The sequence below is a fragment of the Simochromis diagramma genome, unplaced genomic scaffold (assembly GCF_900408965.1).
Source record: "Simochromis diagramma unplaced genomic scaffold, fSimDia1.1 OVJJ01000426.1, whole genome shotgun sequence".
NCBI classification, from domain to species: domain Eukaryota; kingdom Metazoa; phylum Chordata; class Actinopteri; order Cichliformes; family Cichlidae; genus Simochromis; species Simochromis diagramma.
Genome location: NW_024387170.1, coordinates 1,095,273 through 1,167,361, shown reverse-complemented (window position 1 = coordinate 1,167,361; position 72,089 = coordinate 1,095,273). Strand labels below are relative to the sequence as shown.

Here is a 72,089-nt window from a genome sequence, read left to right as displayed (position 1 = left end):
TGAAACGAAGCTGGGTCTTCCAACATGACAATGATCCAAAACACACCGCCCGGGCAACAAAGGAGTGGCTCCGTAAAAAGCATTTGAAAGTCCTGGAGTGGCCTAGCCAGTCTCCAGACCTCAACCCCATAGAAAATCTGTGGCGGGAGTTGAAAGTCCGTGTTGCTCGGCGACAGCCCCAAAACATCACTGCTCTCGAGAAGATCTGCATGGAGGAATGGGCCAAAATACCAGCTACTGTGTGTGCAAACCTGGTAAAGACCTATAGTAAACGTTTGACCTCTGTTATTGCCAACAAAGGTTATGTTACAAAGTATTGAGTTGTATTTTTGTTATTGACCAAATACTTATTTTCCACCCTGATTTACGAATAAATTCTTTACAAATCCTACCATGTGGATTCATGGATTTTTTTTTTCACATTCTGTGTCTCACAGTTGAAGTGTACCTCTGGTGCAAATTACTGACCTCTGTCATCATTTTAGGTGGGGGAACTTGCACAATCGGTGGCTGACTAAATACTTTTTTGCCCCACTGTATTTATTATACAGGCTATACAGTACATGACATCAAAACTCACATGTTTTATGTAACTAAAGTGTGTAATTATGTGGGCTACAGACAATAATTAAGTTATAGACTATATTTATATGAAAAACGTGTATACTTACTGCATTTGAATCATTTTAACCATATATAACCACCTGCATATGTGTTTGGGGAAAAAAAGGCTTCGATTTTGCCACCTCATTTGATTTCTTTGCCACCCTAAGAAAATTTCTCTAGATCCGCCCCTGAGCTCAGATAGCACCCCACTCCACTTTCATTGAAAAACAAATATAACTTGACAGCTGCCAAAACACCAACTTTCTGCTTTCAAAATGCCCGAAACCAATGAGTTATGGCAACAATGGTTATTCCCGCCTTCTATATACAGTCTCTGTTTAATCCTAAGAAACTAGGATTAAAATCAGAATGGGATTTTATGAGCCAGTGATGTCGCTAAATCCATCTTCTTTACCTACACTTTCATATCACTTGGATAACAACCGGATCAGTCGATTCATATTGGGCATGAATGTCGTGTATATAATAATTTCTTTTCTACTGTGGAATGATTGTACATCATGCATCTTTAATGACTTTAAAAAACAAGAACTGAGTGCAAAGGTTTTTATTCATTTTGGATGTCCCTGGACACACACACACACACACACACACACACTGACATTTGGTTAAATGTTTCTTAACATGTTGCACCTCAAACAGATGCTTTTGGTGTGAATTGGCTTCCTGTGCAGTCGGGTTGGAGAATGGGTCCTGACTGTTGTTTGTGCTTATGTGCTGAATGGTAGTTCAGAGTACCCAGTCTTCTTGGCATTCTGAAGCGGGCTTTATAAAAAATTGGGAAACTTCTGAGGGAAACCTGGTCATGTTAGGAGAGATGGTATCCACCCCACTTTACAGCTCTAATTTCTAGAAATCTGATCAAATTTAATAAACCCCACAAAGTGTGACCTTCCAGAGTTGGGACCAGGAAGCAGAGTTGCAGTCTTACATGCCTCCCTGCACCTTCTCTTAAATGAATCAACACCTCTGAGTTATATAAATATCTGAATCCTCAAAGCACAGGCCGAGGGGGCGGTGTGGCAGCAATTTTTCACACCAGCCTATTAATCAACCAAAGACCTAGACAGACTTTTAATTCATTTGAAAGCCTGATGCTTAGCCTCGTCCACCCCAGCTGTGAAACTCAGAAACCAGTCTTACTTGTTATCATCTATCGTCCACCTGGGCCTTACACAGAGTTTCTGTCTGATTTCTCAGACTTTTTATCTGATTTAGTTCTCAGCTCAGATAAAATAATTATTGTGGGTGATTTTAACATCCATGTAGATGCTAAAAATGACAGCTTCAACATGGCATTTAATCTGTTATTAGACTCAATTGGCTTCTCTCAAAATGTAATAATAATTGTTCTAATAACATTTACATTTACAATAATTGATTACACAGCAGTGGAGAGTAGACTTTATCACAGTAGATGTCTTTCTGAAAGTGCTGTAACTAAGTTTAAGAATATAATCCACCCACTGTTATCATCTTCAATGCCCTGTACCAACATAGAGCAGAGCAGCTATCTGAACACTACTCCAACAGAGGTCGATTATCTTGTTAATAATTTTACCTCCTCACTACGTATGTGTCACGGTCCTTGGTCAGTGACCCAGTGTTTTGTGTACTGTTTTTGTAATTTGTTATTTCTAGTGTTTAATATAAGTTTAGTTCAGTGCCTTTGAGGTTTGATCTATGGATTTCCTGTTTTATTCTGAAAGTCTGTGTCTCATGTCATGTTTCTAGTTTTGCATCTCCCTGTTAATTTGTATCAGCTGTGTTCCTCATCTGGTCCTCATTCCCTTGTTTTCCTCCGGTATTTATTGTCTGTGTTTTCTTCTGTTCAGCGTTGCGTCGTTAACATCAGTTCTCCCTTGTGCTGTGTCTCTCCTGATGTTTTCATGTAATTACTTCCTCCAAACCATCAATGTGTCTTTTAGACCCCATTCCTACAAAACTGCTCAAAGAAGTCCTGCCATGAATTAATGCTTCGATCTTAAATACGATCAACCTATCTCTAATAATCGGCTATGTACCACCAATCAGGCCAATCTCCAACCTTCCTTTCATATCAAACATCCTTGAAAGAGTAGTTGTCAAACAGCTAACAGATCATCTGCAGAGGAATGGGTTATTTGAAGAGTTTCAGTCAGGTTTCAGAGCTCATCACAGCATAGAAACAGCTTTAGTGAAGGTTACAAATGATCTTCTTATGGCCTCTGACAGTGGACTCATCTCTGTGCTTGTCCTGCTAGATTCTGCCAATTCATCAAGTGTTAAAAGTGTACAGTGTGGGCCATTTATATGGATACACCGTAATAACATGGGAATGGTTGGTGATATTAAAGTCCTGTTTGTGGCATGTGAGGGGGCAAACTCCTCAAGATGGGTGGTGACCATGGTGGCCATTTAGAAGTCGGCCATCTTGGATACAACTTTTGTTTTTTCAATAGGAAGAGGGCCATGTGACCAGTGTTGGGGAGTAACGGAATACATGTACCACCGTTACGTATTTAAAATACAAAATATGAGTAACTGTATTCCGTTACAGTTACCGTTTAAAAAGGTGGTATTCAGAATACAGTTACTTTGTTGAAATAAATGGATTACACTGCGGTACTTTCCTGTTTCATATTGTCGCGGGTCAGGACTGTTTGGGTTTTGTTTGACAGCTACGTTCTGTTGTTCCAGGCGGCAGCGTTACGGTTGCCATGGTTACAGGGCGACGCTCTCTCTCTCTCTGCGACTGTGTGTTTCCTGGGTGAGAGAGCGCCTTTTCGTTGTTGTTGTTGTTGTGCTAAGCTAACAGGCAGAATGCTACAAGCATAGCTCTAAAGAATGTAGCATCATGGGCAGTGTAGTCCGTGTTGCAGGGAGAATGGACTGCCATACACGTTATGGGTCTGTGAGCGCGAGGAGGGAGAAAAAGGGGAGTGGAAAGGTACGAGTTGTCATCGAGCAAAAACGGGAGCTGGAAGCATGTAAATATAATAATAACCACTTCAGCCAAGAAGAGTGCCTGACGAGCCCAGTTGTAAGTAAGCTATTAAGACTCGACTGTACACTGTGTTCGTGTTTTCCTCCAAAAACAATAAGTTCCATTGGAGCAGTCTTTCAACGCCTCTCTCTGTCTCTCGCAAGAAAAGTTGACCCACACAACAAAGTAAAGCTATTTTTTGGCTACGAGCCGACAGGGACCCCGCCGTATTAGCCAGAGGTCCCTTTACTACAGTTCGGAGTCGCGGACCTTCAGTCACAGTAATAAATCACACAGCAATAGTACATTCATGTTGTTGAATGGTAATATAGCATGGTAATATATTAAGTAATCCAAAGTATTCAGAATACGTTACTGTCATTGAGTAACGTAACGGAATATGTTACAGAATACATTTTGGGGCATGTATTCTGTATTCTGTAATGGAATACATTTTAAAAGTAACCGTCCCAACACTGCATGTGACAGATCAAACTTATTGGTAATGTCACAAGAAAAACAATGGTGTGCTTGGTTTCAACGTAACTTTATTCTTTCATGAGTTATTTACAAGTTTCTCTTTGTTCACAGCCATTGACATGTCGAAGAGGTTAACACGTGAGGAGCGGATCGAAATTGTGTTGATATCTGGTGAATGCAGTAACCGGGTCATTGCAGCAGATTTCAGTGCAAGACACCTTACGAGACCACCCATCTCCCATGCTACAGTTAGCAAACTGCTTGCTAAGTTTCGTGAAACTGGTTCAGTGTTGGATTTGCCAAAATGTGGACGCAAGAAAACTGTCACCAATGAAGAAATATCAGTGGCTGTCCTAGCTTCATTCAGCAAGAGCCCACAGCGTAGCACTCGCCGCATGTCACTGGAGAGTGGCATCAGTTGAACATCCCCAGAGGTGTGGACTCGAGTCACATGACTTGGACTCGAGTCAGACTCGAGTCATTAATTTTATGACTTTAGACTTGACTTGAAAAAATGTTCTAAGACTTGTGACTTGACTTGGACTTTTACACCAATGACTTGGGACTTGAATTGGACTTGAACCGGTTTACTTGAAAAGACTTGATATTTTACCCCAAATATAAAATTTAACATGCATATTATATAGAGATTGAAAATGTGACGTCATTCACGGGTAGAACCGCAAAGGATTCTGGGAACTCATGGCAAGCGGTACTAGCGCACGCAGGCTTTCAATTAAAATCAGTTATACAGCGATAAAAAGAAACACAAAAATGTCAAGAAGCCGTTGTATTATTAACTGCAATAGCCGGTCGCATGACAGCCACGGGAAGCCGACGGGTAAAGAGATCGGTTGTTATCGGATTACGTCGTTGAGGAGAAATTGTTCGAGCCATGTTTCCGAAGTAACAAAGAGCCGACGGGTGGCCTGGATTGCAGCCATTCAAAGACCAAATATAACGTCCCAGAACACTCCAGCTCACAGGTTAGTCTGCTCCAAGCATTTACACAAAGGTCAGTCTGCTGTTGTAGTTAATGCGTCATTTTTCTTAACATAATTGGTGATATAGGTTACAAGCAAGTCTGGCACTGAACAGAAATTGTCGCGCTATGCTCCTTTATTTATTGTGTTTATTGTGCATAAATAGTGAATTGTCCTGACACAATATTGCGTTTCGCTTCTGTTATTACCATGGTACATTGACAAAAACATATACTTTTATTCACAGGGTAAAACAGTTGTTTTGTATCACTAATTGTCCAGTGCGATTACAGCATACAATATTATTGTCACTGCTACATTTCTGTAATGCTACCAGAAATTATTTCCACTGCTAATTAATTACCATTGAGCTCAAAGGTTATATTAATAAACTGTTAACGAATGTGTATTTATGACGACGATTTGTGAGACTGGTAAACTTATGATACGTACGATGGTCTTTACTTTCTGCACGGTGCATTTCAAGGTCCTGCACCCATCCGTCGGTAAACTGTACCTGGGCTTGTTGCAGTGACCTGAAGTTACTAAACTTCATGAGTGTATGCACTCACTCCAAGAACCGTATAATTATAAATATGCATATAAATATGCTACGATGAGATAGCTGACTTCATCTAACTAGCAAATGTTGTCCAGGCTACGTTGGTGATGCAGTTATTTTTTAATGATATTTTTTAAAAAAATATCATTTATTTATGTATGATATTTTTGTCATGCGATTTTAAAGCCGGTCCTACAACCGCATCCAAGAATAACATGCAGCTTATCTCAGAACTGTCGGTGAAAATTATTCTTGGAGCTAGGTTTAATTGAGCTGCATTTTAAAGAGGTGCAATTTCACAATTTGTGTATATTTTCTAAGTTCACTATTTTGTCATGTGTTGAGAAAAACACAGATTTTAAAATTACATGGTCTAATATTTACATTTAGCATATAACTTCAACATGCTTTTTTTCGGGGTTTTTTTAAAGACTCGAAAGGACTTGAAATTCAAAATTTCAGACTTGTGACTTTACTCGGACTTTTACACCAGTGACTTGAGACTCGACTCTGACTTGCCTGACATTACTTGAGACTTGACTTGAGACTTGAGGATAAAGACTTGAGACTTACTTGAGACTTGCAAAACAATGACTTGGTCCCACCTCTGAACATCCCTTCGGCGGATATTAGCTACTCACAAATGGCACCCTTACAAACTCCAGCTACTGCAGCATCTCAACGAGGATGACCCAGATTGGCGCACAGAATTTGCAGAATGGGCAAAACAAAACTTGGAACAGGACCCTCAGTTCACGCAGAAGATTTTGTTCAGTGATGAGGCAAACTTTTATGTGAATGGTGAAGTTAACAAACAAAACCACCGCTATTGGTCTGACACTAACCCACATTGGATGGATCCCTCCAAGACTGTTGGACCAACAAAAGTGATGGTTTGGTGTGGTATATGGGGTACAACGATAGTGGGTCCATTCTTCATCAATGGAAACCTCAAGGCCACTGGATATTTGAAATTGCTACACGATGATGTGTTTCCCTCTTTATGCACTGAAGCTGGCACGTTCCCTGAGTTTTTCCAGCAAGATGGTGCACCACCACATTATGAGTGCCAGGTCCGAGCATTCCTAGATGAACAGTTTCCTGGAAAGTGGATTGGTTGTCGTGGGCCAATTGAATGGCCCCCAAGGTCTCCCGATCTGACCCCCTTAGACTTTTATCTTTGGGGTCATCTGAAGGTAATTGTCTATGGTGTGAAGATACGAGATGTGCAGCACCTGAAACTACGGATACTGGATGCCTGTGCTGGCATTTCTCCTGCGGTGTTGCTATCAGTGTGTGAAGAGTGGGAGAAGAGGGTTGCATTGACAATCCAACACAATGGGCAGCACATTGAACACATTTTATAAGTGATCAGAAACTTGTAAATAACTCATGAAAGAATAAAGTTACGTTGAAACCAAGCACACCATTGTTTTTCTTGTGACATTACCAATAAGTTTGCTGTGTCACATGGCCCTCTTCCTATTGAAAAAACAAAAGTTGTATCCAAGATGGCCGACTTCTAAATGGCCACCATGGTCACCACCCATCTTGAGGAGTTTGCCCCTCACATATACTAATGTGCCACAAACAGGACTTTAATATCACCAACCATTCCCATGTTATTACGCTGTATCCATATAAATGGCCCACCCTGTATATTCAGGAGTGGAGTCACCGTCACTGTGTGTGTGTGTGTGTGTGTGTGTGTGTGTGTGTGTGTGTGTGTGTGTGTGTGTGTGTGTGTGTGTGTGTTTGTATAAAATTTACATTTCTGTCAGTTACCATCAGCTCCTCCACTTGTCTGTCTGTGGGCTACGGCCTGCCTGCTGTTGTCGTTCTTCTCTTGTTATATCTTATTCAGCTCTGCCATTGTCCGCTTCCCCAACACACACATGGATAAAGATGTCTTAACTGACCTAAGGTGTGGATAGATGCACTACTTAGTCACCTGATGTGTAGATTGGTCACTTACTTGACCCCCCAATAGCTTTCACAAGGTAAGTTTGTAGTGGAGGACATCCAGACATTGTTTTGTCTGTGTAGTTAATGCTTACATTGAGAGATCGACAGATCTGCTGTCCTGCTGATGATCACAGCCAGGAGCACTCCACTCTGCTTCATGTACTCTGTTTGCATGTATGTGTACATAAACATACATGCTGACTGTATGTATGCAATAGGAAGCATACATGCATGTGACATCCATAGACTACAATCAATTGTTTTTATTCTCTATTTGATTCAGTTATAGATCCTGCACAAAAAATATTTAAATAATGGAAACTGCCAGCATTTACTCGAGCATTCAGGAGAATACCATTAATGAAAAATTGTAAATATTTTTGTCACTGTGTCTGGAAATGGTTCCCAAGGTTCTCATTTTTGTAATGTTTGTATTTTAGGTTATTTATTGGCTTTTTAATCTTTTGTTCTTACTTTTGTAATCTGGGTTCTGTTTCTACCCCGAGTCTATTGTGTCAGTTTAATATAGCGTCTGCAGTGCCTTTTTGTTTCTTTGCTTTTTATACACTGTTGTCTGTTGTGCCTTGTATTTGTTTTCCATCCGTTGTCTCACTATTCTTGATTGGTTTCAGCTGTTCTTGTTTCCTAGGTGCTTTCACTTCTCATAACTGCCCTCTTGTATGCATACAGTCTTCCACTCAGTGTTTGTCTCAGCATCTGCTTATCGACCTTAAACTCTGGATTCTGTTTTTCTTCTTGCTTTGTGGAGTTTTGCATTTCATGGTGTTTCGGTAAACCTAGCAAAAGGTGCATCTTGTGTTAACACCAGCGTGTTTCAGAGTCTTCCATTGGGTAATAATTCCATGCTTCATGAGGCTACACTAAGGACCAGTAACCAAGCCTTGTCATGGCTGCCTGGTCCACAAACTTACAACCAAGCAGTCAAATCTCATCGTGATTATCTGGTTTGCAAACCAGCAACTCAGCATCCAAGTACCCAAGCTATGTCAACCTCCAGCACCTAACTTAACAGTTGATGCTGAGCCTGGAGGATTTCTCATCTCAGCTTCTCCTCCTCTTCTGGGTCAACCCCTGAACTGTCCCTGTGCTCTGCCCACACTAACTGGCTCCTGTAAGTGTCTGTCTGCCATCTATAATCGAGTTCTGAGATCCTTCCCAGACGCCTTAACACCCACTCACATCCTGGGCCATCTGACCTTGGGAAATCACATGATAGGGTGGGGCCAGGTTTCACAATGAGCTCACCCGAAACCCTGGCTGATTGTGACCTACACCCGTTTCCACACCTTGGCTCATGTGATTAGGTGGAGGATCATCAGGGGGTCCATCCATCCATCCATTCGCTTCCGCTTATCCTTTTCAGGGTTGCGGGGGCCGCTGGAGCCCATCCCAGCTGTCATAGGGCGAGAGACAGGGTACACCCTGGACAGGTCGCCAGTCTGTCGCAGGGCCAACACACAGGGACAGACAACCATTCGCAGTCACATTCATTCGCACATTCACACCTAGTGACAATTTGGATTATCCAATTAACCTATCCCCACAAGCTGCATGTCTTTGGACGGTGGGAGGAAGCCGGAGTACCCGGAGGGAACCCACGCAAGGGGGTCTTTGGGGGGAAACTCCCACTGGGTTTGAATCTGGGACTCTCCACCATTTGACCCTAGAACTGAAGAAGCTTCTCGGATGAGAGGTGAAACGTCTTCAAGCAACCTAAAGAAATCCAGACGCTTTTCTTTCCAAGCTCCTTAGACTCTCTCCGCTTTGCTCTACCTCTGGGTCGAGTAGAAATCGTTTTCTTCTACTATTATTAGTTTCCCCAAAATAGCAAAACATTTCACAGCACCACACTCCCACCTCCATGCTAGAGTGGGAGTGTGGTGACGTTTTTTATCATCCATCATATCACCCCTTAGAGGTAGGGTGAGCATTAGGTTACATTTTGACCACAAGCATCTTCAGTCTTCCCATCAGAGCCAAGTGCTTCCTCAGAGGGATCATCTGATTGGTTCCTCTTTCTACTATTGTCAGATCTTAACCATAGACAGTATAAAGAAACCATCTGTGATAAGAGAAACTGCACATTCATTGGCTAATAATCCCAATTTATTCCACGTAGAATTACTATAATTTTTAAAATAAATTCTATATCACCTGAATATAACAACAGAACCTATAAGCTTATCAATAAAGTGTTTGCAGAAGTGACAGCGAAAAGAAGCTAAGGGAAGTTTTTCATACACTTTGATACAACCGAAAGTCATTTTGCAGCTGCCAGGTTTGCCTGGTCATGGCTGTTAAAAAGAACCCAAGTTTAAGGCACTCCCATGTTGACTTCAATTTTCAGACCCATAAGTTACAGCCATCTTTTATGCTGTCTGTGTTGTTTACCTTATAATACATAAAGCACATTGAGACAACTGTTACTGTGAATTGTTGATTTAAAAAAACCTGAACAGATCATTTTCAAATCAAAACTCTTAAAATTGTGGTCTCACAGTACCTCTGTCACAGTTTTGTTCCCTTCAGGACAAGCAAGGCGAGCAGCGCTTGCCCAGTAAAATCTAAAAATAGACAATTAAAACAACAAAGTCAAAGTGATCTCTCTCCGTTTAAGGCACCGTGTCATTAAGCTTCTTGCTTGTTTTCAACCATCATAAATCCAATGCTGCCATCTTGTAGCACAATTGGCCATTGTCACTGAAAGCATGCTTGCCTTGGATTCCTGGAAAATGGTTCCTTGGAACCTGTAGTGTCTCTGCATGTCACAAGCCTGTCCATCTTCAGTTAACAACGGCTTAAGCTTGTCAAGCTGGAAGGCCATACGTTTTTTCTGGCTTTTTATGCTCGCATTATGTCGATCGACCAGTCTTTGACAGCAGACTCAGCATGCTAGGCAAGCTGTCGCTGGTTCTGCTTTCACTGCTCTAAGATTAGTTAGTGGTAGAACTAGAGCTAGTGTTAGAAAATGGTGATTTATTGTTGCAATGCACAAGTTTTCTCCAACTGACATTAACTTGGCTACTATGATTAGCCTCTATGAAGAGAACAGAGGGATGGAGGTGCAAGATATGTTACAGGAATGAGTGCAGAAAGGTGAAAACAACTGTGAGGAGTGCAGCAAGCTGCAAAAGACTAACAGCCAGCAGACAATAGAATAGAATAGAATTCCTACACTGGATTCTCTGGCTGCAAGCCTGAAGGACCCCCAACTGCACTGCATTTTTCTAGATTAGGTCTCCTGAAAATTTCCCAATATAACATTTTTATTTAGAACAAAAAACGAGTCAACATGAATTCTTCAGTTGTAGAACTGAAGAAGCTTCTCATTGCTCGGTCTGGAGCTCACAGTGAAAGCGTCCGGAGCCTCTGAGTAGGCTATCCCAGAGAAGTACAGCAAGTTCATCTCTGAATGTAAAGCATTCTCACGTTAAGCTTAACACCCAATACATGGAGCTCAGACGTCTGTGTTGTCATTGCTAAGTCTGACCGTACAATGAACAGACTCAAGTTTTACTTTGAAAAACATTGCATTGCAGGCTCAACAGTTTCATGGTTTGAAAGAAAAGACTATGAAAGACTCTTTTTTTCATACTTGTGTAAACATTACACCAAATTCAGTCTCAGGTTGAGTGTCATGAAGCCGTGTTTGCATTTATTTGCACTGCTTTCCACTGTGGATGTCTGTTTATGTTCAGCTTTAAGTATAAAAGGGTCCATTATACAACCTGTTATTTTTTAAGTTGTTGAATATAAACATTATTTTGTGCTGATATTGCACTTCTTTTTCAGAACCAATTAAATCTGCATAAAATTGCATTTTAAATTACTTTTGAATATTACACATACTTGGATTTAAAGTTCTGCTAAAAGTTTCAATAAAAACATCAGTATTGCTGAACTGTGACATATTTTGGGTACTGTATATTTTTTGCGTACAAGTGTAACAGAATAGTTTTGGTGTTTTGTCTTTTTTAATTTGAGTACGAACTTTTACAAAAAGCAGCAAGATGTTAAAAAAACAGCTTTATTGATTATAAAAATAGATTCTATCAGATTTATATCGGTATTGGCAGATATCCAAATTTATGCTGTTGGACATAAAAAGGTGGTATCGTGCCATCTCCAGTTTTATCCCAAAGCTTTGACATTAAGGGTTTAGAACTCCAATATGTCTATACTGTCTAGAAAATACTAATGGGAAAAATAGTTTTCTTCAGGATATAACTGGTATCCTTAAAGGCAGAATTTGGAATATGAATGAAAATGTTACTTTGACTATAACTGACTACATTTTAAATGAAGCCGTGCCAAAAAACAATGTAGTATTTCTGCTATGAGTTTATTAGCAGGCCACACAGGTGCTCGCAGTGATTTCTCTCTTCCTTTGTTCTGCTCTTTCCCCCTCTCTGGTCTTTGTCCTGGTTATGGTGTGACGGCCTGTCAGGAGATGCTGCTGAGGGGACCGAGAGCCGACAAAATCAGCACAGATCAGACCTGATCCCCTCACATGCACACACGGCCAGGCACAGCAGTGTGCTGACCAGTGAGCGGTGAAGAGGCCCAGTATTGGTGTCCCACCTTATCTTCATCAGACCTCCCAGGTCTGACCCAGAATCCTCCAGACCTGCCACTCCAGCTCCCTTTGCCTGTGTGTGTGTGTGTGTGTGTGTGTGTGTGTGTGTGTGTGTGTGTGTGTGTGTGTGTGTGTGTGTGTGTGTGTGTGTGTGTGTGTGCGTGCGTGCTTCCTCTGACCACGTCAATGATCACTGCAGCTGTGGCCTCGGTTGCTCAGGTGGACGGAGGGGGTGTGACATGATGGTTTTTGGCACTGTGGGCTCTTCTGCCCAAGTATCTGAAGAGGAGAAGAGAAGGATGGGACAGGGAGGAAGACAGAAGTAAGGATAAGAAAGTAAAAGGAGGTAAATTAACTCAGTATTCATACATTTAATCCAGAGTTTATCAAACAACTGGTGAAAAAACAAAACAAACAAAATTGACCATTTTATCCTGAAGGTTAAGAAACAGAAGCTGAAAAGCAGACGAGCTGAAGAGCCTGGAGACGGCACGCGTCCAATGAGAGGACAGAACAGGAGAGGGCAGTGGAGGACAGCAAACCAAGCAGAGCTCCAACAGAGAGACCGGCAAGGACATAAAGAAACATCATATTCACCAGGCATCTTTTTTCGGCAAAGCTTTAACAGATGCACCGTTACAATAGAGCTCTGTGGGCAATATTGTCTATTTTGTCAGAGTTTAATCCTAATAAAACATCTGCAACAATTTGAGAAGAAACAAACCGATTTAGCCGTGTGGCACACAAGCTGGGCCACAGGAAGACTCGAAGTAAGTGTATCTATCATTATATAATTATTTTAATGCTTAATACTATATATCTATATGTGTGTATGTATAGACCCTTTACACAGGAGTCTATTTCTATGTAACAAAGCATTTTTATATCAAAATACACATAAATTAAATAAAAATGTACTTATGTAGAATCACAGCTGATGTGATTGTACGATAATTATTGATTCATCATTGTATAAATTGCTTTAATGCTGCAGATTGTGTTGATGATAATTAATTTAAAAAAGGTACAATATTTATGAACTAAAAGTAAAAGTATTTGCTCATCTGTCTTCACGTGCATTTGAACTCGACTGACTTCTCTTTGTTAATCCAAAGGGTTTAATATATTGTCACCCTCCCTTTGGGGGTGGATTCAACTGTTCCGGGAAAATTTCTACAAAGATTTGTAGTGTTTATGGGAATTTCTGACCATTCCAGGAGAGGGTTTGTGTGCTCAGACACTGATGTAGGATGAGAAGGTCGGGCTTGTAATCTCTGTAAGGTGCTCTGTGGGCTAGAGGTCAGCACTGTGCAGGCCAGTCAGATTCTTCCACATCAAATTCGCTCATCCATGTCATTATGGACCTTGATGTGGCCGAGTCCAACTCCTGAAAACCAACCCCACACCATAATTCCCCCTTCGTCAAATGTTACACTTGACTGCACAGCGCAGTCAGACAAGCACCGCTGTCCGGGCAACTTCCAAGCCCAGACTCGTACGACAGATTTCCAGACAGAGAAGCGTGAGAGAGCCGGTCTCCACGGCTCTAGAGTCCGTGTGGCGTACTTTACACCACTGCATCCAACGCTTGGCTGCTGACCATGGAAACCCATTCTATTATCTCTGCACACTGTTGTTGAGCTCATCTGAAGGCCACATGAAGTTTGGAGGTCTGTAGTAACTGTCGACCTCTGCACACTGTGCACCTCGGCATCTTTTTACCACACTCTGATTTTACGAGGTTCATGCAAAACCAAAGAAAAAAGATGCAAACAGGTAATAAAGAGAAAAATACACTGAAAAACCAGCTGAATGACCTGAGAGAGGCTCAGCAGCAGCAGGATACAGTACACAGAGATGCTAAGAGATTAGTAGGGTTGATCCATATGAAGGCAAAGAATGATCACTTTGATATTAGGAAGCACATTTTCTCAATTTTGGTCACATTTTCTGTTTGTAGCATTTTCATATCAGACAAGTTAAGAATCCCTTCAAGCTCACATTAATTCGTGCGAGCCTCACGGCAGACGTTTTTACGTCTTATCCAACAAAGATACTTCGTTTGTAGTTTTTTACTTAATTTTCAATACTTCACCGTAACATTGTCTATTTCAGTCTTATATTTGTACATGCTTTAACACTACACAAACACTTTGAGTCTTACTTCTTATTCGAGGTAGAACATGTAAGGATGTTATTACAGTGCACTATTGAAGTGAATCTTAAAAATCAGACATCTAATCGTTTTATGTCATTTCCAACAGCTGCAGGAACGTGTAGTCGGACTACAGGTTCAAACCCAGGACGGCGACGTCTCTGTCTTAATGTGTTACAATAGCAGCCAGGCACAATCACATTGTTGCATTTCATAAGCTGGCTTGCCGAACACAGAAGCAAAAATATATTGTTGTTGCTACGTTGCAACAGCCGTGCAGCCTGTAACCATGTAACAGTTAGATGTGTGACACTGATGCTTCCCAAAAGCTGTTAAAAACAAAAGTACAAAGACTCTGTTTGATTCTGCCATGTAGCTACAGCCAAGATGAGCCTCGCATCTGAGGTGTGCACCAGAAGTGTAACTTGTGACAATTTTCCAAAATGATGTTAAAGGTGATATTTTTCCTTCTTCCAGCTCAAGCCATGCAGTGTTGGCTCCACGAACTCTGGTCCTTGTTGCCGCTTCTAATCTGGAAAGCACAAAAATCGGACTTCAATCCATAAATGTTTCCGTTTTGATCATTTTACACAGAGCAGTTCAGCATTCTGACAGGTTTGAATGTCCCCAGTTCAGCTTTCAAACTCAGCAGCAGCATGTGTCTCTGTATTATCAACGTACACCTGAGAAATGAACAGTCCAATAATGCATCGTGTTGATGCTCTTTTGCAAAATCCCTCATGACCATTTTCCCATCTACATACTGTAACTCACATTTTTACTCATGCACCACTCAGTGCTCGGCACCCTGCCTTTGAGTGCTTCAGAAAATAGCAACCAGGCTTCCGACCTGAACTACGGCCAACCACAGTTTTGTAGTGAGTTTGTGGGTCATTCAAATAAATCTTCTGAAACTCTTCTTTATGGTGGTAAACTTTTATTTAACACAGTTGTTTTTTTCTGGGTATGCGCTCATCATTTGACTGTCGATCACACGAGTGTTTGTGTACAGGCATGCATGTGAGGAGCTTGTATATGTATGTACATGTGCTGCATGCTGGAATATGCTTTAATTTGTGGATTGTATTCAAATTATAATTCACTTTGTAAGGCCATGTTTTAAAAAAGCTAACACATCCTGTTATTATTAAACTTTTCAGCCACATTTAGAAATAATGATCCACATTTCTAGATGGCTTTTCAACGTTTTTCAAAGTGGAAATCTTTAATCTGGCAAACTCTTCCTCACAGTGTCTTTTGTTGGAGATGGTCAGCATGACCTTCATCTTGTCCTGAGCTTATTGTTTGTGTGCAAGCTTGTGGTTTTGTTTTAAAGCCAGTTCTTCAGGACTCGGTTACTTCTACACGAAGATGTCTTTGTCTTTCTCTAACGCATCGTCGTGATGCACCGGCTCCGCTCGGGCTGACACAGGAGTCAGCCACAGTTCAACCTGATAAGAGCTGAACTTTGGCTTCATGTACGTGGACTCACACAGTTACACTGTTACCATTGTGTATTTGTGTGTGTGAGTTGTCTAACATTTGGACAACTGCTTCTCTTCAGTATTGATCCTTCACTCGTCAGTATCTCACACCCTGACTTGATGCTGAAGAAGACTGACTGCTGCGTATATCTGCACGTTTTCACCCTGACAAACTTGAGTCATTACATCTTATTATGTTTTCTAACTGAACTCCAAACTCCTGCAGTGTTTGGGCTGCAAGCGCTCAACCTGTGCTGCTTTCCTTGTTTCAGTCTGTCACAGATTCTGCATCTTTATATGCTGAGCTAGCCTCACACTATGACGGCCTGTTTTCACTGTCTTTTTAAAAACGGAAGAAGACCTGCGTGATTTGGCTTTGAATGTTCAACGCATTGTTCTTTTTTGTCCACATCAGGGCAGAGTGTGGGTCACACAGGCAAAAGTCATGTCAGCACTGGAGAAGGAAAAGGACACGAGAGGTTCTCCAACACAAAAGCAGGGACTTGGCTCAGCAGTGCTGGGTATAGGAGAAACGTCTGAGAATGGAGCTAATTGTGGTGAATACAAAGCTTTGGCAATGCAGGGAGCCTCTATCAGATGCCAAGGTTTGTGTGTGTGTGTCTGTGTGTGCATTCCCTCACTCATTTGTTTGCTTTGTCTCCCATCTTTCTCTAGAGACTCTTGTGGAAGTAGGCCTGTCAACTGGCTGCCAAACAAACCTGATTTAGCCATTTTTCTGCAGACAAACAATCATGTTTGGTCCAACAGCTGGTGAATGGTGGCTGGTGAAAAGCGGCTGAATGGCTTTGGTTTCAGAGGTCCTGAAGTGGTCTAGGTGGACAGCCTGCTTTAGATCTCAATTAGCCTCAATATACAACACAGTGTTCTCCGCCGGAGGGCTTGGCCACGATTTACTTGCAGATTTGGGCTTCACAAATGACAGAATTGTGTTACTGTTAGCTGTTGCTTCACTGCTGCTAACATCAAAAGCCAAGAGCAAGATGCTGCTTTGACTTTATAGTGTGTGTATGACTTCCTTCCACTTTATACCCTTTACATCCACCTATAAGAGGCAAGAGAACATGTCATTTTAAGGCTTCGGGCCCATAAAGACTGGGCTGCGGTGCACATAGTTATCGTAAGGTTAAGTAATTATTCATGTAGAGATAGAAACAGACTTTTATTGAACCCCTACTTCTGAGAATTTACCGTTTGACATTCTGTTGCCCCAAAAAGTCATTAAAACCCCCAAAGTCCCTGAAAATGCACACTTTCCTTCTGCTTGAAGAGATTTGGCTGAACTGCTGTTTTAGAAACTGTTTGAGGCTGATGCAGAGAGCAAAGTATTTGGATGACTGGAGAAACAAAGACACAGATTAAACACATTTCTGTCAGTTATATGTGCACATTATGAAACTCGGAGCTCATATTTAAAATAACAGTTATGACAGTCGTTTCTTTTTCTGAGATGTTTCTGTGATGAAATTCGCCGGTTCAGCCTCATCCATCAGCACACCACCCGGCCATCTATGGTCAGGGGTAGGACTTGGATTTGGTTAATTCATTGTTTCACCCCCAAAAAAATCTTTTTAGTGTAACATTGTGTGTGTATAGCTCCAGGTTTGACTCAGTGTATACAGCCTAAGTGGGCTGGTCCGCTCAAATAGATTCTAATTGAAGGCAAACCTATTAGGACAGAACATGTCGGGCTGAGAGCACATCCTTTTCCTTGTTTCCTCTCTTGCCGCCTCATTATATGAAAATGAATAATGACAAACATATACATTAACCACTGCCATAATTGTGCTGGAATTAATGATTCTGAAAATAAACCTCTCTGAAAAGAGAGGAGGGAAGAATAAAAGAGAGAAAATGGGTCTTGAAGTGTGAGTGCGCACGTTTGTGTGAAAACGTGCACACTCGTAATGAGAGTTCAGCGGCGCTAACTTGCTCTAAATAAATCCATCATTAGCATTTTCTCTTTAAACGGAATAATTTCAACTTTGATATTGGTAATTGTGCTTAAGGCCTTTAGCGCTCCTCCGCGAGCCCTCAAACACTCGCTCCTCAGCCCATGCAGAGACGATCAGAGTCGAGCTTTATTCACTTAGCACTCCATTCTGAAGCAATAATAACGAGGCTCGCTCAGCGCCGTTAGAATAAACCAAGGCAACACCCAAAGAGGGCGTGAATCCAAGTAGGTATAGTGCAATATATATGAAGGCAGAGCCACAGAACACATGTTCAATAACACTTTCAAACAGGCTCAGACAGCAAGAACAAAAGAGTCTGCTGTCTGCACACGCACACAGGAACACATTTCCAGTGCCACAGAGGGGCTTGTGGTTTGCATGTGGCAGTGGATAACCAATAGAGGGTGGTGTTGCATTGCTGGTCTGAGCTCAAAGGGTCATCGTGCTGAGCTGTGAGGGAGCGAGAGCGGAGCTCATCACCAGCACTTCTAATCTGCTTTTCATCACCAACGAATGGATTTTAAAAAATGGAAAAAGCTGCTGTTAACACTGGATAGGTCAGCTGCTCTTTGATAAACTGGATGTTATAAATATGAAGTGCAGTTAAAGTGTGTCTTTAGCATTGATCTATCTCAACTCAACAATAAAATAAATGTAGAATTTAACCTCTTGTAACATGTAGAAGTAGTTCAGGCTCAGGGTTAGGCTGCACAAGCACAACGTCAAAAGCTAGAAGATGTTAGAGACATGGCCATTTCACTTTACAGTTCTCCACATGGAGATGAAAAAGGTTTCTAAATTTAAAAAAAGGAATATAAAGAGACCAAACTAACGATCACCTAAACAGGTCACTGAGAAGTGAAATCTTTGTGTGATTGTTCTTTTTAAAGGCTTCATTGGAGCTTTTTACCAAATCTCATAGAATGAACTTTTCCAGATGGAAAAAAGTATGTGCTTATTGTGCTTATAACTCCATGATAAAAAAAACAGCATTTACTGGGCGTATCTAGCTTTAGTATAGAAGCTTCTGATTGGCTTCTCTCAGTGAGCTCTCCATGTTCGATCTCACATTGTTTCTCTCTGCTTTATCTGCCAGCCAGCATCTGAACAGATCAACATCAATATTAGCAGCGAACAGTTGTTGGCAAAGTGATCTTAAAACTCTAAAGGACATCTCCATGTCCCTCTAATTAAAATTTAACCACCCAACCGAGGTGATGGGCGATAGGAGGAGTGGTTGAGAGGATGGGGGTGGGTGGGGGCTTATTTAGCATTAACATAAAAACAAACAGCCTCATATATATATGCAAATGAAGGAAGGGCAAAAGCAGGATGCCAGGAGCCATTCGCCATAACTCACACTGATGGCCTTTAAGTGAGAAATCGCTTTCCAAAAATGTCCAATAAGAAAGTGGAACGATGCACCTGTCGCCCATCTGACTAATGAGCCAATCAGGTTGCAAGGACAAGGAGGCACATCTAGATCGTGATGTTGGCCTGGAGTGTCACTTCATGCTGAAGGTGCTCATGATTCCAAAACAGTGAGTATTTCACTGCTTTTCATGATGACAAAAAATGGCCTAAAAAGTCAACACGGCTTCTTAAACCTGCAATTAGAGCAGATTTATTACTCGCAGGCTTTTCCGAGCAGAAACCTGAGAACCAAAGGCATCTCTGAAGTTTGTGTGCACGTGTGGACTGAATTTGAGCGACAATGCAGACGGCGTATTCTTCTTTTCTGCTCCTACATCTACGAGGTGCTTAAAGCAGCTTTAAGCACACATCTTCATTTAAAAAAAAAAAAAAGGCGCTGGCACCGAGTGGTGCCTTAAAACTGACAATGATTTACATTTCAACATAATGCTCTCTGTCGCCTGTTATTGTGACAAAGTGCTGCACGTATCCCTCCCAAATGAAAGTGGGTGTTCTGTTGTGTGTGCGACAAAGACATTTGGACAAACCTGCCATCTTCTTCTTTTTCTCGTAAATGAGCATGGGAAATCTATTTATGTCCTCCTACAGTATACTGGTGAAATAAGCAGAGGCTGGTTGGGAGACAGCCCGAGCCGCAGTCGAGATGAGCCCCGTGAAGATATATTTGAGAAAGAGAAGAAGAGGGACAGACGAGGGAAAAAGTCCAAATAGATGGGGAGAGGCATTCTCGCTGAAATATGTGGTACTGACAACACCTGGCCCGGGAACAAGCTACAGGCTACAGGCGAGGAGGGAGGAATAAAAAGAACCCCGAGGCCTTCGCCACGACCATTCCTACTGTGAGGCTTGAGGAGAGAGACTGAGACCCAAGTTGGAGGGATGTGTTTGCAGGATGAAGGATTCTCAGCTAAATGGCCTCTGCTTTAACACTACAACAATAATAATAACACTGATAGTTTTTGTCAGGTGGTGTTTCATCAGGAAGACTGACACCGTTTACACACATTCACCTCCAGGTTTCTCCAAATTTTACTTGCGCCTCTTTTCGTATCCTCGTATCCTCTCCCACCGACGACGTGTGGAAATCACAGCCTACCTCTCTGTTTAACAGTGGGTGCTGCAGCAAACCGTTTATCTGTCATCAGCCTGGAAACTAAAACACACACACACACACACTTTTCATCTAACTGTATTTTTTTAAATAACAACAACAAGATAATAATCAGTTTCTACAAATTCTTCTCTAAATTATCAAATTACATCAAACTATTGTTCACTTGAAATCCTCTTAAATCCTCACCATCATTGTTTCTTTCCTCCAGTTTGGCACTGAAGTCACCATGAGGTCACAAACCTGCCCAATTTTTGAAAGTCTCGTTCTGAGCGCCTGAATTAAATCCCCACGTTCATATCGCTTACATAACTGATTAATGCTGTAATGCCATCAAACAGTTCCGACAGAATGAGGCGTGTATTTACAAACTAGAAGCTACCCACGCGGGTTATTATTAACTAATTTGGATGTGAATGAAAAACGCGTCAAACATGTGCGTGTGATCGATACGTTTGTGGGTAAATTTAGGCCACAGCGACGCACTGATCTGACTCCAAGTCGGAGTGAAATAAATGTGAAATGACATCTCAGGCGGTCTGCTGAGGAAGGGTGCGCATCAGAAAATATTTAAGGAGTACTTTTGTTTTTGCACACGTGCACGTTGAAAGGAGAGAAGAGCTGTACAGTTAGCAGGAAGGCCTCTGATGCGGTAAAAGTCACCTTATGCACTTGTCGCCAAATTTAGGATGGTCAAATAAAAATGTGAATTTAGGACAAGTGGGTCCGACACAGTGAAGTAGCGTAACGTTGAGACACTATGGAAGTGCGTGGATTTTAAATGTGAGCGCAAAGAGTCCAGCATCATGTGGACAGCCGGCACGGAAGCCCCTCGGGTCACTCTTTAACAGAAATAAATGCGGCAGTGAGGCTTTATTGGCGGAGATTACCTGAGCGACTCTGACCACTGCTGCCGTGCGCACCACAGACCCACGTGTGTGTGTGTGTGTGTGTGTGTGTGTGTGTGTGTGTGTGTGTGTGTGTGTGTGTGTGTGTGTGTGTGTGTGTGTGTGTGTGTGTGAAAGCTACCACTAGTCGCCCCCAGTGCTCTTCAGTCTCCACTTTCCCTTCTCACCGCAGACTGAACGTCACGTCCGCACTTGAACTTGAGTTTTCTCCCATCGTAGAAGCCAGAGAGCCACACAGAGCCGCTCAGAGCCGCATGCACAGTCCAGGGGATGCGGGACTCACAGAGAGCAAACACAGTGGCTTCGCTTTGACTCGAACAGTTAAAGTCTCACCCGCCCGGCCGCTGCTGTCAGTGCAGTAGAAGTGCCAGCCACTTGGCCACATTTCGAGAAGTGCCGGGAAGAAAACTGGATTCCTTTTTTACGCACTCCACCGCGCAGGAGCGGGCAGTGTCCGGCGTGGCCGGATAGTGGACACAGGTAGACACTGACCATCAGGAGGTGACCTCTCGCCCCCTTCCGTCTCTCCATCCTTCACTCTCCGCTCCTCTCTCGGCTCGCCGCTGACAGATGGTGTAAAAGCGACGGAGAGAACAGCGACCCCCTCCCTCACCTCAGATCGAAGAAAGGAGGCGCACAGACACATTGGCACCAAACTCCGCACGAGCGCCCGGCGCTGCGCCACGGCCGGCCACCGCGGAACGCAGGAGCCACTGCCCGCTGAAGAGATCACCTCCAGGGCGAGATTCGGCCCAGCGTCTAGTGGTCAGCTCGGGGGGCCGACAAGCAGGCTGTTTGTGGGCGGATTGGTCGGTTATAGGAGCCGGAGCGGGAAGAGGAGGAGGAGAAGGAGAGCCGACCCTTCCAGCGCCGCTCTCCGGGCGATGCCAGTGTAAATGCCAGGGCGATGTCCCGACGCAAGCAGGGGAATCCGCAGCACCTGTCCCAGAGAGAAATAACGCGTAAGTGTTGACACGTTCAGTTTTTCACGCGTGACTGTGCAGAGGAGCTGATTTATTGAAGTACTTTTTCCAGGTGATAAAATGAATATTTTCAGAGCTGGAACAGAAAGTTTGCTTCCTCGAGGCCATCCTCTCCTCTCTCCCAGTTTACGGACAAAATCAGATAAACGCTTTATTTTGCGTTTATCTGATTTTAACTCTCTATAAATAATTACAGTGAATTTAGAGTAAAAAAACAGTCCACAGCCGCGTCGGACTTTTACTGTAAAAATCGCTCGTGGAGAAATTGTACTTTTTTCAAACTTTATTCTTCCACCTCTTGTTTGAAACGAGGGGCGAGCAGCGTGATCACTGCGCGGATAATTACACTTTATTTGTAATGTTTTTCAGCTTCACGCGCTCCCCGGAACACATTAAACAAAGGTTAAAAAACAAACAACGCACCTCATGTTAGAAAAAATACATTCGAGCTAATTCTGCTAATTTCTTTTTCATGAAGACAGCGTGGATCCTTCACGCTGAAGCGTCGGAGAACTTTACACGTTTTCAACAAACAGGGTTGTCAAAAAAAATCGTAATTTTATTTCCTCGCGCACATTTTAAAGCGGCTCCGTTTCACGTCTCTTTTCTTTTATCGCCGTCTTCTGAATTTTGCACGTTACAGTTTCCAGTCCGTCCTGTTCGTCTGTTTAATTGGCCCATCGCTCTCATGCTGTTTTCTGCCGCACGCATGCAAAGCTCATTCCTCCCGTGGCTGTAATATTAATGCCAGGTTTGGATTATTTAATAGGTCTGCAAAAAAGAAAGAAAGAAAAAGGGTTTCAGGGTTTCCCTCACGGCGCGTTAATGCGGAACACAGTGAGTGACGGCGTCTCGGAGATAATTCCACAGAAGGTTAATTTCCAACACCTCTTAGCTTATTATTGATTTATTTTTAAACAAACTTATGCGACACATTTAACGTCTTAATTACTCAAATTAATTTCTAATGACAGGATCACTTTGCCACTAAACTTCTCAGCGTCAAATAATATTTTCTGGCCTCAGATCAGTTTTGTTGATGGACTTAAACGAAGACCAACAGTAAATCTTCACTGTTGTCGCCGATCTCCTTTTCCATCAAAGCAGTGGTTTTATTTCTTTTTATTTTTTACGATCTGTATGTTTGGTACTTGACTCACCTCTGTGCTCCAGCTGCAGGTTATTTGGGGAGACTTCTCTTGTGTGAAGGCTGCCAGATCAGATCAACTTACACTACAGTGTATCAGTGTTCACCTCAGTGTGTGTAACATTTAGCTCTCAGCCTGAGTGCATGCAGGGGTTTGAGGCCACACAGGCATCTGTTTGCTGCGAGGCCATCGTGGTGTCGGCCCAAACAGAGACCAACACCTGAAGTCACTGAGTTAGATTAAAAATGTGCCCTCACATTAGGAGCAGACAGAGGTAGCACTGGTGCAGGCCCAGTTTCTAATGGGGCTCATTGTGATATCAGCCTTTGCTGCTCAGAGAAGACGGATAGACAAGAAATATGAAGGTGGAGGTTAATAAATGAGCAACGAAACATGCTTCTGCACATCCTGTAATTTATTATTTACACACACACATGCATTTATTTATGTGAGCGTAGACGTCAACAGACACACACACATATGCATATGAACACACGTGAGTGAATCTTCCACTCGTGCCAAAATTTTCAAAGAATTCTTCCGGAGCTGTCAGGTGGTAAAATCCCTCTGACCTGGCTCTCCGTGCCGTGGATTTATAATTTGGATTTTGCAACACGACACACACCACAACACAATAGCTGTGCACTTTAGAAGAAGAGTTGCTTCTTAGTATATATGCAGGAAGAGCCAGGAACACCGAGGTAGATTTTGTGCACTTTGGAGTCACAAAGTGCATTCCGACGCTCCCAGTTTTCTGCAAATCTTCCTGATTGTGATCGCAGATCATTCACACAGTTTTAAAAATTCTTTCCTTTTTCCAGTTGATTAAATCAACAAGCGATCACAGTTTGGAGCTGATCAGCTGATCATTGCCCTCACTGAACACGGAAGAACCACTTGCATGTTTATCGTCTACATCTACACTAAATATGCACCAAACCCAGCGCTTCCCTATAACAGTAAAATCAAACAAGAAGCCACCCAGAGCGGAATTTGGTGCAACTATTCCCTCAGGGGCAGGAGCTTCATCAGTAGGACTTTATATTGTTGTGTTTGTCTCACAGATTTGGGGGCATTTTTTCTTCTCGTAGCAGCAGCAGACAGTTTACACCTGAAGGTGCCTCCTGCTTCTCATTCACTCCAAATAAGCCTGGCTTTGCTCTGAGAGGCTGATTTAAGCATGAAAAGACACAAACAGGACGAGAGCTGCCATTGTAGTCTCTCTCTCTCTCTCTCTCTCTCTCTCACACACACACACACACACACACACACACACACACACACACACACACACACACACACACACACACACACACACACAGAGGGCTGTGTGTAAATTGCACTTGCCCACTTGAGATGCATGTTTCCTTTCGGCTTGTCAAATAGCCACGCACCCTGCTGGGGCTATGTCTTTGTTAGAGAGAGGGGAAGAAAGAAGTCAACATCTCCTTCTTTTAAGCGTTCTCTGGGTGAGGTGTGGTTCAAATAGCACAAATGAAAATGCACTGCTTCACTGTGGCTCATTAAGGGTCACGTTTGTGAACCATACGTAATGAAAATCCAAATAGTTTAATGCTCATTATTTTCAGAAACGTCTCCCGACTTAAAGGGTAAACAACAACAACAAACAAAAAAAACCCATTTCATCATATTATTTCCACGGCGACTGTAAACTGACATAAATAATGTCCGTGGTGATGTGGTGTGTTTTTTTCTAAAGAGACGTAATTTACGCAGCTGCCGGGTTTTAAACCATCAACCACATTTTTTAGTGGTTAAAAATAAAATGTGTGTTTCCTTAAATTTCCCACAATTTTCCTTCCCTGTAAATTATGATTTAAGAGCTTTTTATTGTTGCTGGAAATTAGAAAACATTTAAACATTTATGTGAACAAATATAAATGTAACCTTAAAGGTGGAGTGTGTTTGCGGATGAATGCAGCAAGTTTCCCCCAAAGCATGCCTGAACTCATTTAACGTGCACGCAGTTTCACACCACTACATAACACACACACACACACACACCACACACACACACACACACACACACACTCCAACATATCCTGCATACCTTTGTAAGCTGTCTGTCTTCTCTCTGTCTCTGCGCCTCTTCCTGCTAGGGGGAGCTCTCAGGCTGTCAGAGCCACAGTGCTCTGCCAATGAGAGAAGTGGAAATGTGCTCTGAGTGTGTGTGTGTGTGTGTGTGTGTGTGTGTGTGTGTGTGCGCGTGTTAATCAGATGACATCAGCGCTGAAAGACCACATTCACCTCTCTTAACTGTCAACAGCTGCACACTCGACTGTCTGCCTCTCCGTGGCACTTCTTATTTAGAGCATACATGTCAATTCACAGCAATGAGTGACTGACACATTTCATGTGTGTGTGTGTGTGTGTGTGTGTGTGTGTGTGCCATTGCGTATGACTGGAGCCACATTTTAAAGTTGTAGTAAATTCCTGTGTGTAAATATTTCTGCATGTATTTTTGTCCTGTGTGTTCTTGCTCTGCAGACAAACGTGCACTTTGTTTTAAAACACATTTCATAATATTTCGTTTTTCATTAGAAATCTACAAATATAAGTTTATTTGATTGTTTTTATTTCTGTGTATTTTTGTCTATTTGGAACATTTAAATTTAAACGAGTAAAAGAATAATTGTAGTATTAAAATGAATGCATGTGCTGATTCTGAAAATGAGCCTTTTTTGCATGTTGCAAAAAAAAGAATTAAACAAACAAACAAAAAGCATTAGTCACTGTCTTCACCTGACAGAGGTGAAAGCTGAGATGTTGAAGTCCACCTCACACTCAGTTATGCTCTTCGGCAGATGAGCCAGTGACACAGCTGCTCTGCTTGTTTGTGAGTAGCACTTGTTTTCCGCTGCAGCACCTCCTGGGCAGGTGGCTCTGCTCGCATCTCTCTGTAACTCGCTGTCGCTGCTGTGGCGGTGGACTCAAATACACCATTACAATCCTTTGTGCGTTTGGCAGCAGCGCGCTCCTGATTGGCTCGACATGGTCACCCAAACCTCACCCAGCACACAGGAGTTACTTTGAATTAGCTTAAATTGATGTTTATTTCAAACTCGACTGACTTTGAAAACAGGTTGTGAGTAAAACTGCGTCCTCGCATATTTTAATCGCCTAAACACTGAAAATGATTCTTTGAAGTTTCAGCTAAAAGGAAACTAAAGCCAAACATTTCTGAGGCATTTTCAGTCTCATAGGTAGAAGAAGAGAGGTGACAGGAAGTGAGTGAAGATTGAAACCGGGGGGGACGTGATACCGTTTGCTTCCTTTAACACCTGCAAACAAAGCGACATGTTTACAGCAGAAGTATCGAGTTTAAAATGTTGCAATAAATGTTGAAAATGTATTTTTTATAAAAAGAACAAGAAGCTGGATTATCTACAAATAAATGAAACAACTTTTAGTCGCCAGCGTACAATAAATATACGTCCCAAACGCGACTGTGAAGTTTTAAAAACTGTATCTCAACACTGACTTTGTACGGAAAGCCACTTCCTGTTTAGACGAAAGTGTTCTGAGGGCACATCTTAATGTTGACAGTCTCTGCGGTGGCAGATTATTTTCATCACTTTGAGTCTTCACTCGTCTGCTATCACCGACATCTACGGTCCGTCACGTACGACCGTGTGTGCGAGTCACGTCCAGGACCAGCCTCGGCTCTTCACAAAGAAAAGTCGTTCTTGCAAAACAATAAAAAGCTCATCATTTTAGATAAATAAAGTGTGCGTGCAGCAGCGTGTACACGTGTGTAACAGTACACAGTGACGGTGCGGGTAAATAAACAGTTTATCAGTCGACGAGTAAGCGAGCCGCCGTCAGCTTTGAGTGCGTGCCGTGAGGGAGTGTGTTACTCTGTGTGTGTGTGTGAGTGTGATGTGCAGTCTCAGCCACAAACATTATATCTTGATTTAAGAGTGTGTGTGTGTGTGTGTGTGTGTGTGTGTACGCGGTAATGGTAAAAAACACAGAAGCCAAGTCGAGTTTTGATCATTTTAGTCGAGACCCACCCACGCACGCGCGCACGCGCACACACACACCATTATCACTGGTCTCAACTGGCAGAATCTTTCTGGTTCTGGGAGCAATTTTGGTGCTTTTCCCATCAGCCTAAGTGTGGCGGCAGATAAAAGTAAAATCATGAAAACAGCTCTCGAGGAGAGGCGGAAACAAATATTTGATGGGCATGTGGCCAGCAATGTGCTCTCCCGTTTGCGTGAAGGATACGTGTGAGAGATTTCCATGGATTTACAGCACACGTGTGGTGAAAGGTGGTGAGACGGAGGGAACCAACCCCAGAGATGATCACCTGCTGAGGGAAAACATTTGCTCTGAATTCAAAACTAAGAGAACCTAGAAACGCCGAATTCCCAAATCCTTCTTCAGATCCGTCGGGTCGCTGGTGATTTGTGTAGGTTAGGGTCTTGTTAACGCACAGCTGACATTTAGCAGAAGAACAATGAAATAAATTCATCTATTCAGCGCACAGCTAACACAAAACTCTCTGGTCAAACCTTCTGCTATGTTATAGTATTGATATGCTGCCTGTCTGCTGTCTCTTGCTAAACGATATCTACGTATCGCTCTTACCCGACTCACCCAAGCCTCGTTAAACTGATGCAGACTTTAGACCAGCTCTTTAAAAAATCCTATCAGTAATAATTCTAATGTGAAGTGAGATTTGCATTGGTGGGGGGGGTCACCGTACATGTAGATTGGATTTGTTCCAGGTCAGCTCACTGGTTTTATTCTCTCTAATGTTTAGTACTGGGAAACATGCTACCACTGTACAGGACAGATGGCTGCAGCCTGCAGGCCACACGCACACACACACACACACACACACACACACACACACACACACACACACACACACACACACACACACACACTGTGAGTCTTAGAGGTGCACAGACTGATATTCTCTAACATATAATGAGTGCAGCACATACACTGCAGTGCAGATGAATGTTTGTACTGTGTTGTATATGATACAAGTACAATATGGTCTTTGAATGTTTAACAGCAGACCTAAAACAGGTATACGGTGGCGAGGGGTGGGGTGTTCCATCTGGAGCCTTCATCCTCGTTTGACATCCCAAATCTGTTTGCATTTCTAATGTGGAGGCTGAGACAAACGGCCAGCCTGCTGCTAATCCATCATCTTGTATTAGAGACAGAGAGAGGTGATGGTGATGCGTTTGCTCTTCGTCATCGTCAGCATTCCCGTTTTACCTCAGAGGGTCAGTTGTTCCTCCAGCCTCGTTCAGACCTTCTCGCTCCTTTTGGAGACAGCCCTCACTTACAAAGCTCGCTCGCTGGTGAAGCTGTTGGCCTCTGCAAACACCACACATGTGCTCTCCTACTGCTGTTTCACAGCAACGTTCAGAACCCTGCCCAAAGCCCATCTGCTCACTCACAAACACTGAAAAACCCTGATTACGACTAATACGTGTGTCTTAATTGAGACCATGTAATAACATTATTAGTGGACATCTGCTCCATTTTAACCTCCTAACATGAACGGCGACCCACTTTGGGTCATAACCACATACTAAACAAGCACATTCTCAGAAATGACAAGTTTCAACTGAACTCTCATACATGCAAAGACGTGGACACAACCCGGGGTTCGATCTAGTTAGTGTAGAGCTTCTCACTTACACCTTTGCTGAATTCCCATTTTCCTTCCTTCCTCACAGGTGCGAGGCTAAATAAAAGTGTGTGCACTGCAGCAGTATGCGGTGTATATTGTGTACTTTGGTGTTTGAGATGGAAAAATTCTAAAATATATAGTTTGTGGTGTGTTTGAGATGGTGGCTGAAAATTCACCTTCTTGGACTTTTTGATGTCTTGAAAAAGCTTCAAAGCGTGATGGAGGCGTGACTGCACACGTATGAAGCTGCACTGTTGTGTCGGAGCCACCACACATTGACCATTAAGCCTTATGTTAAGTGAGTGCCGCCTGGTCTAACAGGTCGTTGGTCACGACTCTGATCGTTCTGTGTTGTCTTCACCGCAGCGCCGCACGAGCAGCTCTTTTAGTGTGTCGCTCAGACACGTGGTAACCTAATTACACGTTTGCGTCATGTATAGATTTCAGCATGCGATGAGCGAACATACACCCAGGTTAACTCTGACGTGTCTCCTCTGTTTTGTTTCTCGTGCAGCGGAGGTGGAGCATCCAGATGGCGCTTTGCTCTCCGAATCCCTACCCTCCAACCCACTCACCCTGCCCTCCAATCCACTTGGCCTACGTCCCCATCCTTTGGACCCCAGCTTGGCTCACACCCTGCCGCCTGGCCTCCACTCTGACCATGACCTGCTCACTTGCGGCCAGTGCCAGATGACTTTCCCGTTGGGCGACATACTCCTCTTCATTGAGCACAAGAAGAAGCAGTGCCAAACACCGCTGCTGGCCAACGGCTGTTATGACAAGATGAACGACCGAGGAGGAGGAGGACAAGGAGACAGTCCAACTCTGCAGAGCCTTCATCACTACGCGCAGAGGGTGGAGCTAAGAAAGGTGTTGGAGCCAGTAGAGGTCGGCATCCAGGTGACACCAGAGGAGGAAGAGGTGGGAGGAAGAGGGGGACGAGGTGAGAGAGGAGAGAAGACACCAACCAAAGGAATTTGCCCGAAGCAGGAAAACATGCTATCAGGTAGACGTGACATACGCAGGGAAACACACTAAAGCCTCTTCTTTCTGAGCACAAATACACAAATGTCACTTTTATGTGTAATTAAATTCATGAAGTCAGTTCAGCTTCAGCTGCGTTTGTTGCTTTTTCACATAAGGGCAGGCCAGGTAGGTGTAAATAGATCATTTTCATGAATAATTGAAAGCACAGTTTAAAAACTCAGGTTTTCTTTGGCTAACATGAACATTTTTGGATGATTTAAACAGAATTTAAGTGAAACTAATGTGCAAAAAGAAAAACCATCAGGAATGGAGCATTTTTGAGAGCACCGTATGTTCACTTTCTGCTGAACAACCTTGCTGTGCAGACTCGTCAGCATGTTGCCAGATTCAGGTTGAGGTTTGGTTTCTTTAAGAAATGGGAAAAGCTCAAATCCTCCCACAAAAACCAACCACAACTTTTGCTTCTTCTTTGTCGCATATGTAGCATCTGTGACCTTTAGAGTTGTGAGCAGGTTCGTCCCAGGCTGGTCCCTCCGACTCAGAAAGTTCAAGCTCATTTCATCTGAATCAGCTCATATTCACAATGCACACACATGGACACGAGGCCCCTCTGACAACAGCTTTTCATTTATCAGCTGATGTGGTCTGGCACTGAAATCAGCTGCTGGGATAAGCTTGAGTTTGTGGCCTGCCAGAACCTGGAATAAACTGTCATTGTTATCCAGATGTGTTATAGGTAATGATCAGTTTTCCGGAAATGCTGAACTATTTAATTCCAAAGAAAAATCTTTAGGTAGTAACAAACCAGCAGTTTTTTCATCAGTCTAAATATATCCCTGTTTTAGTTTTAGTTTGTGTGATGGCGTCCTCTCGTTCAGCAGAGGAAGAGAGACGTTCATTTTATTAGAGGACATGGACAGCAGAGGGACAGACGAGGAAGAGGGGTGAGGCAGGCAAATTAGGGAGGCAAATCTCTAAACCCCCTCAAGGACTCGGTTGAAACAAATTGAGCAAAACATGACAGAGAGACTCACCCCGACTTTCATGGAGAAATCCAGTCTAAGCCATCTGCTTAAAAAGGTGAAAAGCTCATTAAAATTCAAATAAGCACAGGCAGAAAAAAACAGCACGAGAGGAGAAGAAAAAGTGGGAAAAGGCAGAAAGAGGGATTAAAACGAGGCTAGTTTCATCCCCATTCAGCGAAGTAAAGAGGCAGTTTAGCATCTGTGTGTGTGTGTGTGTGTGTGGGACCAGCAGTTATCGCTCAAACCAGTCAAGACACTCGTAAAGAAGCCTGTGACAATAACCCTGTCGTGCTTTTCTAGAGGTCAGTTTGAGGATCGCAGGCTCGGCCTGCAGACCAACAGTCTGTTAGCACAGGCAGCATGGTTAGCATCGCTACTGTCTTCATGCATTATTCAGAATGAATAAATAATGAAAGACTGATTTCCTGTGAACCTACACATTCCTCAATAATCTCACCAACTATATGTAGACCTACATATGAAGCGAGCTGATTAGTGGAACCAGCTTAAACGCTCCATGAACGGAGCTAAAACAGAAGACAAATACAAATGCAACGTTTAGGGAGGTTTTAGTGCCGGCTCACCTGACTGAAACAGCTCTGAAAGCTTGGAAATGATTTTATTTTATTTTTATTTTGAAATGAACTTGATTAAGAAATGTCGTCACATGTGATCAGCATCCATATTGTATCGAATCAAGTGGTAGATTAGAAATCAGCACATGAGCGATGTCAGAGGACGTGTCACTATCACACAGGGTTGGGCTGTTTGCTATAACGCCACTGACATCACATCATGTATGTGTAACATGGTTATGACATTTGGATGGAAACATGAATGAATGTGTTGGCCTAAAGCCAGGTGAGGAAGCTCACAGGTGAGCCTCTCAGTGAGCGGGACGGCGGTTTCGCCTGCATTGTAAACACTGTGTTTGGGCCTGAACTTCATCAATATTTTACCAGGCTGTTACAGCTCTGCCGGGCAGCTGTGCATTGCTGCTGTGGACAGCACAGCTGCCTGCACTCGTGAAGCTCGTGGAACGATGCTCCAGCTTTGCATTTAATGCAACTGTCTGAATTGCGGGGTGCAAAAAGCTGGAGCGCAGTCCCCGAGTGTGTGCAGAGCTGTGCTCAGGCATGTCTGCTAATTGAGTGGCACTGGCCATGGCTCGGCATTATTACATTTATGTGCATAAATATATATCCACCCTGTGTTTAAATGCGTGCAATGTATCGAACTGCCATCCTCCCATGAAATCAACCCCACGTGCGCTGCGTTGGAAGACTGGAAAATATAATTGCACAATATTTTTTATAGCAGAAACTGCAATAATTTTCACATTAAAAGCAAAAACGTATTAGCGACTCAATTGGACGTGCACTGCAGCAACTGTAAACTATATTGCTCCAATAACATTTTATGTTTGAAAATTACCCACGGTGTTTCCACATGAAATATGTCCAACGAGCACCTTATTAACACGAGCAGGAGACAGAACAATTTATTAATCAAGCTGGAGTTTAATTTGGAGAGCGCGCTCTCAGCCCCTCTCGTCATTACTGGGGGATTGAAATGCGGCAGGTGGAATTTTCTCTTTGTAACTCAGGGCGGCTTTTTCTTCAGCGTATGTTTTTAGCACCTTTCATTACCTGGTGAAAGAGGGAGGGACAGAAGCACAGGGAGGGAGGCGAGAGAGATGGGGAAAGCGATCGGGGACATGACGGACGACACTTCTTTGTAATTGGCTCCCAGCAGGTCAAACTACTCGTTTATTGTTAAGCTTTTACACTTTCATTTGTCCTCCATGTGAAATGGAACACGCACACGTGTGCACACGTGTGCACACGTGTATGAGCATAATGCCAAGTTTCTTTTAACCCCTAAATTAGAAGAAGTGTTTGTGCTGTGCGAGAGCTGCTGGGTTTTTCCTTTTCCTCTCTCCGTCTGTCAGGTAGCAGCGTGCAGAGAAATAACAGAGCACCTAGCGTTTCCATTCAGGCTGTGAAACACGTCGCTGCTATTGTGCTGAAGGATTACGAACAGCGGCTTTAGTTTGTATACACAGTGTTGTTCTGTTTCAGCTATTGTTTTTTCCCCACAAGAAGCCCTGTTTAAAAACCTCCTGATTCAGTTTGGAAACGCTGATCAAAAGGAAAACATGCAGTTGGTTTTTACCACGATGTGAATGAATAAGAGTTTTCCGGTCACACCCATCTCTGCTCTGTCTGTAGCTGAAACTCACCCAGACTTAGAAAAAAGCCGTTCCTCCGATTTAAAGGATAAAAAAAAATCATTTTTGTTTTTGCTTAAATGACACAAATCTTCTCTCATTTTTGAGTTCATGTAGATTTCTACGTTACTTCAGCCTGAAGCTTCATCCTGTCTGATTTTATAACCATGAGGAGAATCACCATCATGCCTTGCAGTTAAAGACTGGATGTGCTGTGATGGTGACGTAAAACCATCATGCAGAGAAATTTGAAAGCGTACTTTTTGCTCTCTCTGCTCTCGTCACACACGGCTTCCTTCCAGACAGACAAACAGACACAGCTCGGAGGAAGCATCATCTAAACCTTCCTCACAAGGAGTGAATATTCAAAAACATCAAGCACAAACACCCCAAACCACAATAAGCCCAGCGTTCTAACAAAGGCATTAGATAACTAACCGGGCCGAGTTTTCATACGTCAGCAGAGATGCATTCGAACAGCTGAACCAACCTTTTGCCAGCGTTGTGTAAGCAGGTGCACGCTGACAGGATACCGCGGCTTGCAGGAGGCTTTAGGATTTTAACTTGCCAGCCTGACGTCCAAAGGCCCCCAGGCTTTCCCAGGTGACCAGGCGTGAGGTCTCTTGGCGGCTTCACAGAGGTGCTGCACTGACAGTTTGGATTAGAGAAGGAAGTCATTTTTACTATGAGGCGCTCGCACTCAGCCGCCATGCTGCGTACACTTATCACTGACGAGTGTTTAGCACCCGACAGCGCCGGGCCGGAAGCCTCGTTAGCTCGAGCTTAATTCAGACATTTAACCAAGTCCAGTTGGAGTGGACACACACACACACAGGCACACACACACAGGCACACACACACACACACACACACACACACACACAGACTAAGAAAACAGAATAATTAATGCACTTTGTTTCCATTGGGGATGTGCAATTTTTCACATATTGAAAAAACACATTTTATGAGTGTTTGTCTGTGTTTGAATCTCATATAAATATTCTTCACATGGACACACACACACACACACACACACACACACACACACACACACACACACACACACACACACACACACACATCTTCAATAAATAATGACTGAGCACAGTGGCATGTCCCTAAAATATTTACCATATGCTTACTTATCTTCCAAATGAAACTGTACAAAGACTTAACAAAGAGCTACGGTGCAGTGTGTGTGTGTGTGTGTGTGTGTGTGTGTGTGTGTGTGTTTGATATAACAGCCTGTACTTTAGAGGCATTGCAGTCCCTGCTGCTCTTGTTTTTTCACATTGTTTCAATAAAGCTGGGAGGCCTCTCGGATGGAGCGACGGCCTTTTTGAAGTGGTAATCACTCTGGTTTGTGCTGCTGCTCGCTCTCTCCCTCACTCTCGTTCTGCCTCTCCTGCCCACTGTGTGTGTGTGTGTGTGTGTGTGTGTGTGTGTGTGTGTGTGTGTGTGTGCGCTTTGGCTAGTTCGGGTTTGTGTACGTGAACGTGGCTGTTTTCACATCGCACAGGCCTGACGCATCTCTAATAGGCTCAGAGAGGTGTGGAATCACACAACTGAAGAAGTAAAGAAAGTGCGTTTAATGAGTCACACAGTGCCAGCCATCACTGATTATGACTCATTTCCATGATAGAAGATTGTAGCTGGGCTGTGAGTGTGAGTGGGTGAGGAGGTCCGCTGTGGACGGGTCACACAACAGTCAGTTTCACTTAAAGCTTCCACCCTGAAACATCCACACAAGACGGGTGGAAGTTTCATGATAAACTTCTTCATATTTTTTTTGTCCCTGCATAAATTTGGAAATAGCATCAACACTGGCACACACACGTCAAACAACACACTCTATTTAACATTAATAGACAAACCAATGCGACTGTCAAGCAGCTAGCCGTACTCACAGCTCACTGACCTTTGGATGCTGCATGCTAACTGGAAACTCATACGGTGCTAAAACCCTCCAAACACCCACAATTCATGCTATCCAACAAGCTCTGAGTGACATCATTATGGGTCTCAGTGGGATTCAAAGCTGTGCAGTGAACATGGTGTAGTGTGGGGATGCTCGTCATATTCAAACATTAGTATCATCGTGAATGATGTTAAAATCCTTTTTAAACATTAAATTGTTCCCTTATTTTGACTGACAGCTGGTTGGGTGTAAACAGTGCTGCTACCTCAAAGTGGCCGTAATGGACACGAAAGCAGCGTGAAAACACTAAAAGAGCCAACGATGACCGAGTCGTGCCAGCGCTCTGAGTCTCACTGAATGTGTCCCGTTTTGGACAACAGACCAATAAGAATCCAGATGAAGCAGCGTGTCGCCGGACTCACCGCGTTTAAGGAACTCAAGCCTCCATGGGCCCTGCTGAACCTTAAGCTTGCTCGTGTTTCTCTTTGAAGCATCAAATCCACTTCTTGTAAAGAAACTCTGGTGGACACTGTGTGAGACGGACAGACCTGCAGACGGAGGAAGAAAGAGCATATTTATCGTTAACGGAGCATCTCGTCCGTCTCTGCCTGCTCAAAATCCCTTTTTGCGAGTTTTGCCATGTCGCCTCGCTCTGCTGTTAATCACTTTGCATGCACTCATTTAAATATTAAAATTTTCTTTAATCATCAAAGCCAGTATGCATCATGCATATTCATACCCCCACCCACCCCCATTCCCTGGATCTCAGGTTCATTACTCTGCTGCTAGCCATTAGCCACTTCCCTAATCACACAGTTTATACACACACACACGCACGCACACACACACACACACACACACACACACACACACACACACACACACACACACACACACACACACACACACACACACACACAGGTAGCCACCAGCACTAACCAGTGGTAATCCGCTAACTAGACTTAAACACACAGGCATCCCTGCAGTCTAAACCGAGCGAGCAGACTTGTCATCCATCCCGGCTGAGATGGCTGGAGTATTTGTCAAGAGGCTCGGCAAAACCTTCATTTGCATAATGACTTTGTAGTTCTGCATTAATAAAATTTGCATATGAAGCCATGTTAATTACTCCTGATCAGCCTTTTTTGCATTCATGCATGGTAATTTTGGGCGACTTGCAAAAATTGATGTCCTGGCGCCTGTGATGAGATTGGTGGAGGAGGCGCTCTGTATCTGTGTGTAAGTGAGGCTGAAGGGATGTGGAGATGATGAAGGTGGAGCGTTCGGCTGTGTTTGGGGCTTTATCAAAGCAGAATAGACGGCAGATTGGTGCGGTTTGCTTTTCGGGCGCCATTTCTCTTTCCGCTTATAACTTTTTTCTTTTTTTTAATCTTAGTGAAAAGAGCTTTCCAGTAAAATCCTCTCCTACTACTGTACAACACACACACACACACACACACACACACACACACACACACACACACACACACACACACACACACACACACACACACGCACACAGAGCCTGGCAGGCAGCCATTTGTGAGTCTATTGTTTACTCTGGGTTCTACATTTCAAACAGCAGACTCCTCAGACTGTGCTGGGTTTGATCAGGACTTGATGCTTTTTTATATGTGATGTAATTTGATTTGCAGTTTTACATTTTATCTGTAAATATAATTGTGATAAAACTCTACCTGTAATAAAGCCACGGCACGGCCTCAGCTTTCCTGGGTGACCGTGTCTGTCGAGGCTGTAACGACGACACAGATGTGATGTCAGCTCTTTTCTTTGGCTTGTTTCATAGCTGCAGAAATGCAGCTGTGTAAAGCAGCATCTTCAGAAGTGAACGAAGGCTGATTTTAGAAGCTTTCTTGGCTTATTTGAAATCCCCACAGACCTGCTCAGGTTCAACAAACCTCACAGTTACAGTTTCTTCATAGTCCTGCTCCATTTCAAGCATTCATTTATTTTTTTTGCATCTTTGCTTTTCATATTGAGCTTTTAATGTAAGCATCATGTTTTTCTTCAAAAATCAAGCAAAAGTGCAGGGAGAGAAACGTTGTGTTTTCCATGATTCCTTTGAACACAACAACAAATTAAAGTCGGACCCTGTTAGTGTCGACCCGCAGGCTGGATGCTTTACTAAAAATGATTAGACTTTTTAGGAGTCTCCATGTCAAACACTGTTTAGGTTTTTTATTGAGCGCACCAGTCCTGAAATCTGAAATCATGTGTGGTCTTTCTGAAAAACACAAATATGTGAAATGTCGTCTTGGTGCGTCACAGCTCTGACAGTGTGCGAGTGACACAAGATCAATTCACACGACAGTGAGGGCTCTCATTCCATGTTCACAATGACATACAACCATACAATTACACAGATACTCATAATATTATCACATAATAACAGTACTTCACTTTTAAATATAGGAGGTTACTGTGAAAACTGTGGCAGGTAACAGGTGAGGACATGCTGACCAGTCACTGCACGTGTCGTCAGAGCTGTGAGGATCACTTTGCACAGAACCGATCGTCTGTGTAAAGTCTTGGTTTCTCAGTGAATAAGCCCTCAGTTAATGGGAGAGTCTCTCTTATAGCGTGTTGGCCTCTTTGACAATGGCAGATCAGATCGGGTGGCGATAAAGCACTTGGTATCATTTTGTTTCCTGTTGTGTGCCTGAGCTGTTGTCAGACAGGTAGTCTGTGAAGAGACGTGAATAGAGAGACGAGAAAGGCGAAGGAGGTGGACTGGAAGGCTTTGTGGAGGTGACAATGCCGGGATGCAAAGCTATATGTGTGTGTGCGTTCACTGACTGACTGCAAAGCTATACGTGCGTGTGCGTTCACTGACTGATGATGATATTTGAGCACCGAGCCCCTCAAGGAAGGGATACAGTGGCATTCTCTGTCGTTGCAATGTGTACGTGTGTGTGTGTCTGTGTGTGTCTGTGTGTCTGTGTGTGTGTGTGTGTGTGTGTGCATGTGTGTGTGTGTGTGTGTGTGTGTGTGTGTGTCTGTGTGTGCAATTTTATAAACACATAACCTCTGTAGTCGTGTCAAACGCAGCCGTTTATTATCGTATTATTACAGCAGCAGTAATTTTGCTGTCAGTATCAACTTTGTGTTAAGTTGAAGTGTAGGAAGGTTCAGTGACACCGGTCACAATTATTTATCTGTAATTTTCCAACATTGTGACTGATCTGTGTTAAGAAACTGTCACAGTGCTGGTAAAGCACCAGTCTTTAGTCATGAGTGCACGAGGGCGCACTGCAGAGGGCTCGCAGATAAAACTGCCAGGTTCATAAAGAGTTCACAGCAGTGTGAAACATATTAATGTCACACGGATGCTTGTGTTTTCTTTGCATGTTCAATGCTATGTGTTCAGTACCATAAAATATATTTAGCCTTTGCAACATCGAAATATGCAAACAATGCTTTCAAATTTTGCAAGCCTGAAATATACGAGAATCACTTCAATGCTGGAGCCGTAATTAAAATTTAAATACAGCAAAGTGGGATAAGTGTGCTGGGATTCACGCACTTGTAGAGAGGAAGTGCATCCCTGCAGTGTAAAAATAGAAAGAATAGCACTAGAATTCCACACTCACCTATTTGTCAAGCTCTATTTCTGGTATCTGGAAAGTGTTCCACACAAGCGCACTTTGTACAGGAAACTCCACTTGGGCTGAAATAAATAAAAGAACTTGGTCGTTAGCATGAGACACTGGATTTTTGCATCTAACTTGCAGCAACAAAGGTGAAGCAAAGACGCATTTTTGCATTTGTAAAGCATATGCCTGGACGAACTTTGTCCCCCTGCCTCCGTGCAGTCATCTGGGCTGACACTGGTCATAGGAAACTAGCAAGCTAGTCACCGTCAGTTTAGTCAAACAGAACTTTATTATTATTCATGTTTGGTGTTTGGATATGCCTCCCAGCTTTGTCATAACACCCGTAATCCCAGACTTCTCTGAATTAACTGCTCAACTTTGCTCGGACTGACACCAAGGGATGTCTCTGCTGTGTCTCACAGACAGCACTGTGCTTTGTCTTGTCTGCACCACCACAACAACCTACTTTATCTCACCAGCTTTGAGGATCTGAATCTCCACCTGTGTCACGTTGACACTGCTGGTTTTTGCTGCAACTCTGCATCCAAGATTTGATTTTGTGAAGTCGGATGGTAGCACAAGAGGGCTTTGGAGGATCGGGGAAGCATGTGCATGCTGCAAAGCAGACACAACACCTCAAAGACAGGTAACATATACAGCAGCCCAGTGATGCTTCAAACCTTTTTACACCAAACAGGGAGAGGCGTAGCTCTCGACTAAAAATAATTTGACAGCACTGTCACTGCTCACTAGCAGGCAGCAGCATTCCCAGTCCAGCCGCACGGACACGATGGGATTATCCAAGTGTTTTGCTGAGTTTGAGGGAGACTCATGACCGCCCCTCTTCTCTACAATAGCCTGTCGGCATTTAACACTGGCCAAATCACCACTTAACAAAAGCTAATTTCTCACTTGGTTAAACTGGGAAGGATTAGGGGCCCTGTGTTGGTGCAGTCCATGTTTGGTGAAGAGTGAGGGATGGAAGGATGTTAGCAAAAGATTTAAACCTCAATTACAAGCGAGCGAGGACTTTTGTGCATCCGTGGCGAAGGTGGGACGCTGAGGTTTAGCCACTTTGCTGGAAATGTTTGCTGCCTCATTGTGTGTGCATGTAGGTGTGTGTGTGTGCAGAGCTGAGGGTGACATAGCCTGACAAATACATGATGATCCCCTTGTTTAGAAGGCTTTAAATCTCTCCGGTTTCACATACTTACTGCCTTGGCTTTACATGAGGAGGTAGGACACATAATCCAAGCAATTTAAACCTTTCCTGTGTTTTATGACAGAAACTAAAGTGCTGCTGTTCTGTTGTGTGGCTGCTGCATTTTCCTGTAACTCTCTGAGGTTAGAGGGTAACCCTGACCTACACTTTGGAAATATGGAAAAATGCATTTGTGCATAGGTGAAGTATTTCTTAAAAGCTACAACTACAGCTTTAGGTTCAGGCTGAGATCTTCTGGTGACCTAAACCTGGATCTACTCCTTTATATGAATTTGCACCTGTGTTTCCAAACAGAGACAGAAGATCTGTGAGGCTAAAATGCTAAACGGGCTGTTTGGCCCTTTGTACAACATGCTTCATTCACTCATTCACACTGACGGATGAACCACAGAGGACGTTTGTCATGCGGGCAGGCATCAAACCAACAACTTTCCAACTGCTCTTCCTCCTCAGCTGCAGCCAGTTGGACCAGTATGCCTAAAATTCCCCAAATATAAACCAGCTCAAGCTTCTAGCATCACTTTTGCATCACTCCTTTAAAACTGCCAAGCAAAGTTCACAACAGAAGCTTTAGAGCGTTTTCTTTTCTCCCTTTGTGTTTTTTAAAATCCTGTAAAACCCTTAAAACCAGTTAGTGCAGCTCCTCTGCCACAGTAACACGTTCTCCTTTGTTGTGTTGTTCTTGCACCGTCCGGTGTTTCAGCCTTCAGTGCTCACACTCACTTATTTTGTGTGAGGGACGTTCTAGTGCTGCAGAATCAGAGCAGTGGTCTCTCGCAGTCCCTGGACCCTTTAGCTGCTCTCAGTGTCTCATCTCCTCCAGACTTTTGGGGGGACAAAGAGAGAGTTAGAGTTCCCCCTCCCAGAGACAGCAAACCCTTTCGTTTGTATCAAAGCTTTGCCTCACCCCTGCTGACACCCCTGAATTATTCACTTAGAGGAAAGGATAAACAAAGCTTGCTAGCTACAGTTGTTCTATTGATTTCTCTGGGCAACATCACAGATAACAAAAAGAGGGCTGGAGGAGAGAATCTCGGCTGCTGCCATCTCTCATGCTCACTCTCCTTAAAAAATAAATAAATCTGTAAATAAATCAATAACGTGGAGTTTTTCTTCGGAGAAAACAGCCCACGTCCCGTTTCACAGGAACGCGAGTAATGCATTCATAAATATTTGTTGTTATTTAGGCAGCAAGAGCACATGTGAGCATCTCCCCCGTAGGAGCGGCCTTTCTTACCTGTGGGTTCGACTAAAATTGCCAATTGTTGGGATAATTTGGTGTTTAGAGCAAGGCTGAGGGGGCCGGCCAAGTAAACAATGCTGGCTGTAGGCCAATAACTGGCAGCAGCCCTCTGATGAGAAACAGGCAGATCTTTTCTTCAGCGTTTCTCTCTGGCCCTTCTGCACTGGCATTTCAAAATAAAAGCCCACCTTGTTACTTAAATCTCTCTCGTGCACGGAGTTACTGGGATCGTTAATTTTAGGATCACCTTCATATGCACTCCTGTGTTTGTGATCCTGCAGGATCCTTAAATTCCCCCTTTTTCACCACTTAATGTTTGGCAAATTAAAGGCATGTGAGATCATTGTAATTTGGCAGGTGTTCCCTCACACCCCGTCTAATCGTCAAAGGGCTTGTCCATGCATTTGCTACCCCTGCCCCACAGCACGCTACTATGGCATCTAAATGCTATTTGACCCCCACTGACAAAAACTGCAGTGTCTGAGGGATTTTTTCAGCTGTGGGTGGTCAGTGGATAACGTGTGACCGGTGGCCTTCACCTGTGTGGACTTCCTAAACTGGCTGCAACGAGGAGCTTCAATGGCGTGGGAAATGTGCCGAGTAAGTCCTGATGCGATCGTGCTAGCAAAACCAAGATAAAGCCCTCACATGCACAAAAACACTCGCAGCAGAGCAGAACCAGCAGCCTTGAACGAAATGGTCTGCACTTCAGTCTAATGAGGATGGCTCACACCAACCAACTCTAACCACGCAGTCTTCTGATTCTCTGTCCTGTATAGTGTCTGTAAGAGAGAAAACAGCTGCTCGGGCTTTGATACAAACCTCACATATAGATGCAGACATACACCTACAGGATTCACATCGTCTTCCAACTGAAGGATGAATAACAGGGTCTGAGTTAGTAGGTTTGTTAACGTGGGGCTAAAGTCAGTGGGCGTTGGGAATGGCAGGAGCAATCATTCAGTTTCTAAGGTAATGATGATCTTTGTCATTGAGTGATAGTTTTCCTCAGTTTCCTTTTCCTTCTGTAAGTTAGCTGATGTTCAAACTTCTCTTCATGCTAACCTGCAATGAAAAACAAACAAAGTAAATGCGGCCTGGCTTTGGTACAAGACTAACTACTAAAATACATGTTTGGCTGTCGTGCATTCCTCCTACAAAACACTTGAGCTAACAAGCTGCTGTACTTTAGCACTTAACCAGTGTTGATGGTAACAACCAGTCACACCATGTCAGCTGTTCACAGATGGCCGACCAGTTTACTGTCTGTCGTAACTGGTTCTGTGTAAGTCACGTGGTGATTGTTAGATTTTCTAAGCTGCAGTTAAACTAGTTTTCATGTGCTTTGAATACAGACATGTGAAACTGTTACGATCCACCCAGTCACCACTTGGGGGCATCTCAGCCACAAACTAAAGTTGTTATGTTTCAGCTCACTTACGCGCATTTTGGCCTTTTAGCCTTTTTTCCGTTATAAGATTTCACTCGGAGCATGCCACCAGCAGGTGTAAGTGTATCCTGGAAGGCTCTGTGCTAACTTGGTGGATGAAATTGAAATCACTGCATGCTATGAATCAGTATGACTCTGCTACATTATATAATGGGCCCCCCTGCCTGCAGGTATATACTTGAGCGTTAACAACGCAGCCTTTCCGGAGCTCTCCAGTCATGTAGCCCTTATAAGGGCCTCCAGCACAGACCTGTCTCATCATCCCTCCATCCATGTCCTCCCCTAACCCCCTTCTGGTCTGGATCTGCTCTCGACCTGCCCCACTTTCCTTCCTGCTCCTACTTCTCACTGCTGTTTCTGTATAAACAAGTGGAGTCTGACCAAAACATTCAAAGCCCAGTCTACACTCCTCCACCATTAACCCCCTATTGTACTTCTGCTTCTGCGTCCACAGATTAAGTTGGTCAAGTCAAATATGTCTGTTTTAGGGGAGAAGACGTTTAAATAGCTGCTAAAGATTACACTCAGATGCTTTGCTGTGGTGGGTGAAAAGGTGAAGCTGATCACGAGGAACGGTGTTAAAGTCATGAACCTGGTTTGTGATGAAATGAGGGAGAAAGGCACCAGAACAACAGAGAGAGAGAAATTCTTCTCTTGCTGGTGTCAGGCAAAGCTGTAATATGTCTTATTCAAACAGGAGGTGCGCCGCTACATCATAGTCTTGGACGGAGCTGCAAGCATATGTGTGTGTTGTGTGTTCCAGGAGACTCCCACTTGGCAGTGTGCAAGAGGAGGAGGTGGAGGATGGGTGGGGAGGGATTTGGACGGGACAGGTGACAGGGAGACATAGAGGAGATGGCGAGGGGTTCCAAAAATGTGTTGGACTGCCGTCTTAGTGGAATCAAGCTCGTGGCAGCGTTTCTTTATTGTGGCTACAGAAACCAAACCAAGTCTTCACCTGACAAGATGTCGATGACTTCACCTCCACAGACAAAACCCAGACTCTCCACGATCCTGAGCGCTGGGCATTTTTTTAAGTAATGCAAACATGTTTGTTCTTGTTTCTCCGTTTAGCAGAAGCAGCACAGACACGGACGGATCAGCTGTTGTCCTGGAGAGTTGGGGTGGATTTACCTTTTATGTGCCACATCTGTACTCTATCAGTTAACCACGTATCTAAGTGCACCTCCCACTTGCCAGATCATCCTTGCTCCTGTAAGGTCCCGGCTTACTTTCAACTGTAAACACAAAGTCCACACGCTGAAAGAGTGACAGGTATCAGGTGCTCCTCCAAGCCATGTGCATATGAGTGTGTCCAGGATTAGGCGCACCCCCCACAGGCTTCAGAGGCTGTGTTTGGGCAGGATGAAGCCTTGTGTAGAGCCTATTGGTGACAGCAAGAGCTTCTTCCTCACACACACACACACACAGCTTCATGCGCGCTCCCCAGGTGCAGTGGTGCGGGCCAGTGTGTGGGATTAGCTGGTATGCTCTGGCACTCTCCTCTGGTAATCCCTCTAATTTGTTAACAGGGCACAGAGACAGGGACACACACACACACAGCTTGCTGCAGCAGTTTGTTTTGGATTGCATCTCACCCCCTCATTTTGACTACAGGACCACTTGTCATGTGGCGAGAGGGACGGAGCATCTCGTCTTTGTCCTCTTCTTTCCCTCACTGCTGCTCCACTTCCCTAATGAGCTAAATGCATTCTAATTTGGCTGTGATGAGCTAAGCCTTCCTTTAACATCCCAAGAATGTCAAAGCCCCCTCCCTCCCACCCCCTCCTTGATTTGTCATGAGTGCACGGCTTGTATACACATTTGTGTGCGCACACCTTGCACAACCATAATCCTTTGTTGGCTGGATAACGTGCAGAGAAGATGGGGTAATGCTAAAGTTCAGCGCATGCTGAGACAGAGTGAGGGAACAGAGAGCAGCAGTGTCTAAATAATGTTGATTCTGGATGTCGATGCACCAACTGTCAGGTTGGACTTTTGAGGTGTTGCTTTTTAAGCAAAACACGGCTCCTCCAGCTACTGACAGCAGTGACTGCAGTAATCTCATGTAGTATTTGGGAAAAACAACCCAGCTATTGAGAGTCATGGTTTGCCTCTTCAAATATACATAAGTGTAAATGTGTCACTTCTACGTATGGGCCTTTCGTCCACACGTAAACGGCGTTTTCGATCACTGAAAACTGAGAGTTTTAAAAACTCTGTTTTTACGTTTACGTGTGGACGAGGAAAACAGAGATTTACTCGCGTAACGTCAAAGGTGTGCGCCGTTTTTGATGTCACGCAATGTTATTGTTTACATGAGATTAATTTCTACAATAGAAGAAGAGAAAATATTGTTGCTGTTAATCTATCGGCAGTTTTTACACACATATACACACAGTTACTGGAGTCAGAGTGAACTTCACAGACGTTCTCACAACGTCGGTTTTAAATAAATTAAATTTTTTAAAAATTTAATGTATGTACCCTGTATGCATTTGATTTATTCCTAAGTTCCTGCGACAGCCAAATACTGTCTTTTGTTATTAACATTTGAAATGATGAAGGCACTTGAAAAGTAACACGAAATTAGCTGCTTTTCCAGAAAAACACAAACTTTTCAGAAGTACTTCAGTTTTTGTGAGGGTACAAAACCCTGTTTAGCCGTTCCCTCCCAGGCTTCTGATTGGCCAACATTTTGTTTTTAGCGTTTACATGTGGACGGAGATATTTTTCCAAAACTGCACGTGTGGACGGGATTAAAAAAAAAAACGGAAACGGAAAATCTCAGTTTTCAAAAACACCCGTGTACGTGAGGACGTAGCCAAAGTGTTGTTACTGAAAACAGTTGGTTATAAGCAGCTCGTACAAATAAGCCGAGAAAATAGTTTCTGAGAAAATTCACTCTGTCTCCAAAGAAAATGACATTTTTATCACCAGTTTATGAACTAAGGCTATCACTTATTATGAAATTAGCACAAAATCCAAACCAAGCACTAAACTTTCCATTTAGTGTTTCACTTTGGACAAATCAAATCACCCGGCTGAGCGTGTAGGCTGACAGCAGGAAGAGCTTAGACTTTGGGTCTTTAGCCACCAGCATCTGTGGTGAGTCAGTCCAACAAATCACTAAAGGTTGATGCTGGAGAAAAGAACAGGTCCTCATATTTGCACAGCTAAAGTGATTTAATTACAGCTGCTGCTGTGGTGTTGTTGTGATTGTAGTTATGGACACATGGTGGACGGCGTAAAAAAGCTGCACTCTGCACACGTCATTGAAAACTAGCAGAACACTTTAACTCTGCACCAAATGAACTTGAAACGATCTCATTGGCTGGAGACACACACACCAAATAAACACCTGTTTAGAGAAAAAAGTGTCCTCTACCATGACAGTGAGGTATGTAGAGTGTCCACACGTGTAAGAGTGGACAAACACGGTGCCTGATTTGCTTTGCTGCCATGCTATAATAGTCAATCGGACGTGCAGGAGGAGAGCTCTGTGTGTGAGGTCAGGGGGCACCATGGAAGAATAATAACGCAGCTTAAGTATGCAAAAAAATGTCAGGAAACTTTTTACAAGTGGGACAAAAGGCCAAGAGGAGAACATGTACACACAGAGTCCCTGCGCTCCCGACTCGTCACAGCTTTCGTGCTTTTTGGTGTGGAAATGCCTCACAAAGGTAAAACAAACGTGTTAAACGGCTGCTTAACCTCGTGAAGTTAAAATCAACCAGGTTGTTCTAAACTGTCGGGTCGGAGTTCGTGGTTGGATGTGGTCAAAGTGTTATTTTGTTCCTGTTAACACGTAAACGGAAAGCTTTTAAGAGCAAAAGCATCAAAATGTTTGGACCTTTATTGAAATGGCACATTTTCTGCTGCTGAGCAGCGTGTGGCTCGAACAAACCCATGTTTAGGTGTTGAACGTTCAAACATGATGGCAAAGAAGACATCGGGAGGACCGGCACCTCTGCGCTGATATCTTTATAATGGAACAAACGGTGTTTTTTCCTGATGATGGTTTAAGTAAACTAGCTAAAAATGATGAATCACACTTTATGAAGGGAGCTTTTCCCCTCAGATCAGCCTTCTTTGTTCTTCTTTTTAGGTTATTGCAGAAATTGCTATTGCAACGAATAACATTAGGTGTTTGAGTTAGCATGAAGTGAAGTGGAGTGGAAACTTTTAGGCCTAAAATTACTTTATCTTTATTTTTGTAAAGCTGCCTAATTTGCATTAGTTTTATCTATGAGCAAAATGAAGACTGGCCTGACGCTGCATACCAGTCTACTCTATCTTTGTGAAACCTGCCGCGGGTTATTTCAGTCACTCAGTGTGTGTAAATACTTATAAAGCCATATATGCAGGGTGCAGTTTGCAAGAACATCAAAGGCTAGATTTGGTCTTTCACAATAAAACAATAAAGAAACAGCGTGCATTGATTGTTTCTGCTTTGCTGCAGAACATCATCTCTTTCACCCTCAACTGCAAATCTGTGGACAGAATCTTTTGGACTTTGAGCTCTGAAATGTGTTTTACAGCATCGTGGCCCACAGGCCCCAACTTTGAGTGGTGCAGTGAATTAAGTCGAGGATGGGGAAACTCTTGTCACACTGAGCGTGGCTGCTCAATCACTTGCAAAGTCAACAAACTGTGTGTATAAAATTTCTTCAGGAACCTTCAGCGACGTTTCTACCTGTGAGCTGTGAGACAGAAGCCTCGGTGCATAACTGCAGCTCAATAAGCTGAAGTTAGAAGCTACAGATCTCATTTTGTGAGTGATGTAGATTATCCAACGTGCAGTTCAGACTCATAAGGAATGTTTCCAGGACTTTTCTGTCAGGCTCTGAATCCTTTGCGTTTCTACATACATTGAAACAGCGATGCTTTACGGCACAGTGCAAAGTCAGAACGTGATCTCCGAGTCTCCCCTTGTGAGCTCGGAAATTCAATTTAAAGTCAATTTCTGATTTGAGTATTGTTTGTGCTGCAGTGTAAAAATCAGAGGGTGGGGATAGAAATGTAACCCCACTGAGGATAAAAATAATTTAGCAGAAGCAGGGGTGGGTGAAGCGGGAATTTGCTCCGATCCAGGAATTTTACTTTGATCTTATAAAGTTGCAGGGCGACTGGAGCTGGTATTGCTGACATTTAACTGCAGTTATAGTAAAATTCATTTGATATTTTTCTCTATGTAAGAGAAGCAAAGGAATAGCTGCAGCTTGAGAGGACAGACAACACTGGAAAGACGAGTCTGACTCTGTGTCGCCATAAAGGAAAAGGATCTTTGTAGGACACAATAATCCTCACAGCCTCGGCTGACACTCACTGCATTTATTGCACACATTTGTGTTGATCCGTGCGTCTGCTTTAATTGTACATCTCTTCCTCCCTCCTTCAACTGTAATAGCTGTGATTTAATTTGGCTATTTAACCTGTAATTCCAGCAATATTTATTGAGGACCGAGGAGGAGAAAATTGGGCCATTAGCCGCCCCAGATGAATACACTGAGATGAAAATGAATGCTGCTAACTGCCAGTTGACCTTTGCACCTTTGCTTTTCTAGACATTCCCACTCTTCCCTTTTTTTTTATTAGCGGCAGCAACAGTAATTACGGCAAATTGAATCATAGTGAAAATTGGAATCTGACAGTAATGAGAGTTTTATACTGTGTGAAAGTGAACCCGGGAAGAGAAATGAAGAAGAGAGATTACTTAAAACGTGGCTGCTGCATATGTGCCGCTGGACACACACACACACACACACACACAAACCAGATACCATTATCACTGGTTTCAACTGGGAGAATCCTTCCAGTCCAGATGACCCGATCGCTGCGTATTTGTTTGAGAGGAAATAAATCATATTAAAATTCATCTTCCTTACTGCTCATCACACTGGGTCGATGATATTTGGTGTCCGTAGGGTTGTGTCTAATAATGTGACATTATACATACTGAAGGTGTGTGTGTGTGTGTGTGTGTGTGTGTGTGTGTGTGTGTGTGTGTGTGTGTGTGAGCCAAACTAAACACAGGCAGAGAGCCAGACTGCACACAGCGTCTTTCGTCTTAGAGTTTATGGACGGATGGGTTTGAATGGAGAGTTTAAGTTGCTTAGTTTTGTCAGCACCTCTGAGGTTTACACATTTAAAGATAATTATTTCTGTTTCCTGTGATCGAAACATGAACTGATCCCAGAGCATATATATGAGCTATTGTTGTCTGTCGATTTTAAAACTTACATTAAGGTTTATTGTTTATTTATTTCAACAAACAAGTCACATATTTGATGCAGCTGCCACTACTGCACAGTAAGGCCAATGGCCAACAGTGGCTCTGATGTAATAGTACACTTTCCTGCTTTTGACCTCATTTGGTCATTTTTGAAAGAAAATGGCACATTGGCCTACATCGTGTGATTAAACATCTGATCACAAATAAAGCAAAGCTGCAAGTTAGCTCAGCAGGCGACTCAAACTGCACCATCACTCGTCCAATCTGATGAACGATGAGCTGCATCATTTCCAGGGGGGATATTTGGGATCACTCCCCAATTTTATTTGTAGCATATCTGCAGAGACAGGCTGGGAGCCTGGATACCAAACTCCAGCTGTAATTATTTCATCATGAATCATTTCAAATCACTAAAATAAAGCCAGTTCAGACAGGAAACACTAACATCCCTCGTTCTCGTCACATCACAGAGCAAACACACCCTCTCGATCTGGAAGTCTATTTAAGCCACAAAAGATGCTATTTTGTCCTGTGATGTGTCAGCGCTGCTGTTGCCCCGCATCTCTGCGGTGAGAGCAGTCAGAGGATTTTCACACAGTTTTTGCTTTTGTCTGGCAGCTGAAGAGGGCATTTGAACAGCAGGAGCACATTAAGGTAGTGTTGTCTTGACAGATGGACACTGAACAGTGAGATGTAAAACCAGCAAAGTCGAGTTAAATAACAGCAAAGTAAGCAAACGTTATTTTTTTACATGGCAGCTAAGTTAAAGTTTATCTGTCATGGAAAATAATCTATTCTATAAAGGACAAAACTAGGTGCTCAAAATGAACTACTATAACCTTTACTGAAGCACGCGGCCCACACTTACTGTAAACAGACGTACAGTGAGTCGTAACTCAAGCCGCGTGTGCGTGTGCGCGTTCGACACAAACACACAGGCACAGTGTATCTGTGCAGATGCTGAGGAGGGGAGTGTGTTTTCTCATCCCCTCCATAAAGCACGGCCCTCTGCATTCTACCAAATAAAGTGATGAGCAGCTCCCTCGCTCTCCCTCGCTCGTTCTGTTTTTTCATATGGAAATAGGAAATAATGGGGTGATTAAATAGAGTCGTATATTAAAGTACAGCTGACATTAGAATTAGCATAATGTGCTCTCGCCTCAGGCTGCATACTTTATTTGCCATCTGCGTTAGACTCCTTTCCCCTGGGAGGGCACACGCGCGCGCACACACACACACACACACACACACACACACACACTTCCCCCAAGCAAAAACCATGACCCGCTCCCTCCACTGCGGCCAGAGTGAAATGGCGCGTTCTCTATTACTCGCTCCCTGTTTCGTTTGCTCACGCACACACACACACACGCACACACACACATTCCAATGACTTCTGTCAGCAGAAGAGAAGGGGGTCAAGCTAACAGAGACGGTGGGGTTGGAGGTGGTGGTGGTTTTTTTTGAGTGTTAAGGGTCTTAAGATTCACTTAAGATTCAGCACTAAAACAGCTTGTGTGTGTGCGTGTGTGTCTGTGTGTGTGCATGTGTGTGTGTCTGTGAGAGAAACTTGCCAACAAAAGCTGAGACACGGGGAGCTGTTATTTTTATTGTGTGTGTGTGTGTGTCTGTGTGTGCGTGCGGTCTGCTATAATTAAGTCAAAAGGCTATACAGGACTGTGGAGCTAAACAGCTGTTCCACCTCTAGCCACTTAACGCACACACACACACACATGCACGCACACAATCTTTTGCAAGCAAGAGATGGTGAGCAGTATTTTTCTTTAATATAAATGAATAAATTAATGATTAAATTGATGAATTCTAACAAAGCATTATTTTCTTTCTGTAGATTTTTATAAAAAAAAAAAGATTAAATATTGTGTGTGTTTCACAGAAATTTTAAAAATGTTGACTAATAATACATTTCATACATTCCTAAAATATATATTTTTAAACAGGCAAATAGAGAAAACTGTATTTATACTGGAGAAATGTGAAATGAAAAAATATTAGCTTCTCTGTGACGTCTGATAAAAACACATCTACATTAGAACCAGTATTTATATATATGTGTGTGTGTGTCTGTGTGATTTTGTGCGTGTGTCTTTGGCTGCCAAAAAGAGTCATGGCCATGTATACACACACACACACACACACACACACGCACACACACACACACACACACACACACACACACACACACACACACACACACACACACACAAATAAGGCTAACAGGGCAACAATTAGAGCAGCATATGTTTTGCCCAGTATCTGAAATGAGTGTACTAGGTCAACACTTCACTGAATACAAGAACAAGCGTATAATTACCATTATCTCTGTGTGTGTTTATACTTGTGTGTAAGGTTTGCTGTTTGGATTTAGTTATATGGCACATCAGTGGTTCTTTAATATTTGAAACTCAAATCTGTTAAAAAATTAAAAAACAAGGTTTCTTCTGAAAATCTGTTGATTTTAACGTGTGTGTTTCTTTTTTGTGGTTTTCTGTCATTATTTTTTTCACTTAATTTCTGCTGCATGACTGACAGATTTGTCATTCTGCTAACACTTATAATAAATATAAGTAATGAATTATACAACTTCACCTACTTTATCAATTTACCATTTATTAACTATGATTATTATAAAATAATTTTAAGAAAAAGTGTTATCATCAGCTATCGCTGCCTCTTGGTTGTTGCCCAGCTACACAGTCAATACATAAGGTTCAGCCCTAAATAGGGTTTAACAAATCTTGGACTGCTCAGTGTTACAGGAAATCACAACGTAGTGTTTTCTGCTCCACGTTATAAAACACTGAGGATTTAGATTAGTTTATTCAGATAAACACATGATTTTATTTTTCTGTCTATGAGTATTCTTGTCCTAAATAATATGACTTTAGCCATTTTATTTCTGTCATCCTTGGAGAAAATCATCTAGCCTGCTTACACACATAACGGTTTATCTATCAAACACACAGCAGCCACATATAGTACACTGTAATAGCAGTTGTTAGTGAGAGAGTCCCTGGACTAAGGGAGCACCTCTTGGTACATGGATTGAGTGTGTGCTGATCTAATGTGACTGTGGAAATGCACTTGTCAAAACATGATTAGTATTAGAATTTATGTGACAAGCTGAGTACCCATAGTCTTTGCAGCTAGTAGCAGTTCGAAGCAGAATATAAAACACTCCAGCACCTCACTGCCTTCCAGCCAAGAAAATTTTACACAACGCGGACACGTTTTTAAAAAGTTATTGTTAAAATCAATTAAAATCATGAATGAGGTCACATTAATGTAGCCTATCTCACAGAAAAGAATCTGTGCTCACATATTTAATTTATTGTTTCTGTGTCTGTTGCAGGTGGAAGGGATGAGCCCTCAAGCTATACATGTACCACCTGTAAGCAACCCTTTCCCAGCGCCTGGTTCCTGCTGCAGCATGCCCAGAACACCCACGGCATTCGCATTTACCTGGAGTCCAGCCCCTCCAGCGCAACCCTCACCCCACGCCTCACTATGCCTCCACCCATTGGCAATGACTCCATCCCACAGTCCCCCCTCACCAACTTTCTAGGGGATAACAACCCTTTCCACCTACTGAGGATGACAGCTCCCCTGCTCCGTGAACCTCCTCCAGGCTTTGTAGAGAACCGTCTCCCCAGTACGCCTCCATTTGTCACTCCACCTCCCCGCCATCACCTGGACCCCCATCGCCTGGAACGCCTTAGTGCAGAGGAAATGGGCCTCATCTCCCAGCACCCCAGTGCCTTTGAAAGGGTGATGCGGCTAACACCTATGGCCATGGAGTCCCAGTCTATGGACTTCTCCAGGCGGTTACGAGAGTTAGCAGGGAACACTAACAGCACCACACCACCATTATCACCCAACAGGCCTAACCCTATGCATCGACTACTAAACCCGAATCCCTTCCAGCCTGGGCCAAAATCGCCATTTCTGAGCACTCCTCCATTGCCACCAATGCCCCCAAACAGCACCACCCCTCCCCAGACGCAGAACAAGATCAAGTCCTGTGAGTTCTGTGGTAAAACCTTCAAGTTTCAGAGCAACTTGGTGGTACATCGGCGCAGCCATACTGGAGAAAAACCATACAAGTGCCAGTTGTGTGACCACGCTTGCTCTCAGGCAAGCAAGCTGAAGCGCCACATGAAGACCCACATGCACAAGGCTGGATCCCTGACGGGGCGTTCAGATGATGGCTTATCCACCACGAGCTCCCCAGAACCAGGCACCAGTGATGTCCCAGGTGAGGGCATGAAAAACCGTGATGGTGATTTCCAGGGGGAAGGCAACGAGGAGGAAGAAGAGGAGGAAGAGGAAGAGGAGCTTGAGAATGAGAGTCGACCAGAATCAAATTTTAGCATGGAGTCTGAGTTCTACCGGAACAGGGAGAATGGTTCTAAACCTCTGTCAGAGGAGAAGTCGTCCCTTGGCCTTGAGAAGATAGTGGAAGGTGGGGGGCTCAATTCTATACAGCAGTACAATAATTTGATAGTTGACAATCGTAAAAGGGTGCCCTTCTCTAAGAGAGCCCTGGATGGCCAGCGGGATACTGGAGATGAGGATTCAGTGGCTGGGGAAATAGATGACCACCAACAGGAGAGGACAACCATTAATGGCCGGAACTGTGGCTCCGGTGATTCTTTCTCAGGTCTGTTCCCCCGTAAGCCCACCCCCATTACCAGCCCAACCCTGTCCAACTCATCAAATAAGAGGATCAAGATAGAAAAGGACTTGGACATTCCCCCTGTACCCCACATTCCTTCTGAGAATGTGTACTCCCAGTGGTTGGTTGGCTATGCTGCCTCACGCCACTTCATCAAAGACCCTTTTCTAGGCTTCAGTGACTCCAGACAATCGCCCTTTGCCACCTCCTCTGAGCACTCTTCAGAGAATGGCAGCCTGCGCTTCTCAACCCCTCCAGGTGACTTGCTAGATGGGGGTTTGTCTGGCCGCAGCGGCACCGCCAGTGGGGGCAGCACACCTCATCTAGGTGGTGGCCCTGGTCCAGGTCGACCTAGTTCCAAGGACAGCAGGAGGTGCGACACCTGCGAGTTCTGTGGTAAGGTGTTCAAGAACTGTAGCAACCTGACGGTGCATCGGCGTAGTCACACTGGTGAAAGGCCCTACAAGTGTGAGCTGTGCAACTATGCCTGTGCCCAGAGCTCCAAGCTCACGCGCCACATGAAGACACATGGCCAGCTTGGTAAGGAGGTCTATCGCTGTGACATTTGCCAAATGCCCTTCAGCGTGTACAGCACCCTGGAGAAACATATGAAAAAGTGGCATGGAGAACATTTGATGACCAGTGAGGTCAAACTTGAACAAACAGAGAGGGCCTAAAGCTAATTCCCTGTTTCCGTACTCTTTGACTTCAAAATAACAAAAAGGGGTAGCTGGATACTTTTTTTATAAGATATTAATTTTGGGTTAATTTTAATTGTGTCTTTGATTAAATAAACTGCCAACTGAGAAAAAAAAAACATGAAAACAGAGATCAACTGAAGCTGTCTAAACTGCCTTATGTGGCATTCGTTTTTAAACAATCCTTCAGTTGAGTTATAAAATATATGGAGCCTTTAACTGTGCAATAATTTCTGTATTTATTGGATTTTGTATTTTGGCATGTGCAGGTACATTTTTATTAGAATTTTTTTTATTGTTTTCTTTTGCATTACTGTTTTTTTTAAACCCACGTGATATCCTGAGAGTTCCTTAGAGGACACAAATCCATTTTGTCTCTTTTTGTTTTTGGCCACTTCTTGTAGGAAATTGTATATTAAGCTAAATGTGTAATTTCTTGAAAAGCTGAATCAATCTTCAATTTGAAAGTGGTGTTAACTGAGAATGCTAGAATTAGTCTATTTTATGTGATACGCGAACAACAATCCTTTGGCATTGTAGCATGAACTGACTGTAAAACATGTCAATATAATTGGATATATAGCACCGAGTGTCATATTTGACGATAAATGTAAAATGAAAGAGGATCCCAAGGTTCGTAAACCCGTCTCCTCATGAAAACACCCTAACCAGCCACAAGAAGCTGATGATAGGTAAGGCAGCTGCTGACTGGTACATAGTGCCGAGCTCCGACAACGCTACAACATCTTTCCCTTTGTTTTGTGTTAATACCATCTCATCTACATTCATACACCCATGCACTCTTTTGCATGAAGCCATATGATCTGTGTTATTTATTAGGAGAGAGCACGAAGCCATGACGAGTACGCGTAGCAAGAAATAGAACAATGAGACCGAGAGAACACAGGGACATCTCAGGGTAAACTGTACTACTTTCCTTTATTTACCTGTTCACTCCTGTGTTGCCCCGTGGCAAACAACTTGCAAAGCATTTATTTCATCATAGGTTGTAATCATTAGAGACAGTTTTACCCCTCACGTGGCTAAAGTTTTAGCCTTAACATCCACCAGCTCACAAGTGTCCTCTTTAATCTTATGATTAGGTTCAATTCTTCCACTTTGTATGGAATCTGTATGTATTTGGCACACATGGATGGCAATCTTGTGATGGAAGGGTCATTAAGAAATTTACATTTAGATTTGCATAAGCAAAAATTACATAGAAACAGTGCACGTGAAGCCTAAACAGGTCACTGGCAACCTAGTGGATGTTAAGACCTCAAAGTTTTATTTCTAAAATAATAAAAATAATAATAATAGCCAGATCCCTATGCATTTTGTGCTAAAATACATGACAATTTGTTGAACTTGCATTAGTAGTAAATTTGGACTTATTGCATTCTAGTGCTTGTACAGTTTGATTGATGAAGCCACCTCTCTAGAAATTTAAATTATTGATTGTTAGTTGAGTGCTGAAATAATAAAATTAATTTATCAGTTTGCCTCATGTCCTGTTGTTATTTTAAAAACCATGAATCAGTTTTCTTTAAGCCCTTTTCACCTTCATAATGGCACTTTTGTCAGTGTACGAACTCGCAGCTCTGAACAACAGACGCACACGTACAGAAATGTACTAAAGGGCCTGGAGCTTGGGATCACCTGGTACTAAAGTGCCCAAGGTTGCTAGGCTTGTCTTTCCCAATGTTGGCACTGTAAATTAAGAATAATAATAATTTATTTGGGACAGTTTTTGTACTGCCGTTCAAATTGACATGAGTGTGCCTTGACCAATGACCTTCCTATTTATTATCTTTGACAAATGCAACATTTGTTATGAAGTAACAAATTAAACGAAAGCTAAAACGTATCAACTTTACTGTGTAATGTGACCGTTAAACAGAAAAATCTAAATTAATACAAACGTAACAATGCTGAGTTTACAATGACGAGTACCCAGCACAACATCAATGTGTCTGTGTGTGTATATATGTATTCATATGTACATATAAAGGCACAAACCTATATAGAGAGTTATATGAAACGAGTCTGTCCCTCAACAGAAAAGTCAAGAAGAGGACAAAAAGCCACACAAAGAGTTAGGGAAGAGACTGGACAAAAATCAGGAAAAGCAGTAACTAAGAAGATCAGAATTTAGTGCACTCTGTCTTAAAATAAGTTTACAGTATTGATACAAGGGTAAAAATAATATGTGTGTGTATGTGAGTTTGAAACATTTCTTTCAGGTTTGCTTTGAAACTTTCTCTGAATGCCAAAGTGGCAACGTGTACATTGTTTTTCCTTTCTTGTGTTCTTTTTTCTTTTGGTGATGGGGTTTTAGTATATAAATATATATGAATATATATTACATTTTTGTTGTTTACTGTAAAAGTATACCAGTATTTGTAATATTGGAGAATGCCTGGGCATTTTACAAGACTATAAAAAGGTTGTTTTTTTAATTCTTTTTACGTTACAGTCCAGTTTAAATTGTGGGTCTCTTAAACTGTTTTTGTCACTGTAATTGTAAAAGTCTTCAATTTTAGTAACTTTTATTCTGCCTTGGGTGTAATTAAATTAAAAAATTATAAAATAAATGAATTAAAAAAATACTGAGCTGTAACACACTTGGATTTGACAGTAGGGTGGAGGGTGGGTCCCATTTTTTTCAGGAAAAAACACACTGAGAATCCTGACTTGTATCTATTTTTCTTCTTCTGGAACGGAGTATTCTTCATGGATGGTTTGAAATACATGTGTAGGCACTTGCTGTCATTCCTACGGAGCTTGTCTTTTAAAAAAACAAACTGAAAAAAAAAACCTTGTAGACTATGTGCATCCTTTGTGAATAGGGTACTGTGAGTACCTCAAGATGTGTTGATCTTATATGGGGATGCAGAGGGGCCGGTGCGTTTAATGACACATCCCAATCCAACGACGGGCTGTCACAGCCTGTTTCTCCTCTCGCTGTGTGGGACAAACAGAACCTGATGAATTTGTACTGTTGTAATGAATCATGTTGTACAGAATGGGATGAAATAAAGGTTGTTAAGCAGCCTTTTTGCGACAAAAACACACACTGATGTTTTGTTTACTGCTCCATTGGTTGTACATAGTTTTTTATGATGACGCTGTTTTTCATTTTCTTTGACTTTTTGTGATTTCTAACTGGCACTGGCAGTGAATTCCCTGTGTTTTGGGGAAGAGGGTGGACGTGGCTGTTCTGTTTGACCTTTGTGACCTCCATGTCAGTTTTCAGGCACACGCCTCCCACGTTGATATTTCTCGGCATGAGAACAGAGCACAAATACAAGCTGTTACGTTTCTTTATCCTTTGGTTGTTTGTCTCAGTTTGTTCTTTGAGCTGGTTAAACACAAAGTGACCACAGGAAAAAGTCAAACAAATAACAAAAACACCAACAGAAAAGCACAATGAAGTCATCAGCCTCTCATGCATTCTTAACTAATTTACTAAAGCTCTGAAAACATTGAGTGTAAATTACAACTACGCACAATTAGCACTGCAGCAGTGGACCACAGAAACCACAATCCCAGGAACACAGCCAGCGAGCACAGCGCTAAAGCAAACGCTTGGAGCTGTGATAGCACACATTTCCTGTATTCACAATCAATCAAAAATGCCATACTGGCAGCTTTCCTCATGTTTGTGCTGAAACACACTGATAAATATAGTTCTGAAAATACAACGCAGAATGAAGTGAGACGCTGTCACTGTTGGTATGTAATAATGTTTGAAAGCAGAGGGGAGGGGCTTATGTGGAGTAGGGTTGTAATGCTGTTTTCAAAGTTCCTTTATTTAAATACACAAACTCAAAGGCTGCTGTTACATCGCTGAGGTCCGGCCTGTGGATGCCATTGGCTGATTACAGTAAACGTGACTTTCAGACTTCCTCTGTCTGCTTCTGCTTTTTTAATCAAGACCACTGAAACCAGTCAACTCATCAAAGTTTGTTTGTTTGCTATTTTCCACACGGAGTCATTATTGAATATTTAAAATGTAATTATACAACATGATAAAAAATAATGTCAGTGCAACTCATAAATAACTTTAATATTTTACCTAATTTAATCAAGTGTTAAACAATATACTTTATTACTCTGTCGACATGATTACACTGGACGATCACAGCATATAAAATAGTATTTTAAATGAATAATAACGTATTTAAAAATGAACTGAAAATTATGTAAATAATGAAAAATGATAATATCATAAATAACTGCACAGTATAGACTCTCATCTCATTTCACTTCTATTTTCAGTCTCTTTTCAGTTTAATTTGACAAAACACACACACACACACACACACACACACACACACACACACACACACACAAACACACACACACCAACTGAAAGCAGAGGCGCTCTGATTTATTTTTTTGGACCAAGATAATCAATAAGTAAAAATCGTATATTGTGATTTAGTCTAGTTTTGTTGTCAAGTGTAATTTTTTGCATCTGTAGTTAAAACTACAGTGGAAACAGTACAAACAGGCCTTCACAGATAAACTATACATACATACAACATTTTAAGCACTACATTTATTTATCAAGAAAGTGGACAAAACATATACCTTATTGATAATATGATAATATAAACAGAATCACTGAACGTGGGAGCATACTTCAATCCCCATTTTAATTACTACAAGTACACCTTCAGTGAAAATATAACATCCAGTTTATTCATCGAATTTGACAATAACCATATTTTCTCTTGCTGCTGACTCACATCCTTTGTCAAAACGAGTGTGCCACACAAGAGGTGGCACTGCTACCTGTTAAAATGTTGAACCCTGTAATCAATCACAGAGGCTCAATATGTTTCAGATACGACAGTGAACAAATGACAAGTCAGAGTAATTAAATTGCATTCAAAGACACAGAGGAAGTGTTGTTTTTCTAATAAAAGAAGCGCAAACCAGACAAGAGGAGATCGTTTTGTTGTTTCCGTCTCTCAAAGCCCTGCACTCCTGCGACTGTGAGTGGCAGCGTTTACAATGAAAATACATAAATCTACACGATAGCTGCTAAGATAATACATCTGTGCATCAGCCTCTCCGTCTTCTTAGAAAGGCAACACACGGGGAAAATCAGTCCCTAAAATGAGGTCATTAATTCTCTCATCACCTGCTTCAAAATTTTTACATTTTCCCTCTTATTTTGATTTAATTTCTTCTTTCCAATTCCACAGCAGAGAAGAGGGTGAAAAAGAAATCCAGACCCACAATTAGACCGAGGGAGGTAGGAATGCGGCGTTGGACAGACCCAAGCGAGTTGTGATTTGGCTTGAGTTTCAAGGCAAATGGGTAATTAAGGCTTTTCCCTGGCCGGCCTGCACTTTGAAGTCCCCTACAGGGGGGATTATCCCAGCCAAGAGAAAGACAGTGAAAGCAAAGTAATGAGACCCAATAAGAGGGGAAGAAACGGAGAAAAGGAAGGAGTGAAGGCTTGCTGAGGAAAGAGATTAAAAATCTAATCATTCATTTTAACACAGGCATGCATTGCAGGCAAAAATAATGCCTAAATTCCAAGGCCTCCCAAGCAAACATTGAACAATCGTGATTTAATTAATGGTTTAATTGACATAAAATTAATCGAGGATGATCGAGTGGATATTACGGAGATATCTGTGTTTGATGTGAATAGTTTGTCTCTGGAACATCTGGTCGGAAAGAAAAGCAGAAACTTTTTTGACAAAATGTGACTAACACACACACACACACACACACACACACACACACACACACACACACACACACACACACATATTTACTGTTTTTCAATTGCTCCTTGCAGAAAATGTTACATTTATTCTAATTTGACAGTTTTTTCCATTTACAATGAAAATACAATAAATGTGGAGGATCTTAACCAAGCCTTACCTCTAGCCCTAGATGGGTCTGGTGAATGTTAAGAGGATATTATGTTATCACAAATCCTAACAACTGGGATACACTATTGTTTTAATTTGAGTTAACGAGTGTTCTGCTGGACTACAAAACTACAGACCAGGCTGCTCCCCTCTCTGCTATTATCAACCCCTTAACCTGCTTTTAGAACTACCTAAAAGTGTGTGAGCAGTGGGGGGGATTAAGGCAGACAGACACCTCTGGTTATTCCGAGGGATGGAATTATTTCAAGACCCTGACTGGCTGTCAGCACACGCAGCGCCTCCTCCCTTCTCGTTATAAAAAAGCAACTTCAAATGACTTAAGCTGCTGGTCGTCAGCACCAAAGCCACACTGTTGACAGGTACAGTAGGGTCTTAAGCCTTTAAGATCAACGGTGCTATTCTCCCTGACAAAATCCCCCCGAGGGCTCCTCCCTGATTGGATGGCAGAGGAATGAAGCATGGAAGTAGAGAGGTGTGGCGGAGACTGAAAAAGAAGGGTCAGATGAGAAGGTGTCACAAAGCTGCGAGGAAAGGGGCAGAGAACCTGGGGCCATCTGCTTAATTATGGCAGAGGTTTAATAGCCAATCGAGGAGGATTCTCTCAACGTGTCTGCTAATTATTAACATTATCATTCACCGGCCTCGTCCCTTGTCCAATCGGTTGTCGTGCCTATTTCACGGCTCTTTCCAAAAACACGGCTATCTGTGCCACACTTTCACTGTCAGTTTCTGCCCTCGAGACTTTTCCCAGAATCACAAATAAGAGGAAGAAGCACCGCTGCCTCATCTTCACGTTGCAAACCTAGGAAGAGAAGTTAGCTAATTGTTAGCTACGTGCTTTATACGTGCAGTGACTTGACTCAGCGTGTTGCTGCAGTCATTTGTTTCTTATTGTATCTGTGCATTGTTCCGACACAAAGCCTCACATCGCTGTCTCTGAAATAAATAAATCTTAGTGACAAAGGAGAAGCTATCGATTTATTTCAGCTCACAATCACAGCCACTTAGGTGATTACCCAGATAGTGTGTCATTATCTGACTGAATCAAATCTCCATATGTGGGAAAACCAGCTAAATGTGATGAGGATTTATGCTCTGTAACATCTTATATATTTGAGTCCTTGTTCTGAATGCTAGGAAAGTGATCGGCGGGGTGACTTCTTTAAGAAAAAATGGCAGAGAAGGAAAAAGAGGGAGTTAGTGCTGCAAGTCCTGAAGGCGCAGTATAAGAGGTGCACTGTGTCTTTTTGATATTCAGATTTGCCTGCCTACACACAGCATTATGACACATTTGGATGATCGCATTGTAGGATTAACGGGCCTGCCTTGTCATTTTCAACAACAATGCCACGATTTAGGGATGCTATTTCACACACGGCGCTCCGCATTAACGCTGGCCCAAAGATTTACATAAATCTTTGTCTTAAGATGAAAGCAGAGAGGGGCTTGAGACAATGAAGTTAAGCTTTAGAAATGAGAGATGAGAGGAAGGAGAGCCGTCACCGGGCGTCGGTGGCGGAGGGAAGGAGGGAGGAAAGTTTGAGGATAAATCAACCAGTAGTTATGTTGATTTGGCGAAGACTGTGCCTCTTCCCATTCTAGTTGGTGTCCATGTGGTAGAATTAGAAATAGGAAATTACCATTTCCATATCTAAAAAGGGGTCAAAAGGAGGTTAGATAAATGGAGGTGAAGGTGATGAATGCGTGTGATTTAGTGTTGTGTCCCTGAATGAAAGCCTTCTTCTTCCACATAGGAACTCTGTCTTTTAACCCCCCTCCCCTCGCTCCTTCTGTCCTCTAATCTCCTGGCCTGCAGCAGTCACTGGAAAAAAGTAGCCTAGATTGTTGCGCCTCCCCCCTTCTCCTTGATTGGATTCATCCTGGCTGATTGAGAATCTGCTTACATTAAAGCCAGTGAGAAAAGCGATAGGATCAGATAGATCTGACCACTGAAGGCAATTTTTTTCCCTTTGAAATTCAGAGGAGGTTCTGGTGGTGGGGAAGGATGGGGACCAGATTATGGGGCAAGTGAGACAGTGACAGAGAGGTGAAGCATGAGTGACGCTATCAGCTGCATTATCGCTGTGCTCCAACCTTGTTTCATTGCCTTTATTTCACAGACTGGCCCTGTTGAAGCTTTTCAGGAAAAATACGAGCAGGGGGTGAGCCAGTGTTCTCTGAACCGTATACACACTGACAATAAATGATCATTATCATATCAAATACAAGAATATATGTGGAGGAGGTACATTATAATTTAGACAAGCAATGTAACAACGCAGCTGCAAAACATATGAAATCCACACGTTTAGTTATCTTAGTGGAAGTGGAAGCTGTAAAAGCCTTTAGTGTTTTAGATACATAAATATATACCTGGTGGTTCAGCAGCTGATTTAACCAAAAAATCTGTGAGATAGATTTTATTGGTAAGTGAAGACTGATGTAAAAATATTTGATCACGTCTGGAGGAAGCCATGCTTTCCCATTATTCACTGTCACAGTGACAACGCAGTCAAGGCCAGCACGCACACACATACAGATGGACACACCTTCCCATGTCAGCCGCGTCCCTCCTTTTCTGTTTTCAAGCCCATCTGTCTCCTTTAGATTGCTTCTCTCTGTCATTCGGCATTATTTCTCTCTCACTCTTCCTCTATCTTTCCTAATCGCTCTTGGTCATCTCCATTTTTCCTGCCTCATTCTCAGTGTGGTAGACATCCTCTCTCCTTACCCATACCCCAACACCCCCAGTTCTACTCTATGTCCTCCTTACAGACCCCCACTTCTATCCCCCATTCATGTGATAATAAAATACACTAATGGAGCTGGAGTGACGTACCACCTTGAACCAGCAGGGAGGTTATTTACATCATGGAAGCGGGCTGGTGGCAATTGTGATGGGCTGCCTCGATCAGTCAGCCATGACAGGGTAGGCGAGACTCATCTGATAACGGAGAGAGTGAGGAAGCTGAGGAATGGAGGCGAGCTGATGTTCTGGAATCTTTTCTCTTGTTCGGTTGAGTCTTTTCATGCCCCTCTTTATTTTCTCCTTTGTCACCTTCCCTTCATGTTACTCTTACCTCGACTTGTTTGTTTTTCCATCATGTCTTTTTGTCTCACATTCTCTCCTGCGCATCTTCCTCCTCATATTTCTTCTTTATATTTCCTGTACATACTATAAAGTTTATGGAGCTGCAATTTCTCCAGGTAGACACCTAACCCTAAACAGGTCACTCATGCATGTTAAGAGAATAATAAAATAGTATCTTTGGACGCCTGGAGCACTATTTTCCCTTTTTGCACCTTGTTATTTTAGATATATATCCAAATGGACTCAACTTTGATCTCCAGAGTCCTGTGCTTGAGTTCATCCTGCCTATTGGCCTTGACAGAATCAGTGTCCGATGTTGGGTCATGTCAAATGACTTGACTACAATTACAGAACAATGCAAAAGGCTTTATACTTTGTTAGGAAACTTGGAAACAAGTGCAGCAATTTCTTGAAATGTGTAAACATACATGGAAATACAGTAGGCTATGTAAGGCAAGAACACAGTTTATGTAAATAGCCTGTATTTGTAAAGCGCTTCACACATCCAGTCATTCACACTGGTGATGGTAAGCTACATTGTAGCCACAGCTGCCCTGGGACGCACTGACAGAGGCCCTCTGACCACCACCAAGAAGTGTCTCGCCCAAGGACACAACGACTGAGACTGTCGGAGCTCGAACCGGCGACGTCTCGATTACAAGGCAAACTCCCAACTCTTGAGCCACGATCGCCCCATGCGTATGTAATTCTAACAAGCTTGAAAGTCAGTATTTGGTATGACCACCTTTGTTCTTCAACATAACCTGAACTCTCTGAGACAAGACAGTGTTCTTGTAATTTTTTGAAGTTGTCAGGTATACTTCTCCAGGCTTCTTGAAGAACATTTTAAAACTCTCCTTTGATGTTGGCTGTTTTTTGTTCCATTCTTTGTCAAGATAATCCCACACACATTCAATAATATTGAGGTCCAGGCTTTGAGTGTGTTTTCTATTTAGTGATGCCAGAAAGCACATTTTCTTTGCATTAGGAGAAATGTTTCGTTACTCATCCGAGTGACTTCAGTGCAGGCTGACTGCAGGGTTCCTCAATGTTAGAATATCTCATTTGCATAATGACCAAAACTAACAATGTGGCATGAGTTCATCTCATTACTGTTGTTGGGCTAAATTGTCACGACCATTGATCAATAATCTAGAGTACCAATCACAGAGAGTTGGGGAATGGCTGCAATCACAAAATTGTGAGATGATGAAAGATGTACCTTTAGTTCAGAGATGTTTACTCCCTTTCCACATAAATGACGTTCTTGACTCCGCGCTCAAACCAGCGTTCCTCCTTGTCCAGGAATTGCACATCTTCACCACTGAAAGAGTGTCCACTGGCCTGTTGGTGTACATAAACTGCAGACTTCTGGCCTGATGAGGAAGCTCTTCTGTGTCGTGCCATCCCCTTAGCCAGAGGTTGTTTAGTTTCCCCAACGTATAATACATGGAAATTAATATTCCCCAATAACGATGGCAAGATTAAAGAAAGAAACTAAGAAGGCTAAGGCTGAGAAACTAGCCTGTCATCTTTTGTATCCTCTGTGGTTTATTTGATGCTTGTCCACTGAGTATGTGTGATTCTGTAAATTGTAGTACTCACTCAGATTGGATTTTTACTCAGGTCTCCCTTTTCTCTTTGTAGGGTAAAGACTAGAGGTGGCACGATACCACTTTTTTATGTCCGATACCGATATCAATATCATAAATTTGGATATCTGCCGATACCGATATGAATCCGATATAGTGTTTTTTAATCAATAAAAATGTTTTTTTTAATATCTTGCTGCTTTTTGTATAAGTTCATACTCAAGTTTAAATAAACAACAACACTAAAGCTATTCTGTTATACCTGTATGTAAAAAATACAACAAAATATTTCATAGTTCAGCAAAACTGATCAATCTAATAAACTTAAACCTGCACAATCCTCCCTATTCTGGTATTTTAAAGAGTACTTAGCAGAAATATTAAGCAGCCTAACTAACAGGGTTGCAAACTCCCAGCAAAAAAAAATAGGGAACCACCGCCCACCCTCCACCTCATGATGCTTAATCGATGTAATCAACCTTAATTTGATGCAGTGGGGAAAAAAAATGCACAGAAATAAATTATTTTTCAAGAATAATTAAATAGATTCAACATCTTTCTTCAACAGATTTGCAGACTGCACAGATGGTATCTTCCCAAAGGAAAAAGTAGTATAGCTTACTAGGGTATATTAGACTTAACAGTTACTATATACAGTAATGGACTTCTATACATTTTACATCAGATTAAAACTTTGGGTGTGAGATTCAGATAATTATTTATTAAAAGCTCGACATTTTAAATGAGAATAAGAAAGAAAAGTATGTCTTTGTGCCCCCTTTTCCCTGTTAATGCCCTATCGGTATTATCGGTGCTAGATCCGCCCCTGCACAGTTACCAGCCGTCAGCTGCTTACAAAAAGATCCTGGTCTAGAAAGTAATATTAAATAAATTCTAACAACAGCTTATCAAGCTTAAATGTGCTGCTGTTGTTCAGCCGCTGGTTTCCTCTTTCTGGTGCAAAGTGGGCCAAAAACAAAGAAGAGAGACAGACTCACGACAGAAAAGCCGATCAGCTGATCATTGATCAGTTTAATGATTGAAGTAGCAGCAGGAGAGAGCGAGAGGCAGTCGCTCCATATATCGGTTGTTAAGCTTAACGTGGGAATGCTTTACAAAGATTCAGAGATGAACTTACACACTTGCTTTACTTCTCTCTGGGATCACTTCCTCGAAGATGAAATGCTGGTTTGGTAGCGAGGCTCCAAATACACACAGCCGCTCTATCACGTGACCACACTGCTCCCACGTGCTACGGTTATGAGCCGAGTTACGCCGTGTCGCCAGTTTTGTGAGGTGCTTTTTTGATATTTAATGGATCGGATTACATTTTGTATTTCTTTCCGATATCCGATCCAGTCATTTAGGTCAGTATCGGACCGATACTGATATGTAATATCGGATCGGTCCATCTCTAGTAAAGACCATACAATATAAAGCACATAGAGGCAACTGTTGTTATGGTATAGTGCTAAGTAAGTAAAGTGAACTGTATTCAGTTGCAGAACCAAGAACACCAATACACAAATACTGTATGTATTTTAACAAAGTTGGTACACAGGTGTTTATGAATCTTAGGTAAATCATATTGACCTTGCATAGCGCCTCCTGGGTTTAATCTGGTATGAGTTCTGGTCAGTAGCATTGTCCTGTACCTGCTCCAGACAATGTATCACCCTTTTCTTGTAGCCACCACCTGGTCTTGCTTCAGGGGTTCAACTATTGTTGTCACTACGCAGTGGCAAAATTTTCTCATGATACTCAGTATGGTTTAACAAAACTGTGCACCTACCCTTATCTGCTGCAACGATGATGGCTCAGTCCTTATTACACAAGTGCCTTTTCGATGTTATGTTGGATGCTTTGCATTGCTGATACAGACCAAAACCTTTTTGCTTTAGCTGATTCTGTGACTGTGATCAGTTCCACTAGTAGAATTTATCTCAGCATGACAGTAAAGTTCAATTCTTTTGTAAAGATGTCTTTCTCTGCTTGATCAAGTTGTGTGTATGTACTATTTATGCAAATGTTTATAAAGCTGGGGAAACCTGCAGTCAGCGGAGACTGAAGAAGTAACTTGCACGAGTGATGAAATGTTTCTCAAACTGAAAACGCTACGTCCAGATGAACAGAATCAACTTTCTAGGGTTTTCTTACCTGGATGATTGAGGATGCATCTACATGCTATCCAAGCTTTGATACACTGACAGTGTGAGTCAGATCACTGCCACACTGAAAAATGAAGCCATTTCCAATTCTTTCCAGATGGTATTGCACAGTACATCCAAATCAGATGGCACTTTTTCATAATTCCATCAGTTTTGACAAGATCCCCAACACCAGTGGGTGAAATGGAGCCCCAAACTGTGACAGGGCTTGCAGTGTGTTTTCCAGATGGCTGTGGACATTTGCTCTTGCATTTTTCTCCTTATCTCCTCCGTATATACTGATGACAATTTTAACCAGAGTTTTCAAATTTAGATTCATCCCTAGATCTCTGATTTCGGTCCAGTCCTCATGTAATTTGGCAGGCCTCAGTCTTTTCTCATTTCCTTAACAATGGCTTCTTGACAGCCATGCTTAGACTTGCACCATTTGTGGATAAACTTCAGCATATGGTAGATGGATCATATGGTAGATGGATCACCATCTATTGAAAATATCAACAAAAAGCCCTGTTAGATGAAATATTTTTAACTGCTCTAAAAAAAGAAAGTCGACAAAGTCAGCTAAACATGGGACAGGAGACTGTTTCACAGTCTTGGTCCTTTCCAGCAATGCCTCCCCACCAGAGATGAAGCTCTTATAACTACACAGGTTGGGCAGACATCACATTACCCCTTTGGATTAACAATGGTATGTCACTCATGTTAATAAGCCTATGAAGGTAGACAAGCAAATACTTGCTCCTCCACATGCTCCTGTGGTGCCGTTTCTGTTGGCCAACCTTGGAAAAAAGATATGAGAGAATACGTAACTGCCTGTTCCAGATGTGTGAGTAACAAGAGCACTGCACAGCGTTCTTCTGGTCTGTTACAACCTCACAGCTCCCCATAGACACAAGTTACATGATCAGCTCATGTTCCTCCAAGCGTCATACTTCGGAGCAGATTCTATTTTGCAGTATTATGAAACCACTAACTGGAATTAATGTACCGTCGGGCAGAGCTGGTGTGTCTTCATGATTTTGTTCCAGATGATTTTGAAAAATGATGAGTCTAATCTTAGAAACTCTTAGAAGACAAAATGTGCTACTTAACAAAACAAAAACCAAAAAAACAAAACTGCACTGAGAGACCTAATGAGGGCGCTCTGATTAAATGTCAGCATTTTAACCTAAATGATATCAGGCTGCTGCTTCTATTATGACAAAACTAGGACTGATAGTATATTTGCTCTATTTCCCACATTTCACTGATTGACCTGGCAGGAGGTGCCTTTTAATTAAAGGTCAAAATTTCAAATTTTAAGAGGCCAGAAATGCTATGGCAAAAGAATTGGAGAAACTTACAGAGGTAATGTATCCCGCTCTGATTGGCCTGCAGGGTGTCTACCGCATTTGGGAAAATGTAATTCTTTAAAATGACCTAGAAATAATTCAACTTTTCTTATGTGTATTCCACATTTTTTAACACTGATTAACCAGTTCTGAAAAATCTATACTTTATATTAAAGGACCGAAATGTTTATTGAAGTTGGGAAAGAAACACGAAGCGCTGACCTACAAGATGTATGACGTCTTCAGAGAGAAACGCTTTGGTTTCTTATCTCTTTAAGCACTGACTTTGTTTGCTTTGTTAAACGAACGGGAGCTTTTAGTGCCTTTCTACTCTGAGCGCTCACAAACACACTCTTATGATGCATAGGTGCCATTTGAGATTCAGTATCTTGCCCAGCAACACTTCAACAGGTAAACTCGAGAAGCTGGAGAATAAACAGTAACTTTCAGATTAATAGATGACCCTCTCTAACTACTAATTTATTGTCTGCTTACAGTTTAATGCAGAAACTGCAAACAGAGAAAACAACAACCCAGCATACACCTGGTTCATACTGTGCAGATATCAAAACTCTTTAGCCACAAAACACACTGGGACAAATTTGTTCAAGATATCATATTATTATCTGTTTTAAATATAATAATAGTGTGGTGAAAATCTGATATTGTGACTGAGCTTTTTTGCCCACTTGCACTTTATGTGGTCCTGTGTTGATGGTCTGTTATATGTAGCACCATGGTCTTGGAGGAACGTTGTCTCGCTTCACTGTACTGTACCAATGCACATGGTTGAAATGACAATAAACCCACTTGACTTGACCTAGAAGTAAAAAAAGAATTCAGCTGGAGACCATGAACCATGTAAGTGTCACGGACCCGGCTCTGGAGGACTCGGGGGTCCGTGAGCAGTCTTGACTGTTGTTGTTGTTGTTGTTGTTAGTATTATTATTATTTGGTGATGTGTGTGTTTTTCTGCACAGTGCTGTGTTAGTCTGTGTCCCACTCGTATGTATAGGCAGGGTGTGGGTGTGTATGTGTGTATGTCTGCGGGTGTGGCTGGAGGATGGAACACGGCCACCTGCAGGCCTGATGGGTGTGGCCCTGCGGGAGGACTGGCCACACCTGAAGTTCCTGCCACACCTGTTGGTGATCAGGCTCATCGGGGAGCTACTTAGGAAAGTGTTGGAGCTCCCACCGGCGCGGGATCATTAAGCTAAGACTCCAAGTCAGTGTGTAGTAGTAGGAAGTGCGGATCGTGTGTGTGCGTGCGGATTCAGTGTTTAACGGCTGCTTCTGTATTGTCCTGCAGGTGGAACGAGGGACCAGAAGGGCAGCACGCACAGGGTGTGCAGAAACACAACTGCCGGGAGCACGAGCACGGACGTCGGAGGGGAACACACACATGGGAGTCTAGGGAGCAAAGGGGATTTATTGTGCATCTGTTACCCTCACTGTAAATAAAGTGCACTGTTTGCATCGCAGAACCATGCGTTTTGGGTCCTCATTCCCCCATATCCCCACGGTCTGCCAGCCAGACCGTGACAGTAAGTTGCCTTTAATGTTGTGGTCAGTTGGTGCATTGTCCTTTTTAATAATGTTAAATATTTTCAGTGGTCTGTGGAAAAAGGAATGTGATAATTATCCAAGGTGATGACTTAACTTTTGCTGAGCTCTTGGTGAAAAGTGTTAAACAGAATACAGAGATATTACTAATGCCAACAATACAAACCAATGTGGGTATTTGTTCTCACTGTAATTTGTTGATGTGTTTTTCATGTTAGTGTTTCTGGAAGATGACAGGCACCTTCTAATTAGTTACTAATTTACAACCAAATGGATCTGCATCCAGGAGGTTAATGCTGCCTGATTCCACAGGAAATAACTGGCCCGACTCCAAATGGGAGCACGGGCTGAGGCATCACATCTTCCCTCCCTAAGGAAGAGTGGTAACATTAATAATTACCTTGTGGACTACAGGCCCAGCTATCTGTCCACCTTTTTATGAAGTCCACAAATTGAGGTCAGGTGGGAAGGGAGAAGCATAAAAGGTGTATGCCACTGTTTAGAGGGAGTTTTATTGTTGAAAATGCAGATGCGCCTGGTAAATGTCCTCGATTAAAATACTGCATTTCAATCTCGCTGTCTCTCCATTTATAATGTCTGATGGGAAAGACAGAATAGCAACATTAAAAATCCAGCTCCATGACTGCTATTGCTGCAGGTGTGACAAAGACCACTGCAGTCAAGACAACACAGCAGCACCAAACATGTTCCATCTCTCCTCTATCATCCTGTCTACCCAGCAAGTCTGCACACACACACACACACACACACACACACACGCTTTAAAGCTGCAGCTCAACTTCTGACCTTCTGACTGCTGCATGCATTTTTGGAATGCCCCAGAAGTTGCAGTCTGTTGCTTCCAGTTGGATAAATGGTAGTAAATGAATAGCTAGATAGATATAAAGCTGTGACAGTCAGAAGAAATTAAATTAAAAAATGAATACTGAATTTCTAAGTATAGAATCAACATGATATGTGCAGACTGTATAAAAAGATTCTTATATTATGTCAATTTGTTTTAAGCCTTACGTTTGTGGTTCAGTTTAAGGATACAAAATTGTGGTACTGTGGACATCTTGGTTCCTGACACTTCAGGAGTTGTGTGGTCCATGTCTAGATGAGTTTTTCAAAAACTTCTATCACAAATGATGCTGGAAACACTGGACTGCCCTCCTGCCTGGATAAATTTATATTAGTATACTGGACTCCCCTGTAACAACATAGGCACAGCATTGTATATATAAAATATAGATATGCTTTACTCTGCTGAGTGGTACAAGTAAAGAACAATGCTTCAACAATATCTGTTTTATGTTCACACTAAAAAAAGGAGGGCAGTGGCTCAAATCACTATATAAAGCAGATACCATGTTTCAGAACTCTAAATAAAGAAAATAAAGAAACGAAGAACATTAAAGAAACACTGTAATCAGAGTATAAGATCAGGCCAGTTAAACTTCTAAGATACTCATCTGGTCAGTTAAGTAGCAGAGGGGGTTGTTAATCAGTTTCAGCAGCTTTGGTCTTAATGTCTTACACGGCTCTCTGCAGCTTCTCTCCTCCTGTTATCCCCTCAAAACCCCATCCCTTTAAAGACTGTCTCGGGTCCAAAACAGACAAAGTCAAAAATCAGCAAAAACAAGTTGAACATTAAAAAAAATCACAAGAAAGAACAATATAGTATCCACATCTGAACCAAAGAGTAAAACAGTGAAATGTGGATTTTTAAACATTATGTTCATCTCTTCCAAGTCCCTGTTAGCACAAGAATTAATAATTGATCAACAAATCGATTTACTCTGCCTTACAGAAACCTGGTTGCAGCAGGATGATTATGTTAGTTTAAATGAATCAACACCCCCGAGTCATTCTAACTACCAGAAACCTCGAAGCACAGGCCGAGGGGGCGGTGTGGCAGCAATCTTTCACACCAGCCTATTAATCAACCAAAGACCCAGACAGACTTTTAATTCATTTGAAAGCCTGATGCTTAGCCTCGTCAAACCTAGGTGGAAAGCTCCAACAACTAAGACTCTAAACCAGTCTTATT

The 72,089-nt window shown here is 42.6% G+C and overlaps 1 protein-coding gene across 1 annotated transcript; it reads left to right on the top strand.

The window, feature by feature from the left end:
• The first annotated feature begins 21,358 nt into the window (after positions 1-21,358).
• On the top strand, positions 21,359-57,703 carry bcl11ba (BAF chromatin remodeling complex subunit BCL11B a). The gene is made up of 3 exons (XM_040049103.1): positions 21,359-22,206; positions 29,570-30,061; positions 52,353-57,703. The coding sequence occupies exons 1-3, from the start codon at positions 22,152-22,154 to the stop codon at positions 54,350-54,352; spliced, it is 2,547 nt and encodes an 848-aa protein (XP_039905037.1). The 5' UTR covers positions 21,359-22,151; the 3' UTR covers positions 54,353-57,703.
• The last annotated feature ends 14,386 nt before the right edge of the window (positions 57,704-72,089 follow it).

Bases quoted from the DNA above. Each gene is read 5' to 3' on its own strand.
- bcl11ba (XM_040049103.1), top strand. From the start codon at position 22,152: ATGTCCCGACGCAAGCAGGGGAATCCGCAGCACCTGTCCCAGAGAGAA. The intron at 22,207-29,569 runs GTAAGTGTTGAC...TTTCTCGTGCAG, and splicing joins GTCCCAGAGAGAAATAACGC to CGGAGGTGGAGCATCCAGAT. The intron at 30,062-52,352 runs GTAGACGTGACA...TGTCTGTTGCAG, and splicing joins GCAGGAAAACATGCTATCAG to GTGGAAGGGATGAGCCCTCA.